Source organism: Chlamydotis macqueenii, chromosome 1, assembly GCF_036417535.1.
Source record: "Chlamydotis macqueenii isolate bChlMac1 chromosome 1, bChlMac1.mat, whole genome shotgun sequence".
Classification (NCBI taxonomy): Eukaryota; Metazoa; Chordata; class Aves; order Otidiformes; family Otididae; genus Chlamydotis; species Chlamydotis macqueenii.
In genome coordinates this window covers 37,379,298-37,451,386 of record NC_141556.1, presented here as the reverse complement: position 1 = coordinate 37,451,386, position 72,089 = coordinate 37,379,298, and positions in this window count along the sequence as shown.

Below are 72,089 nucleotides of genomic sequence, written 5' to 3'. Positions count from 1 at the left end.
AGGACTACAGAGATACAGAACACAGAAGGATGGCTACAGAAGGAATTAAAAATCTACCCACTTCGTGAGGACATAAAGCAGACGTTCCTGAACCTTGAGGAGTGTCATGACTCCTTCAGGTGGGGTTCATGAGCCCCACTAAGCAGCAGAAGTGAAAGAAGAGCCGTAAACCCCAAAGTGAAGCTGGAAGTAGGAAATATCGTCAAAAAGATTTGGGAACTTCTGGTATCAAAGGTAAGGTTATTCCTGTCAAAATCCTTTTGGCACGTCACTCCAATGATGAATGCGATGCCACTGAGGTTCATCAGAAATGTTTGCTGCCTACAATCCGAGGAATTTTTTTCAAGAAACTCATACCCCATCTCTGGAAACGTTCAAGGCCAGGCTGGATGAGGCTCTGAGCAACCTGATCTAGTCAGGGATGTCCCTGCTCCTTGCAGGGGGGTTGGACTAGATGACCTTTGAAGGTCCCTTCCAACCCTAACCATTCTATGATTCTATGATTCTATAATGGCTGTCAGCTACACGTGGACGACACTCGCAACAAAGTCCTTGGGGAATCAATAGCGTCTTTCAGTAACCGTTTTATCTTGGGAGTTTGTGCTGTTTGGAAACAACATACAAGGCAGGAGGTAACTTCTTTTTGAGAAACAGAGTAGCTTTAAATAGCAATTTCAGCATTTCTAACAGAGTAATTTCTGAGAGATTCATGTATTTTTACTGCCTTCAAATAATGCTATAACCTTACAGGAAATCCTAACAACTGTTCAGCTTGAATCACCTCTCTTGGTACTGTACCTCATGTGCTTGGGGTTTTTTTCCCCCTTCCCTCCCATTCTTTATTAATGGGGTCATTTGCCTGAAAACCTGTTTCTTAAGAGTTCGTCTGTTCATTCTGCACCTGAAGACATAATCCTTTGTTTGCAACCTCACAATCGGTTGCTGTGGAAATGATTATGATGTCACAAAAAAAAAAAAGGATTAGTAAAAACTGCAAGCAGGGAATAAACAGGTTGAGCAGATGAACCCTTAAAAAACAAAGAGGCTCTTTTTCTGCAACTATTCACAGAAACAAAAAAAAAAAAGAAAGGAAACAAAAACTTTCCCCCAAACCTGATCTATGACATACGTTCACAGTGCTGCTACAGACCAGGGATAGAAGAATTTCCTTTGGGATTTTTGGTCCAGGAGCAATGTTCAGGAAAGTCTACTGGTAGTGACTATATTTATTGCGTCTTGGTAAGATACTTCAAGAACACAGGACCTTACATTCAAACTACTGTTAACCTTCTGCTTCTTCTCCCCTCTTAACACAGCAAAAAATAAATATTCTGTAGTTAATATATGGAATTTTTTTTCCCCTGGAAAATGATGATTTGTCATAGTAAGAAAAATTAGGCTTCTCAATGTATTTCAGATCATACTTATTAAAACTAACCCCTCATGGCTCCTACCTGCTGGACCATCAATCAGAAAAACCGCTGCTCATGCATCTTCACCACGAGATGCTCAGACTTGCAAACCCTCTCACTTTGCCAGGTGACATGGGTGCAGCGAGTCACAGGATGGGGTCTGTCTCTGAGCTCGCTCATCACTGCAGTCTCTCTTCTCCACAACCGGCAGCAGCCATCTGAAGTAGCTGGGTAGCAAACCTGTCAAGCCATGGTAGCTGCCAGGTGAGGTGAGAGCGGAGAAGGGAGGCTGTGGCTCTGTACAGCCAGCGTGGGAGGTGCAGCCCATGCAGGCAGAAGCACTTCCACCCTACTGGCCTTGAGTGTTGTGGCTACCCAGGATCCCAGAGCCACCCATGCCTTGACTGCATCCCAGCTGGTTTCTGGATCACCAAGCTCACCATGCCGATTACCACTCCCCTGAAGCAATGACTGGCTTCCCCTCCCTTGCATAACAGACACAGATGTATAGCCCGTGACGTATAGCCCATCTCTGCATAGCCATGGGATACCTGAACAGCAAATGCAGTACAGGAACAAGAATAGCATAAGGTATCTAATACCTTTTTGGCTGGTCCTGTTACAGGCACCAATACTTGCTGCCTATTTTTCCCACTTTCCGAAGCCATGGGAACAAGTACAGGGTGCTTGGATAAGTTCTGGTCCCCCAGCTCTGCTCTTCTAAGTGATACAAAAGACAGATGAAATTGCCTTTCACCTTTGTTTCACGATTTAAGACAAAGAACAGCAGATTTTTTTTTGTACAAGGGGTAAAAATCCACTTAGTAATAGGCAAAAATCTCTTCCTCTTAGAAGCAAGAGCACACACAGTGCTGGGATGCCATCTGGCTCCCACCAAGGCTTTCTAGAACCAGAGCTCTCTGTCCTTTTCCCTTTACTTACTACTGAGCGTGATGGGCAGCTGAAGCAAAGCTGAGGCAACTCTACCATTCATTCCAGGCTTAATCTGCCACAAAAGAAAACCTGTAAGAAGTCAGGACTCAAAATACCTGTCGTTTCACTACTGTAAATCAGTAAGAACATCATGAAAGCTCGTCAGCTCCACAACAAATTACTCTACCCAGCTGCTTGGCAAAAGGAGCTGCCCTAGCACGCTCTGGCCATTCTCAAATACTTTTTCTCCTTCCCCTCCCAGGTTAAACAGAGCAAAAGAGAGACTCACAGCAAAACTGACGGGCTCATGTCAGGCCTGTGCTTCACAGGGAGGAGCCCAGCACACAGTATTCTCCTTGTATGCACTAGAAAGGATTTACATTGACCAAGTCTAATATTTTATTAAATGCTTCCACAAAAACCTAATGGAAGATCCTTAAACTTAATGTATCCCCAACGGATCAACTAAGAATTGGTGCATAAACTGGGCACTACTATTAACTTACTCACCCAGATGACATTCCCAGTCATTAAAGGATTTAAGATACAACGAACTCAAGTATGTTGACAGGTACAGCATAAAAACACCGAAAATTTGGTTTGGAAGGTGCCTAGAGCTTATCTAGTCCAACCTCCTGCTCAAAGCTGGGCTAGCTTCTAAATTGAAAGTTAGATCATGTTGGTCTGGGCTTTCTCTGGTTGATTTCTGGAAACCTTCAAGGAGGGAGATTCCCCAACGTCTCTACAGAGCGTGTCCCGTGCTCATCTTCTTCCACTGTGGAAATTTTTTCCTTGCTCCATGGGAACTTCCCTTGCTGAAACTTGTGGCCATTGCCCGTTGTCGCCTTATACCATTAAATAACGGTGGAAACGTCACGGACTCAGTAGACCAGTGCAAGTGGGTAAGAACTGAGTTCCGTTTCTGTCAGGAACCTGGCTAGTGCAGAAATGTCACTCTCCATTCACTTGCCTCCTCAAAAGCCTCCACTCCCCAAGGCCTGACTTTGTACATAATTTGTGTCTCCCAGCAGGCTTAGAATAGGGAATTCTGATAACGAATAAGGGTGAGCAACTTGCACATAGGTACAGCATGTAATTGTTTATCCCATTGTCCCACGTCTTAAAAATAATTCTCTTTCAAGGTTTTGACAAGCATTGATGTCCTATTTATACTGCAGATCATTAATTTTAAGAAGTTACAAGCACTCTGCATATAGAGTTGGAGTGGTAATTCTTTTGTAAAGTATTAAAAATGACAACAATATTTAACTTTGGAAAACAGGTGCTAAAATGTTCTTTAGAGATATTTGCATCTTCTCACTGAAATGAATGTTTTAGCTACACGAGCAACAACCACAGATCTGAAAAAAAGGAGACATCTTGCACTTGGTAGCTATGTAGTGTTCATGAAAGCTTTGTGACCTCCTCAATGGAAGACTGTCTTTACTTTCATTAAATATATATATATTATATCCCCAGTAAAAACAACCCAAAAGACATCAAACACCAGAAAAAATACATTGAAATAACATTAAGGATCTAATATAAATCCACAAAAGCCAGGAAATTCAGAGATAAAGAAAGACTTTCAGATGAGGGAAAACTTTCCAATATATTAAACTGGAGCATAAATTCACTTCCTCTTCACATGTTTGCCATCAAATCATTCCAGACACAGGGGGTAAGTTCCCTCCTGGAGTAACTCAAGTGCCTTCAGCAGTACTACACCAAGAATCAATTGGGCCCTACAGAACTATGTCTTAATACTTTCTCTATTTCTGATAATTACCAAAGATATTTGAGTTTAAACAGCAACTTCCTCTCCTAAGAGCTCATTTTCCCATCGTTCGGAGACTGCTATAAAACTGAATTTGTGAGATCGCAAGTTTCCATGATTACAGACTATGATGTCAATAGTGGGGTTATGACTTCATTGACAGACCGGCTGGAAGGAGAACCTCTGTGCGAAGGAGAAAATCCACACTCAAATACAAATATATCTGAGATTAGCAAAGACAACACTGCACCTCACTGGGCACAGACATTTCCATCTGCATAAATAATATGCTCTGCTTTTCACTCGAGCCAAGTATGAAAATGCCCCTTAAAAATTTCTGTTTCATTCATAAGTCACTCATGGTGCTGATGTGTTGCCACCCAAACTCAGCCCTGGTGCTCGTGCTGCGTGGGCCAACCTTGATGTCAGCAGCAGTTTAAATCATACACTGTGGGTCCAATTCTTTGCTGCGCTCTCTGGAAGTGCAAAACCAAACGTACAGCTTAAGACAGGATATGAAGGGAACGAAGTGATTTTGAACTGACTTCAAACTTCCCATGATTCTGCCTTCATTCCTCAAGCTGACACGGCTTTTGGCTCTGGGGTCTGGCTATTCCCTCCCCGATAGAGCAAGATAACCATAATGAACTCGTTACAAGAAGATCTTCTGGTATCTCGCTGAGCAACAGGATCCAAAAAAGGAATGTGATGAGGAAAACTGGAAGAAGGGAAGAGAGAATGCAACCTCCTGAACTGTATCTTTCCACAGCTAACCCAGGTACGTAAGACAACTATAAGACAACTACCCTGAGCCTTGAGATACAGAGCAGAACTGCAGACAAAAGATCTTTCTGCATCACTTTTGTTTCTGGAAGAGGAGAAAATATTTTTTTCCTTTCAATTTCCTAAACTGCAAGAGGCAGAGGGACTACGACTGACCCCACACAGCCATGTAAAATAAGAGATGGATAACTTAGGCACTCTCTTCCCTTACACTGAAAACTCTAACATCAGTGCATGGGACACAAGTGAGGTAACAGCTAGTGAGGTCAGATGCAACCCAAGAATTCAAGAGTGACAACTTCCCGTTGCTCCAAGTCGTACAGAGACCTGGGCTCTATGTTCACTCGTTTTGCCCGTCTTCTGGTCCTTGCTGTAAGACCTTCTCAAAGATTACCTGAAATTTCTGACATTTAGTCTTGGACTAGATGTTTATTTTGTTGAATAGCCTCCAAATAAATCCAGCCAGACATTTTTTTAATTAAATAAATGGCCCTTTCAATTTTTCAGCTGCCTTTTCATGCTCAAATTACTCAAAATGAGAACTTTTTCAAAGCTTCTATCCATGACATTTATGTAGCCCTGAATGAGGAGAGCGGGCAAGCTAAGTATTCAAACGTCAACCCGGAGAAGACAAACAAACTGAGAATGGGATGCAGCTATGGTTAACCCATGCCTCTATACTTGTGCAAAGTGTCTGGAATGCTCATGTTGCAAAAGTGCAAAGAAAGGACAGAATTCCTCCCCTGACTTTTTATTATAAGGCCACTGAAAACTTTTATGAAAACTAACAAAAAAAATGAGGAAGTTAAGAATATGAATAGAGTTCTGCTTTGCAGTTATTACACACTCAAGATAATGGCTCTTGAGGATGTAAAGATGAGTGTACAGAGCTTTGCAAGGTACCAAGCTTGCTCTGGGACATTATTTAATTAACTATTTGACATTTTAATCAAGCAAAGCAAACAACAATGACTTATAACTATGCAAAAAGATCATGATGGCTCTAATTTCTCCCTTAAATAGCCTTCTTAGTGATTTGGAAGGATGGGATTAGTAACCTCTTTCTTGGAAACTAATGGCATCTGGTTTGCCTGCAGAGACTCTGAGACCTTCCACTTCCTGAAATGAGCAAAGAAAGAGATGAAGTAGCTTCTGCTTGGAGCAAAATTATTATTAAGTATATAATTGTGAAATGTTTTTATGTGCATGTGTGAACTTCAACTACAACATAATTTCTCTCTGTTGCTCTCTGTGCAATTAATATTGTCTTTACCTAAGGAATTTTGATCTAGTTTAAACAAAAAGTATGATGCACAAAACCTTGTCCCTCAAGATATGCTGCAGATTAAAGGGCAAATTCTTTGCCTTACTCAAAACCATAACCAGTGGCTTTTTGTTAGCATAACTAAGAAAGAGTTTCCAATTTATATACATCACCATTCACAAGTATTTGGAGAGAAAATCCTAACTCCAACCAAGTCAGTTCAAGTCTTGCTATTGAATTCACTTCAATGAAGCCACTACTTTACACAGACTTGCCTTAAAAAGACTTTGTTTCAGTGAATAATAAATCCTCTGTATGTATCTACCTATGACCACAGCTGAGCATATCCTTAATTAAACTTACACGTGCGGAAAAAGCAAGATTGTTCAGGCACTTTCAGGACTACACCTTTGTATATCTTTGAAAAATTTGCTTAAGGTTAAAGTACAGAGGTGTCCATATCCCAGTTTTCAAACAGTCCACTGAAATGATTAAACAAAAAAAACCTCTACTTCTGAGAAGCACTATTCTTTATAGGGCACATAAGTTGCTTTATAATTAAAAAAAGCATCAAGAAAAATCTTCTGTTTGTATCTCTGTACAAGTCTGGCCCACCTGTTACTCATGCAGTGACTGCTCAAAAATATTGACTCAAATTTATTGTATTCATAGATAAATTCAAATACTGTTCTTGCTATGTGAGAGTCAACGTAGAACTTCTGTTAATCCGGTACCTAACTTGAACACGTACCGACCTTCTTCCTCAAATGACCTGAGTTATAGAATCATGGAATGGTTAGGGTCATCTACTCCAACCCCACTGCAAGGAGCAGGGACATCTCGAACCAGATCAGAGCTCAGAGCCCCATCCAACCTGGCCTTGATTGTTTCCCGGGATCTGTGTAAACATGGCTATTTGCACAATTTACAGAGCTTATAACCAACCAGTACACACATGTTACACCAGTTACACATCATATATACATATATATTAGTGGCAGACAAAGGCCTGAAATTCAGGCAAACGGTATCATTAGGAGTTTGGCCACTGACTTCAACAAGCCTAAGACTTTATCATGCATCTCCTGGCTGCATATTCAATCTCCTTGACCATAGCAACCATGTGTCACTAACAGACCATTTGTCCGTCTACCTATCTCAATCAGATTTACACAGAAAGCTTGATAAAACAATTGTTGCATGCTTGAACGGTCATCCTTGACTTGAACGGGAAGTCTGCAAAAGAAGCACCTTAAGAACTGCATACATCTCTGCCTCCTTCAAAACAGGTTATGAATGTTAATGAATGCAAGAGTGCATGCCACGGCAGAGACAGTCTCGTCTCCTCTACTTTTTTAATACTGTGATCCAAGTACGGTATGTACTCTGTTTATGTGTTACGTTGTTTTTTCAAGATTTGTCTATGGAAAGAGAAAACCCAAGCAGATTTCTCAAGACGTTTACCATCACTAACAGGGAATAATGCACGAGGAGTAGCCAGAGCCCAAACAGCTTCTGTGTGCATACTAAGGAAACTCCAAGAACATGTTAACATAATGCAACTTTGATAACATCATAATAGTGAAGCTCACATACATGTTAGTATTATATCTTGTAAAAGGCCCCAATTGCTGTCTATTAGGATAACTGATATAACAGTAAAAAAAGATTAGGGTAATATACTGGGGAAAGTCATCATTTCTGCTGTACCCAGGAACGACCAGTCTGACTGTTTTTAAGCTCCCAGCACTTACTCTGAACAGACAGGACGTAAAAAATCCTAAATCTTGCCAATTCACTAATAATTTTAAAGGCTCCAAAACAGAGATTGCCACTACTGGTAAATCACTTTTAATCAAAGCAAACCAACCTCTGTAGACCATCCTCATTGACACTGATACAGATACACAAGTAATATATTTCTTCAAATCTAATTTATCAGTACTATTTTTTTAATTATCCTAAGTAGCGCCAAAGTCTGACCCCGCAGTTCCAGAGTTCAACAGTTGTCAGGATTGACAGACTAGAACAAAACAAACTGAAAATACCAAGTTTATTTTTAAAAAGTAAAAAGAAAAGGCAGAATAAAGACATACATTACGCATGAATAGCCTCCTAAAACTACTATGGAAATAGCACACACACAGATATATAACTAAACTGCTAAAAAACTCTGAAACCCTACAATACTTGCAATAATAACAAGCAATACCATTTGAACTGGTAAGAAAAAGAGACAAAACCACGTGCAAGTAGATTACAGCAAGCTATTGCCTGCAAAATTCTTGCAGCCATGCTATAAAACACACAAATAACGTTTTACATGTGTGGAGATTTCTCACGTGGGGGATTCAATCCACCTATTTTCCTCAACAGCCTATTTCTGTAAGATCCTCAGTTGCCCAGTATCTTCCTACTTAACCTTAAAGTCCTTCGCAGACTGAAGTTCAATTAGCTGAACAGGCTCAAAATTGTTAGTCTAAGGTAGCAAACCTTACCTCCCAACTAACACTTCATTGCATTTCAAGTTTCAATTGAAAGCCATCCAAAATACAGTTCCACCCTCTGGAGAAACCTTCAGAGCTACGTACAGTCAGGACACAACACAGCTCCATTCACAGCACTCACGCCCAACTTGTACATCAGCATCTTGGAGCGACAGTGCTCACAGGGGGGTCTGCCCATGACACTATACGAGTGTCCTCATCACCAGTTCCTCTGCTTTCCTGGATGAGAAGCATTCTCCAGCCCTTCTCTTGAAGTTGAAATGTCATGCAGAGAAAAGGCTCCAGAAGGAAAACAAGGGACAAAAGGGTATCTTTTCAGCATTATTTAAGGCTCATTCTCAAATTGAGACAGAAGTGGGATTCCAGGCTATGTTCTCCAATGTCTGCATTTCAGATCAGATAAAACGCAGCCCTAGGGATGTCACCTCAGATCTTTACATGGATGCCTAAAGCAACAGGCCAGGCTTCCTCTTCTTTTCTTCTTCTCCCATGTGGCCCCACTACTTTTAAATGCATCACAGAACAGCAGCCCTGGGTCCACAGAGTTGTCACCCAGACCAGCTCATGGCACGTCACTTTTCTTGGCACACAAGTTCAGCCCTTGCTGAGCAGCACCTAGGGTCTCTCAAGTGCTTCACTTATTAGGCTATTACGCTAAAGATGATCTTACAGTCCTCCCCCACGAAGTGTCCATCCGTATGAGATGGCTAAGCAAATCAGTCCCGAGTAGCATGAGGGGAAGTTCCACATTTCTGGTTCCCCATACAGTGGAGGGGTAGATGCGTTCCTCCAACATAGCTTCAATGGATCACCTTGTGGGGAGTAGGAAGCACGTGAGCTAGGTGAATGGATCCCTCTGGGCAGCCCTTCTAAGGCATCTATTGCACAGCACTGACTATATGAAAACTAAATAAGAATGGGTTTTGTCAGGCAGACTATATCATCCGTCCCCTTCCAGGACAGGCTCCTAAAATCCTAGTGAGGCAGAGAGTAGCTTGGGTGGAATGGATTACACACAGTGTCAGGCTACAAAAGAAAAGGGATGAAATCCAGAGATGCCTGTGTTCAGGAAACAAACTCACCTTCTTCTCCTGCCTGTCAGCTCAGGGTGGCCAGCAGCTGCCCTTGCACAGCAGAAAGATTTCCTTCCTAGAAAGAAATCACTACAACATTAAAACAACAGAAAAGAAGCCTCCCTGCCTCACTGTATTGCAAAAAAAAGAAATCATACCCCATCAACGGCCTTCAGTAACTGTGAGGCTGATTAAGTGTTTTCTGTGCAATCAGAATCCTTCTGGACAGGGAGGAACAAAAGACTTCAAAACAAACAATGTGCTACGAGCATTATCAGCCTCAACACCACGATTACGTGCTCCTCAACATATGGCTTTCTCATTCAGTCTGTCATCTTCCCACATCTCGCTGTTTCCCATTTTAAGGTTCCCTCGAAGACTGAAAATATCTGGATTTTCTTGAACCAGAAAAGATCTCTTCCTCTTTCAGCAGCAGTGTCACTACTGCGTCTTTAAACCACTAAGCCGCATATCCCAATCCGACTACTTATACTGGCAGAGAAAAAATGTGATATTTACTTCTAAGGCTAACGCATTACTGGGGCTTGCAGTATGAAGCAGAATTAAATTACATTAAATAAGCTGCACAATTAGTCAGAAACTGTAAGAAAACCTAGGAGTCTTAACTCACGGTCTTCTGTCCTGGATCACACTTTAACACATGGGTTTTCATTCCCTCTGCACCACTGCCTTTCAAGAGGACAGGGAATGCCAATACCATCTCTGGATGAGGTGACCTGGAACGGTCCCGTCCTGCAGCTATGGCTCAGATCAGCTAGTCCCAAAAAACTGAGTAACCACATTCAAAACATTCAAGGAACCAGGTACCTTGGTTTTACGACTACATTTGTCGTTTACTGGATCAGTATTGGACTTCTATATGTAATTAAGGCACAAAGATGAGAAAATGCCATCAATACACATCAAATAACTTTCAGGCTTGTATTTGGGTTTGGTTCAAAACCCTTCTGGTCCCAAATATCTCCACTCTACCCTGTACAGAGACAAGGCATTGACTTTTAAAATATCTTACTGCTACCCCTCATTGCCCACCAGCTAGACATATGCTTGAGACGCTCACATCTGAGTTTACAGAAACAGGTAAAAACCATACATTGATTTAAGACAGAATTGAAAAGCGTGTTTCCCTCCCTCATCCAACCTGTTCGCAAGCCAGCTTTACTGGGGGAGGATGGCCTTGAGCTGAAGGCAGAGGGCAGGCTGCCAGGAAATCCGAGTTCTATTCCTGGCACTTCTACAGATTTCCTTGGGCAAGGCAATTAACCTTGTGGAGTACATTTTCAATGGAGGTGAGGCCCAGCTTCTCTTTCTACATTCATAATATTTTTAACGGTGAAAATGGAATTGTAGGAGTGAGAACGAGTGCCTGTACTTTTCACTACCTGCTATGTTTTCTCTGTCAGGTAGTTGGATGCACAACTGCCGATAACTGTGCTAGCAGCAAAATCAAAAACTCAAACACCGCAGGGGCAAAAATGCCTTCCGATGCTGCCACGACCAGCCTCAGCGCTCAGTTTCCCCATGTGTAAAATGGGCAATGAGGCTTATAAAAATCAAAAGACATAGCCAAACAGAAAACTAATTTTTAAACTTCTTGAACACCCATTATCTGAGATCATAAAACGGAAACAGCTCAGAATTTCAGTTTGCCTTCCACTACAGATGCTGTATTTCTACTTTCTGCATTTTTTGCATGTTAAAATTTCCTCTTTGGACCTCAAACAGAATAAAAGATTTTTCTTCAAGGATTCTGAAATGAAAGCCAAAGTCCAAAGATTTTTTAGCTGAACTCAGTATCTTGTAATATCCCTTAACAGAAATGGGATTGAATTAGAGAATGTTAAATACTCTTTTGGTAACATAAATGTATTTCAGAAAAGAAGTATCATGGCTAAATTTTCTTTTGTGGTCTACAGAAAGACCTGCATTTGAAACAAATGGTGCCACATCTACTTACACCAACAAGGAACAAGACCCTGAGATTCTAAGGGAAGACACTATTTGCTTAAACAAGCTTCTGGAGAAATGAAGACACATACCTCTCTGAACATAGGTGAGACAGAACATATTCTTAGTGATTTTTTATGCACCTAGTACAAGCACACAAGATGTTTTTTTCCTTTCCCAGAATGTTGAATAGAAAAAAAAAAACAAAAATTGGCAAAAAAGAGCATTAAATATCTGTTAGTCATAGAAGAAAAGTTCAGTAATCACTGCTTTTGTCAAAATTGCCAGGGTTTGAGAGATTATTTCTTTTACAGAAAGAAGGTCCATCTGAATTGGAAAGTAAATGTATAGGTATAAAGCTTTTAAGGCTTTCAATTCAAGTCCTTCATCCACTTCTTAAGTTTAGGAATTTTGAAGGAGAGAGGTCAATAATCTCTTTTTCCTAATTACAAAAGCCCCTTCAAGCTCTTTAGACAACTGAAACAATAACCCCTCCCAGGTGACAGTCTTTCCCACACAGATGTAAAACATGTTCGTGAAAGAAGATACTTCATATTACCATGTTGGAAAATAACATGAAGGCCTTCACAACGAAGGTAAGGCAGTTTGGAAGATTAAAATAACAATAACACATGCAAATTTTCATGACGTGCTTCACACAAAGCAGTAACACCACCGATATTGCCGACAAAATTTGGAAAGACATAAAGTAACTGAAATTATATTTTTCTTCCAAGCACGAGAAACTAAATTTTTATCTGTGCTATCTTCTATAATTACCTAAATAGCAACTTCCTTTTTCATTCATCATCCAGTACATGTGATTTAAGTTTTGCCTTAATCATGGTTTGCTCCAAATGGACCATGAAGTAATTCACTCAAACAAACACATGTTCTCGTAACAAAGGAATCTCTAGCCTAGCTTAGGGATGCGCTGGTAAGCGCCACGGTGTCAAAGGAGGGGATCTCTCACATACAGCTTTTGCTATCAGAAAGTCAGATATGTGTCTTATTTTATCATCTAGGCTGTCTTTTCCAATGTCAAAAGCTTGCTATCTCCAGATAATCTCAGAACAGCCTTCTCTTTCCATCACCTCGTGAAGAAGCCTGCGTGACTTTAAGCACCTCCTAGACAGTGACTTCATATGAGACAAAAATGACTGCACTGAATTTCTCATTCAGTAAGTGAAAATAGTTAAACGGCTTCACATCACAGAGCACGGTACTACCACACAGAAGCTTCTACTTAGCTAAGGGTTTGCAAAGGCTCACTATGACCAAGAAACAGCCTCAAAACAATGATGGGTCTTCTGAGGCAACAGGGTTCTCTTGATATGCACTTCCTCAAAATTCAGAACTGCATTTTCAAAATCATATAAGTGAAGGAGCATTAAGAGTCCTTGCCCTGACGCAGGCATTCTGGAATTGCTGGCATAGAGACACCTCGCAAATTCCATGTTTAAGGTTTGATATCTCAGCTACGTCAAAACTGCACTGGGAAATAATCTGAAGAAAAAGTTACTAGAAAAAAGCATTTTTGTCATGATTTTTTTAAACGTGGTTTGGCACTGCCTAAGCAGACTGTAAGTATAAAGTGAAACTCTGCCCTCATTAAAAAGGGGAAAACTTGAGCTTCAAAAGTACTATAATGTCTAGCTAATTATGATTGGATCAGATAAAGCTCCTGCTTAAGGAAATCAAGTTCATTTCTGATTACCTTTTATCTTCTACCAACATGAAATGTGTGATCTAGACTACCTAGCAGAAAACAAAATTATTGAGAGAGAAGTTTTCTGAACAAGTCACAGTTGTTACTTGGGAATCAGTGACATGATGTGCAAACAGATGCTTCACATGCACCCTGCTCTTGGGAAGTCATCAATTCTCTTCCTCTGTCATAATCATGTGGCTTCCAGAATTGCATCTTTCCATCCTTTAAAAACAGTTTCATGGCATGGTGTCAGCCATCTCTCCTCCCCATCAAAATCCTGTTCAAAGCTGTAAAAAGCTCTGGACTCTTCCTTGTATTTTTTGAGCAATTCTGCCACGCCATGCAGTGAATCTGTGGTTCAAGTTAAACAACGTGGAGGTGAAACCAGACAATGCCAAAAAATTCTATCTAAAGACGTAACAAAAATAATGGAAATAAAAACCAAATACCTTTTCAAGCACCAACTTCAGAACTGGGTTTCAGGTTTCTCCATTAAATTGATGCCTGAGAGCACTAGAAGTCTATGAAATAATTTCCAGTGGTTTTCAATGCATTTTTTTCGAACAAACAGCAGAATAATTGATTACTCAGTCTCCTACGCTACTCACAACCCTTCCGTTTCGTCCTTTCACTCAATGTCTAAACATACACAAATTAAAAAAATAAAATAAAATTTAAAAAGCTTTGACTCTGAGCTCTTTACAAAGGATTATGTGACGCCATCAGCAAAACTTGCTGAGTCCACAAGCAGCAGCATCAGGTCTCAGTGGCAAAAACCTGGCACTGATGAAGTCAGTAACAAACCTTCCACTGACTTCTGGGAATGTGAATCTCCATGGCTATGAATTTGACTTTATGCCTATGCTACATAAAACAATTCTGCTAATAAAAACCAGGGTGTTTCATCTCCCTTTTGCAAGCATCAAAGGCTATGTCTACACTACACAGACAATGTGGACCAGCAGGAGAAAAAAGGCTGGTGGCTGAGGACCTAAGGTCTGCACCACGCACCTTTCAAAAGGTTTTTATTTCACTCTAGCCTAGTCCTATGGGTTGAGTGCCTACCAGACTGCGCTTCTGCAGCACATCTTCCAATTTTGCTTCATTTGAAAGGAATCCAGCCCATGAGTTCCGGGGCTGCTCCACAATACATACTGCACATGGACAAGCAGGAGATGCATTTCCAAAGCACACTTCTGATTTGACCTAACACACTAACGTAGACGCATCCAAAGAGCCTAGAACATACCCCCACATTAAAACCTCTAAAATTAAGGAGTACCAAGGTCATGGAGAGGTTTACCTCCCTCTCAGTTAACGGGACTCACAGCCTTCAATGTGCTTCACGCATGTGCAGTAACCTACAGTGAAGATGAGTTTTACAGCAGCAGGCACTGTGCTTCTCATCCCAAATACATTAATTTCCCACCTGCTTGACCTTGTTATCTTCAGGATTTTTATTCAAATAACTGTCCACATTTAGAAGCTTTCCTATGTAGCTGAATATTTTATTTTCAGAAAAGTCTGTCAGTCCTCACTGTTCTACTGACAAGGGTATTCTTTTCCTTGACAACTTGGCAAAGTACACATTATTGCACTGGAAATATCATCGGATGTCTTATATGCTTGTGATAAACTGAGCTCCTTGCTGTCTTCACTTGCGCTCTCTCTTCCCTTTCCCAGTTTTATACTATCTTATATATACTTATATATATATATATACTTATATATACTTATATATACTTATATATACTTATCTTCTAAAAATAATATATAAATAAATATATTGTGAGTCACAAACATTAAATACTTAATTTGAACCGGCAGAAAGACCAGCTACTGGAATTCTACAGTGGTCTGTTAGCTCGTATGTCTCTGCATGTGCATATTGAAGGAAACAGCAGAAATAATACTTTACAATTTGATGAACAACATATGACAGAACCTCTAGACTCGCAAAAAAAAAGGGTTACAAACTTAGGAAAATACCTGCCATATAGAATTTTGCCCTCTCCAAGGGAAAAAACTCTACACACTTCTTACTTTCACTGATACAGAACCGTCATCATTAAGGCTTGATATGTAAATAAATTGGATTAAAAAAGAAAATCATGACTAAGGACTTAACTGAAGTTTGAGTGATATAAAGGGACATTTTCTGAGTACAGCTGGATGTCAAAACAGAAAGGATGATACTGTGTCATCTGCTTTTAGGCTTGATTTCAAGCTTTGTTTATAGTTGGCACCATAATGGCTTATAATAATTTAACCACATTTCTTTCTGGAGCAAAATACAACATGACTCTCCATTTCATCGTGCACAGAGGATGAACCATTGAACTTAATTTAAACTGGAAAGAGAGAAGAAAGAGAGGGGGGAAAAGCATATTTGATTCCCACAGTCTATAGAATTATCTCAGTGCAAGCTGCAGACTGGAGCATTACCTCTGAAAATCACAAGAAGCAATCATATCATTAGAGTAAGAAAATAAAAAGACTGTGCTTTCAACAGGCACAACAGCAAAGTAATACTGAGTTTGAAAATACACCTTAGTATAAAAAAAAAAGAGTGAAACTGCTGTATCGGTCCCACAATAAAGTAATGCATATGCCTACTAGATAACCACTAACTCCCATTTCTGCAAATCAGATTCTTCACCCGACAAACAGCCCATACAAAAATTAATGCTCCACTGATACTGCCTGTTCTTTCTTCCCCATAAAGATACAAAAATAAAAGGGAAACATTCGAGCCTAAAAGATGCCACAAGTGTCACATTTAGCCCTTTCCACTGAAAACTCACCTTAGTTTCTGACTATGAGTGCTTGGGAAAGAAAATCTTTTTACCATTTCAGACTGTTGCACTTTCCCTTCTCGTAGAGCTCTGCAACCATCCCTATTCAACTGTCACGCATTCCCAGTTCAGCAGGGATGGCCTGCCTGTTATAAATGACTCTTGTAAACCAGCTACTTCTGCTAGATCAAGCAAGCGACATTCAGCAAGGTCCAAGCCAGATGGGAGGAAGCAGGCAGTAATCAATCCACGTTTTACTGCACCTGACATTTGCCTTCTGCTAGCTGCCTTTGGGAAGATCACCAGCACAGGTACGTCTGAATACGCCACCTTCTTCCCAATACCAATGAGCCTCTTCACATACCTGAAATCTGCCTGACTTAAAAACTACAGGCATAAGCAATACTTAGTTTGTAATGGTCTGTTTTCTCCAAAGAAATATCCTAGGGTACCTTTACCACTGGACAACGCCACAGAACTAGTTCTAAAAGTGACTGTTAAAGCCATTTCTCCTGTGTTTAGCTGCTGACACTCTGGATAACCTCAGCTGCAGTTTTAAGAACCTTCTGGTGCTGTCTGAGCTTTCGCAAGCATCTACTTTTACAGCTGTGTTAACATCTGTGCAGAAGAACTGAACAAAATGATGGGACTGGACAGAGGAAAGAGAAGACAGAGTAAAACACAGGAGCAAAATTGAGACAGGGAGAGGTGGGTTTGAAAAAAAGTTTAAAGAAAAACGTTCAACCAGATCAAGGGAAAAGGAACTGGAAAAAGGAAATCAGAAATGTTAACTTATGAGGGAGCACACGGCCACACCTTCATATCTTCTAATACCCGAACATGTGTTCCAAATGACATCCCCATCACTTTTCTTTTGAAAGCCCATCTGTAAGTGAAAGACACGCAGAGGAGAGGTGCACACGGCAGACTCTCAGTAGCCGTAAACATCAGTGAGGACACAGCATTTCAAATATCAAGACTGAAATCCTTCCATGGCCAAAGAATCAAAACACATGTTCTGATAGCCACATCTATTAAAGGACCAGGGAAAGAGGAAACTTTTCATGAAACATGAGCCATGAAGATGGCTCAGAAAGGAAAAACTAAATTCTAAGTGCAAGTATCCTGCTGTTCATTTGTGCTCTTTTTCACTGGACTTAAGGCAAATATGCAGTGTTTCCAGGCGCAGGTTTGTAGGACAAAGATATTTCAGTTTTTAAACTTTTATCTTGTGCACACTACATCTGAATGTTATCACCTCTCTTAATCACCTTCTGATGTCTGATAGTGCCCTTTTAACCTTTGTTACTCAATTACTGAACAAGTTATCTCATTGTTACTCTCTTTTGAAGGAAGAGTTGTGCCTCTTTTCATGCTGATAAGAGACACATAAATATTCACTCCCAGCAAACATTTAATAGTAAAGTGTCTTGAGCAAACTACCAGAGTCTAAAGGTAGGAAGCTGTGGTTAACTTCTCTGCTATCTTAACCCTTTAGTCAGCCCACCAGAATAAACAGGCACAGAAGACGGATGCTCTTTTTTTTACAAACGGAGTAGGAATAATTGTTCTCTAGAAGAATGGGCTTTATAACATGCTTTATAACACAGCTAATAAATCAAATGATTGGAAGTGAAATACCTACCCATTTTCTGGGCCGGCCTCTGGGTCGCTTTTCACCAGTGGCTTCTGCTTTCTGTACAGGGAAAAGAAACACAACATATTTTAAAACTCAGCATTATTTAACAGCCTCGGTAACTATGAGCTCCTTTCCTGTAACATTATCCATAATTATATCTCTTGGGTGGCACCAAGCCCCACTCCCGCTCTACGAGTTTTCTGGTGGAATGTGTTTTATGTTGGTTTTTCCGACGTTTCCTAGCCAGTGTGGCCAGGGGGTGCCTCGTCTGTGCCCAAGGGTGCCCCCAGCCCTTACCCACACTGCATCCAGGGGCACAGAGGAGCGTGTCCACGCACACCCAGCTGCTCAGTGCCCAAAATGTACCCCATGCCCTGGCCCAAGCCAGCCATGGGGCAAGCAGGGTGCAGATGGGGACACAGAGCAGTTTGGGAACCCAAGACCCACCGAAAACATATCTAGGCTTTCACAGGCTGTCAGAAATTATCTGCAGATACTAAATGAAAAATAGGGACTGTTTCAAGCCTGAACAAAGCAGTTTATAGCAGCCACGGTTTCTTCTTTTAGCCTCACGATGCTCATGCGTGAAACAGATTTGGATAGACTATCACCATGAACATCTATGTGTTCATACTGGGAGACAACTTCTCTACTCCATGTGACGTTTCCCAGGCAAAAACACATCCTTAAGCTGTAAGCAAACCCTTCACTGGTCCAAAACACACCTTCCCTTTTCAGGTTTAAGGAAACAGTATGGAAGGTGCCCTAGAAGTGACAGCTCTATTTACGTAAGCCCAGCAGTTAGGCCTGGAACTCAACTTAAAGGAAATACAGGTTCTTTTAACGGACTATTCAATTAATTCACTGCGTGACACCATGAATATGACTACTTATGCGCTACACTAAAATACTTACAGGCTTTAAAATTAAAATTGCAGCTTATTTTCTCTATTTTCCCTAGGCTCTGCCCATCCAAGCACCTCATCGGGTAAATAATCCTGTCCCACTGAGGATGATGAGGATTTTGCCACCATCTTTAGTGAGAGTTGGACTTTTGCTGCATACAAAGTCCCTGAGAATGAACATTTTTAGTACATGTTCAGTAAACATTCTTCCACATTTTCATGGATTGCTTTTGTTTCCAGTTAACTGTATGTGTATTTGATTTGCCCTTAGAAATCAACTGGGCCATTAAATAAATCACTTGCTGGTCAATCTCTGTAACATATACTGTAACCTAATGCTGTGTAAACCAGATCTCTCAAGGAGAACTCGAGCTGAGGAAGCAGTGGAGGAATCTTAAAAAAAAAAAAAAACACCTTCCCTGTGAGTTAAATGCCAATATCTCACCAAGAAGAACGCTGTGAAAAATAAAATTCACACTCCTGAAGGGCAAAATTATCACTCAGACTTGTTAAAAGAGTTAACTTGCTCTTTAAGCGTTTATACCAGTGTTACATGTAAAGTGAAACCCTCTTATGAGAATACTTGTTAAAGTGCATTTACTATATTCTGTAGCTGTCTACTTCAGAGTTTTGTTCCCTTCTAAAGTGTTCATTTGTTTATACCTTATAACCTGAAGGATGAAAAAAAAAAGATGTAGTTTAGTTTGGACCAGCTGTAGCCCCCTGCATTTGTGTTTATTCCACGAAACACTGGGCATAAATCTGAAAACAAAATATTTGTTATAATTGTTCTTAACAAGTCAACACCTGACATGTTATCAAAGCGCAAATGCCATTTATTTCTTCTGTATTTTACCACATCTGAAGGAAAGACCTTTTAAAAAAAAAAAAAAATAACTTTTTGGAAACAAAAAACACTTTGGTCTCACAATTAAAGCTCCTACGAACCTGACACAAATGGTAAGTTTAACTATGGCGTATAATCTAGTTTGATGGGAAAGAGAACATGAGAGATTTCTTTGAATAACTAATCTTTGCTTCCTGCCATAAACTCTCACGCAGCATGGCCGCTTGCCACCAGCAAGGCCGCGCTCTGCCCCCGAGGAAGGCCAGAAGTGGCTGGTGTTCCTGCTGCCTCCTTTGGATACCAGTTTGTCAAGTGCTTGGGGACCTTTCAGATGGAAAGGCGCTATATTGCTGCTGTATACGATTTCCACCTCATGTTAGAAGAAAAAACATTTCCATGGTTCTTATCAAAACCAAATCCTTCCCAGAGGTGAGCTGAGCAAACAGCCGGGCATGCCAGAAGACGATGTTTTGGTACGGAGCAATTCTGTAAGTAAATAGGAAGGTTTCCACAGACTAAACTGCAGAAAATGAACGACAAGAACCTCCAAAGTGGACATTTTTATCTCCATTCCAAGGGAAGAGAAAGACAAAACACTTCTGGAACAACCAAAAGGAGTAGTGGCAGTCCAGTGGTGATGATAAAGACACGAAGTTTAGGAAAACATTGCACCTCTCTCCCTCTGGGTTTTTTTTAGTTTGCATTTTGCAAGCACAGTCCGTATTTTCTCCAACAGCACAAGACCATCTTTCAATCTAAGCACTTGAAGAAAGGTTTTATTGCATATCAGACAAATAATTCAATGTTTCTCCGTATAATTTTCAAGTAATTAATAAGAAAAGGAACACGTAAGTGCCAAAGCATTGCCCTTCCTCTGAATCAGGTATGTGCACCATCAGAACCATCCCAGTCTGCTGGCTCTTTGATTTAATTGAAGCATGGCCTCCGAAGCCAGGAACAAACCCGGAGAGAGCCCCCAACCCCCCAGAGGTAACATGGATTCTAATCCGGGCAGCAAGACGCACATGTTCTCAGCCACCCTATGCGCAGCAGCCAGAACCAGCTTTGTTGGGAAGGAAGCTGCTGCCTTCGTCCTCTGAAGTGCTTTTTGAAATTGAAACATGTCTGGTCAGGGTTTTCCTAACTTTTGGTGCTAACAACGAGGCATGAGCTTGCTCTATACAGCTAAGACATCAAAATACCAAACTCCAAGGAGGGTCAGGCATTTTATCAAACACAAGTTTACAGTATTTCATGAAAAAATATGAAATTTCTTATAACCAATTTTGCTATGTCACATTTTAGGAACGCAACTAGATTTACTCTATACATAACCTATACGGGAAATTGGGGGTTTTTTGTCCCAGGTGAGAAAGATGGCCATTCCAGTCATTGCCTTCTGGAAGAGAGCTAACAGTCCCCAGGCAGATTTGCAATTCACTCAAGTCCTTGTACCACAGGGCCATCAAACCCTGCTTCCACACAGCTGCTGTTAGCAACCACAGAACTTGCCTGCCCATCATCTCTGCCTCCTTGTTGCATAAATGTGCCCTGCCCAGACACAAATCGAACAACTAACAAGACAAGGATAAATAACCAAACAGCTATAAAGTGCTCTTTGGGCATCTATCTATTTTCAAGGAAGATCTCTCAAGCGCAACAGAATCCACATTTGGAGAACTCTATCCATCTTGCAAAACGATCTGCTGGAGACCTCAGGTAAAATGTGTCGCAGCTGCAAGTCAGGTGAAAAAAACGAGAGTTTTCAGGGGGAAGATCACTGCTGTCAAACCGCATCAAAAGACCTTGCCCAGGAATGTGTCCCTCTCCTAGTAAAAAGTTATCTTGTCAAAAAAAAACCCTCTTAAAAGAAACTTGGGCATTGGCTAGATAGAAAAATACCATGCTTCCCATGCCCTGTTTTACCCATTTTAATTCTAAAAAGGAGTCAGTCTTCTCCTGCTTCTCCCATCTTGCTCAAAACGCCCGATTTTGACGTCTCTTATTTTTTAGGTACAATAACCATGATAATTTGGTAAATCTGATCTTGTTTTCCCTTTAAGCCTGCAATGACTGCTGTTGGTGAGAATGAATGAAGCATGGAGAAGCCAAATAGATTTTCACGAACGAATTTAGGGCAGAGTCCTGGTCACGTGTGCTTTTTTTTTTTTTTTTTTTTTTTTTACCTTTGGACTGCTTAACTCAGGGACATGCCTTTCTACATACCAAACTCTGGTCATGTAACGTAGAGACAGTAGTAAGTGTAGTCACACACAATACCACAAATTCTCATTTTCAGAAGACGGTATTTCAAGATCTGGAGGAATTTTCAGTGAATTTCACTACATCAATAACTATAACAAAACTCAAAGTATTTTAACTGAAGGTGAATTTTACTATAAAGTGTTTACTTTTGGATACTCCTGGGATATCCCTTGGCATTTGCTTTCGAGACAAACATGTAGTAGCTACTACTCCTTCTTTTTCTAACCTCACAATTGTGTTTCCTCCTTCCAAACAGGAGGGTGTTTATGCCTACACGGTATTTTTTGTCAAGCCCAACTACAGGAGCTAAACAAAGAAAAGCCCATGAATGCCGAGGGGCAATGCGATGGGCTAGGAACATAGCTCAGCCTAACAAATAAAACTCAACCACAGAACACCCAGGAAACTAAAAGGGAACATCCCTACTGAGATCTTCCCGCAAAACTAGTCATTCTTTAGAAAATAAAGAAAATCTTCGCCTTTTTTGCCAATTTTTCACAGATATTTTAAATGAATAACAGAATGACTTGTTTAAAGACGCAGACTTCAATAACAGCCTAATTGTGAGGACTCAAGTACAAGGTGATTAAAGAGTATTTTTGTATCTATCTCTTCTCATCTGCTAAAATGTTGTGTTCCTTCTGTTCATGAAAATTAAAACAGCTGAGAAATGGTTTGGTTTTCTGTGAAATGCAGTTTACCTTTTGTATTCAGTTTATAACAAGTCAGGCATGTGTGATATGCAAGGCTTTAAAAAAAAAATGCATATTACCTAAAATTAGAGTAATTGCCACATTATTAGCTGTCCAATTGGTCTTGCAACATTCTGTATGCATTGTCAAGTTTCACATAGCTAATTTCCTAACAAGCACAGTTTGTTTTCAGATGCCCCAAGGCCAGTTTACTAAGACCAAACACAAGCTCTGAAAGCTAAAAAAAAAAAAAAAAAACAAAAAGAAAAGAAAAATCCCATGAACCAAGAAATTTTAAATACACAGCACAACCATGATTCCAGGGTAAATTGCCCCTCAACTGATTTAAGGGCATTTCTTTTTTTTGAAGTATAACAAAATAAAGTCCCAGTTCTGGAGTATTTTTAATTCGCTGCCAGTTTGTGCGATACATTTTTAATTGTGATGTGTAGCGGTTTGCAAGAGAACACCCCATCAATTAATCATGAGTGCCTTCTCATGGCTGCTCGGTGGGCTCTCCTGGCCGACGTTTATCTTACATGTTGTGAACACTCTAATACATTTCAATGAGCTCCCCTTTGAAAAACCCAGGCCACACACTATTCCTCAGAAATTCCAGCCATTTCCAGTGGCGTGTACAGCACCCAGGTTCACATGTAGAGGGGCTCAGGCTAAGTCAGCCAGCTCTCCTTCTGAGGGCTGGGACAGGCTGCAGAAAACTTTAAGATAAATCCATGTTGTAACATGGATTTGCATACATACGTGCAAATACGTTTACCACAAAAAACCATTTGCATAAATATGTGCAAATACGTTTACCACAAAAAAAAACCCAAATATATAGCTTGCGCTTTCAAGAGGTGACACCTTCACCACCAAATGAAGCTTTCTCACAATGCCAAAACCTTTCCATTCACATTACTGTTAGGAAATCCATCTAAATTAATATTACATTAAAAAGATACTTTGAGATGCCTGGTGAGAAGCTGAACCATTTTAGAGAGGGTTAATTATCAATTTGGAAAAAGAGCTAAAATATTTATTTGAAATGTGAGCTCTTTCTTCTAGTAAGGCTTTGTCAGTGTTTTACATTTTAGAGGATTTATCAAACATTCATACATTTTATCTCTAAACCTAGAAACAAATAAGACTTGTAATTGCATACCCCTCAAAGATTATTTTTATGATTAAAAATACATGTGGTCCTGGGTCAATTTTTTCTGTTATCAACACCCGAAAGGGTTTGCTTTAATTAGAGCAGTAACTTGATGCATTCTGAAAATCAAAACGTTACAATGAAATTGCTCAGTTCGTAAATTAGATTAAAAAAAACCCCAGCTATACGTACCAGAATCATCTGGAAAGCTCTTGATTTGATATACCTACATATATATGAATACTGTAAAGTTTATTATTGTTTTCCATTTATACTGATTTTCAAATCACGCATATAAATGAAATAATGTTCATATTGCTTTTAGAAATATCTTTTTAAAACACATTTCTGTGAATTACTTAAAATTTAATCTTACTACAAATATTTCTCCTAGGAAAGCCAACACTCCTAAGAGTAATATTTAAAATACTAAAGCTCACATTTGGACTTGCTAGACTAATAAAAAACTGCTCTCTGCCTTTTGAAGGGTGAAATTTAAACTATTATAAAGTGAATCTGAGGAACATTTTTACTATATAAAGAAAAAAAAATCAACATTTTAAGCTCACTAGAACGCAGAGTGGCTTTGATATATTTTAAATACTTAACCTGTAAAGCATTTTTTACTAATTCATGAACTTACTGACAGAATATACTGCTTTTTGCCAGCTCAGAAAGTTAAAAACAATTTTAAATTTAAAGAGAGTTGGAAAAGGTCCCTCAAATAAATGTTGAAAACACTTATAACAAAACAGACATGAAACCATAGTCACCCCCTAATAATTTAATATTTATCGGTAGTTGCTATAGTAATTTATGACACTGAAAACTATCAAACTTAATATGGTCAGTACCATAGGCATATTGAAAAATGAACCATAGTTAGATGAGGCCACAAATACCTTCCACATGCATTTTGTCACAGATCTACTTAAAAGACACTGATACACTTAAGCACTACAGCTCACCACCAGATTTTGTACGCTTTTGTTTCCAATTTAGTACCTGTAAATTAGTGCTAACTGCTGTGTAACCATCAACATAAACAAAACTCCCGCATTTACTTCCAAGTCCATACACAACTATTTGCCTTCCCTAAAATAATTCTCACGGAAAGCTGCTACAAGCCCAGATTTCTAATGCTGAGCTCTCCCACATTCAAACACCATTCAGACCCACTTTCCCCTTGTGTTTGTGATGTAAAGTCCACGCAGTGAATGCAAGGGCTTCAGTCAGCCTCCCCTGTAGCTGCATATATGCACTCAGAACCACCGGAATAAAAGTTTGCTCCCATCACCAAGCGAGCAGCAGCAGTGGTTCAGCAGACCAACAGCACTTCCAGCAAAAGTCTCTCTGAAACGGATTGCTACACAAGATACAGCAGGCTTTTACTGTAACTCACAGTTTACTTTCCCATCCCATTTTAAAGCTGTAAACTGCAATCCGTGCACTTATTTCCATCAACACGTAATTGGGTTTACTTCTAATTAACTGGTGTTTGACAAAACACTTAGCTTTAATACACGGATTTGCTCTGGAGTAGTAACAACTGTAAGTGGGCAAGAAATTAATCTTCCCCTTTCAAAAATCTCAACCGAGAAAATAATATCCTTCGTATTGATTCCCTTGCTGGATAGAGGAGACCTCAGTAAACACATCACATACATTACGTTATTTCACTCATCTGTACAATATTCAAAAAGCAAGCTGCCCTTACAGGCTCTGTACCTAGGGTCTTCATGCAGCATGTTAATTCTGATCTTAAAAATGCAAAATACATGCTTTACGTAGCTTCCATTGTTAAAAGGGCTCCCATCCCCTCAGTTCACAGCCCAAATGATTGTTTGGTTGGTTTTTTTTTTGCTACCAGTTGATGAAAAAACAGCGGTAGGAACTCACTCTCTTTAATAATCTCACCTTCTGAGCTGCTTTAGAGGGACTCTTGTTTTTGCTTCCTTTGGGTCTTCCTCTTGGTCTTTTAGGAGATGGTTCACCAGTTGGTTCCTAAATACAGGAAAACATGCTATTGTGGCAAGAGGCTACAACTAACCCAGACGATCTGAAGGATAAACTACAACCAAGAAGTGACTTAAAGCATAAGAATTAACAGTATAAATAAATAACAGAATATTTAAAATGCAGCATGAAAAATTAAACCACTCGAGGTAAGGAAAAAAACATATTTTGCACAATAAAAGAGTTTAACTTCCCTTGGAATTGCATTTTAAAACTTTGAAAAGTTTGCATATTCTAGCACCTAAGTTACAGCAGGAAACACATTTTTAAAAGAAGATAGCTATGATTTCCCTCATGTAAGAATGCTTATTAAAAAAATAATAGTTATCCATTTAATTTCAATTGCATTTCATTATGGCAAGATACAATTATCATACGCAGTTTCTAGCTCAGACTTTTTTTGGGGGGAAAAAAGTTAACTACTGGAAAACTGTAAAGTAAGCTCAGACTATTTTCTTTCTCAAGGGCATAAATATTTCGAGGGGACTTTTTTTTTTCTGTTGTTCTGCAGTCGGCATTATATTCACACCTATTCTAAACACAATTGTTTTGTATTAAAATGCAAATGTAAAAGTTTCTTCAAACAGAGCACTGGCAAGCCAAGAAAACCTCGACGAAAGAAAATATCCGAAACAAAAAAGCCAACTCTCGGATGACTCGACAGGAACACTGATTATTTTAGCAATTTTCTTAACTAGCTCCTCTGCCTGACAGCAAATAACCAGCCCTTAAAAACGGGTACGAATTACTAAGAGTTGGGATTCCAAATATTTACCCAGTGAATCATAAATACTATAAAACTCTTCTAGTCTTAAATATTATACATTTCATTCAGATTACAGGATGTGGTAAAACTAATTAAATGCAGTTTGTTAACCGAAACCGGCTTAAAATCCCTTCGGCTTTTTAATTCCCGGGTAGGTGCAAGGGGAGGCTGGCGAGGGGGGTCTCTGTGACGAAGCCTGGCAGGCACCGCACGTCTGGGCTGAACACCTCCGCAGAGACGCGCGCTTTGCTTTCTCTTCCATACATTCAAACGCTATTTGGGATGGGGGGGGTGGAACCGAAAGAGGGGGAAACCGGGGCGCAGGGCCGCGGCCGAGGGGCAGCGCCGGCGGGAACGTGTCAGTGCAGGAACACCGGGGGCTCCGCAAAAAAAAAAAAAAAAAAAAAAAAAAAATTTAAAAAAGCACTTTTCTGTGCAATTCACAGGAGCACATCGCTGGGAAGGAGGGAAAGAGCAAAGCAGCCGGGTTTCCCCCGGGCTCAGTGCTCTGCTGTTCAGCTCCCTGCGTGTTTTCGGAGCCCCTCGCGCGGCAGTGGGCTGACGCTAAATGAATGGGAGTCGACTTTTTTTTTTTTTTTTTTTTTTAAAGCCCGCGGAAGCTCGCTTTCAAACCAGCTCCACCGGCAGCCCCGCTTCCCAGCCCCGACTTCCGAGGGAGGGCACGGAAAGGGCTGCGAACAACCTCGGCCTTCACGGGTCGCATCCGCGGGACGCGGGGGGGGGGGGGGAAATTTCGCCCCCCCACCTCCCCGGGGGCGCGGGCGGAGGGGGCTGCCAGGCGCGGGGGCTAAGCGCGGCATTTCCAGGCGATGCGACAATGGCACTTCGGGAGAGGAAGGGAAAGGAGGGAAGAAGGGGGGCAATGCTGGAAATAATGCACCCATCTAGCAACCTCAGCGCGGATTCAGGTCTTGTAGAGTCAAACCCAGCAGCCCGGGAGGAGGCGGTGGGTGCGGGGGGGTGGGACACACCCGGGAACAGTGTCCGTGTGGCGTGTGTGTGTGTCCCCCGCCTTTCGCCTCGACCTGCCTGGGAAAACGGCGGAGCAAGGCAAAAGGTGTTGCAAATGCAGGGCAAGCCCCCTCCCGGCTACCTCCCCCACCTCCATCGGCAACGGGGGCACCTCTCTGCACACCGTGAGGGGGGTGAGGGAGGAGGTGGAGAAGGGGGGAGGGGGGTTGCTGGGGCGGGGGGGGTGGGTGAGGAGAGAAAAGCGAAAAAAAAAAAGAAAGTTGTGCGACTTTCTAGACACCTTCCACTTCCCCCAAACCCCAGGATCGAGGGGCAGTCAGGGGCTGGGCTGGTCAAGATCGGAGGCGGCAGCAGCCCCCGGTGGGACCCAACACACGCACACACACGCAGACTGAGACACGGCAAAGGGCTGCGAGAGGAGGGCGACAGGAGAGCCCCGTTCCCCGCTCCTGGCTTTCGCAATTTCAAAATCAGCTCGAAATGACCCAGCGAGCGCTGGTTGGTCGGAGCCGCGCTGCTCCATGTTCCCCATTTACATTGAAAAGCCCCAGCTCGCTCCCCGCACAATAGCGAAAGCCCCGCGGCGGCTCGGCGGCCGGCAGCACCCCCGCCGCTCCCGGGGTGCGGGGTTCCCCCCACTTCCTCCTTCTCTTCCTCCCCCCTTTACCGGGGCGCCCGGCCGGAGCCCCCCGCCACGCCGCTGCAGCAGAGAAGCAGCACACAACAAAGCTCCCCCCCCCCCCCCGCAACCATCGCCCCCCGCCCCGTCTCCGGGACTCCTTCGCTCGCAGCACAATACGTCCACGTACAGAACCCTATAGATCTGCGGGTCTAGGTATCGATGCGGTACTGACTTGCGGTTGCTTCCTGGGTCTGCCTCGTCCTCTCTTCTGAGGCTCTGCGGTTGCAGGTTGCTCCTGGGCAGCAGTGGAAGGCTGACCGGGTCCCTCACCTTGTGCACTCATCGTCACTTCTGCTGCTTCAGCCTGAAACCGGTCTCTCCCCAAAGCACCTTGGAAGGTGGTGCTGGCGGCGGCGGTGGTGGTGCTGGTGGCGGGGGGGGGGTAAGGGGTGAGGGAGGGGGGGGGAAATCAAACCGAGCTCTTGCTGCTTTTGCTGCTCGCTGCCACCACCACACCGGACGTCCTGGTGCTGCCAAAAAGGAGAAGAGAAGGGGAGGAGGAGGAGGAGGAGGTGATGGTGGTAGTAGTGCTGGTGGTGGTGGAATAGGAGGGGGAATGGATCTCACAATTTAGGAATGGTTAGTAACATGAAGCAATTCAAGAGAGGGGAGGTAAAAGGGGGAAAAAAAAATAAAAAGAAAAGGCAGAGTAAATTTCAACCCTGGAAATGCAAGGAGAGAAGGGAAATACTCCGAGGGTAGTCGGAGCAAACCAAGAAGGGGGGAAGAGAAAAAAGAAAAAAATCCTACAAATTGAAAGCAAGTGGTGGCTATCGCGCTTAGATCGGATCAGGACAAATTAAGATAAGACACACTGAAAATGGACTGAGAACACTGCACAGTCTTGCCAGAAGCATGCACCCTGGGAAGACGGGGATTTCGGCAGCAGCGGGAGCAGCGGGCAAAAAGAGCGATCATTTAAAAAATAATAATAATAAAACGATTTGGGAGATTGGGAAGGGGGGAAAAAAAAAAGAGGGGGGGCGGTCCTGGGTTCGTGTCTGTGATGCGAGCTGCTGGGACTGGAAATATTATTATGCGAGTCCTGCCCACGGACTAAACTAGGATGAGGGGTTTTTAAAAAAAAAAAAAAAGGAAAAGAAAAGAAAAACCACCTTTACCCGTGGGTGGAAAAACCAGGAGGGGGCTGTGCAAAAAAAAAAAAAAAAAAAAAAGAGGAGGCGGCAGAGGGAAAAACCGAAAACCCCGGCGGTGGGGGGCTGGCGGCCGGCCAGATCAAACATGAGGAGCACGGCAGCCGGGGCAGCGCGGCGGAGCACGGCAGAGCCCGCCGCCGCCTCACGTGTCCCGTACCGGCCCGGCCCCGCCGCGGCGGGTTTAAAGGGCCAGAACGGCGTCCCGGCTCCCCGGCCCGCGCCCCCTGTGTGCCCCCGCGCCGCGCCGGAGAAGGTGGGCGGGTGGGTGGGGGGGTGAAGTGGCCACCCCTCCTCCCGCCCCAGACACCCCGCGGGCGGGTGCGCGGGCGCGGTGCCGCCGCTGCACGTGGGCGCCCGGCCGCCCAGCGGAACAAAGGCAGCGGGGCCGGGGCCGCCCCTGGGCCGGGCCCGCCGGGCGCCACCCGTGCCGAGGCCGCGGGCAGCGGGCGGGAGCGCGGTCAGTCGGCCGCTGGGGAGGCGCTGGCGTTGCGGCGGCGGCGGCGGGGCCGCGGCAGCCGCCCGGGTCGGATGCGGGTGGTGTAAAGCGGCGGCGGGCACGGGGAATGAATGACCTCTCCTGAAAAGCCCGGCCCCGACGTTGTTTCCGTGAGCGCGGCTGGGCTGCGGTCTACGGATAAGCTTCCCCCAACTCTTCGGTTAAGCCGGGCGTCTCACGCCCCCTTCCTCCTTCGGTGTCCGGTCCCCTCCCGTGGAGAGGTGCCCTTTCACCATGGCACGAGGAGACCCTCGCAAAGGCCAGCGAGGACCCCCAAAGGGTCCTCTGCGTTCCCCCAAAGCAAACACTCATTCGTGGGCTCCATGCGCGGCTTTGGCATTCCCCCTAGTCCCACACCTCCCTCTAGGTCCTGGGACTTTGAGAGCAAGCCGCCTCGGCTTGTGTCTCCTCACATCCTTCCTCCCCTGCTCTCAGGTGAGCAAGCAAAAGAGAGCCCTTAGAAGAAAATTAGAAGTCACATGATCTTAAATAATGCCGAAGAGGGCAGAGATGCCGCTGCAACGCTTCCTGCACTGGTCATCTAGGTGCATGCGATTGTCTTGGTACTTTATAAATTCTATATGTCTATAGATAGCTAACATAATCAGGCGTAAGGTTACTCCGATCAAACATACACAGTCACTGACGAGCAAGGACTGTGCTGAGGGGACAGCTGAGTTATTTTCTGTGGAACAGGAAAAGTACGCTGCAGACAGATGGGCTAAAGAAAGAGTAATCCTAGAACACTTCTTAAGGCGGAAAATATTCCCGAAGTGTTCTTAATCCAATCACAAGCCGCCCGAAGCCCGCTTCCCTCCCATCCCCAAAAGCAACCAGCTATGGGAGATGGACACAGTCCACCTGTTAAATCTCATAGCAATTGGAAAAGTCTTGTCATCCCAGCTATACTTTGTAAAATACTCGGTTCCCATCACACCGTGGAGAAATCCGTGGGTCTCTGCATCCATTCTGTACATCAAAAGATTAAGCTGCTGTATGAGATCAGGATTCCAAGCGGAGGTTGTAAAGTCTATAGTTTAAAGCGTAGCAGCAAATAACTTTTATAACATCCATTAATCTCTTTGAAGCACATCCGTGTATCCATTTCTCTGGAAGAAAGTGGTACATGCAGTTGCTAAAAGGCTGTAGCTCCAAAATGGCCGTCTCTACAGATTCATCCTGTATGGGTTACTCATAGTTCCCTTAGTCTTCCCTTGAGTAGTTCTTGTAACAACTCTGTGGTCCAAAGATTTTTACATGTAGCCGTTAGCAAATAATCTTCACATGGGAGCAATGTTCCTAATCTCGCTGTTCGAAAGCTGTTCTGGACAAGAAAGGTCTGGGTGCTTGCAGCGTGCCGAGCACAACAGAGTTTGGATCTTGCTCGGGATGTCTGCCTACAGATTCGCTATCGTAACAAGAATTATTATCAGTGATGTAAATGACTACAGGTCCATCGTTCATTTGAAACTGTCTTGATTCCCTCCTAAAAGTTCTTATAAACTAGTACGATATTCCTGATGGCAGCTCTGGGGATACGAACCTGTCTAGACTAATCCAACAACTTGTTTCGTACATCATTTACGTCCAGAGTACCTTAACACAGGTAAGCAACATGACATCCAGAACCCAGAAAGCCCAGCTGCCTCGAGTGGCTGGTGGAAGCTGAGAAGCCAGAAACAGCTTTTGGTTTTGTTCCCAATTCCTTCCCGAAAGAGATGTGGTAGCTGTTCCTTCCACTGTTCCAATCCATCCTCTGGAAGTGTGGTTGCTCCATCCAGAGCAACCACTGAATATCACTGTATAAATCATTGAAGAGAATACTCCAAAGTTACTGGAGTGGAGATGACCAACTTTCCACCAGCTTTAGTCTATCAACAGAAGGATTAATTGTCAGTGATTTTTTTTTCTGGAAGCATTCATAACAGGCTAGGAAATTATAACAAACATAAAAATAAGACCTGTTTTCTACTCTCCATGAGCCTATAAACTCAGGAAATGTCAATAGAAGGTAGAGGAACTACAAAATTAAGAAGAAGAGAATGAAAAATAAGATGGGGATTTTGTTACCTGACCTGTAACACTTATAAAGAGGCTGTTTGTTGTCCTGTAGCCAGTGTGATAGCTTGTAGGGGTTAACTGGTCTCTGTTCCCAGAGGGGATCCAGTCTAACGTCAGCCATAATATTTTGCATCAGAACACAGAACTCCAGGTTGCAGCAAAGTATCTTTTAGAAAGATAGAGAAGTCTGTAAACAGGCTCATGCTGTCTCCTGTAGATAGCGACCTAACATAACCCATGCGTAACTAGAACTAACTCCCACGTGTGGAAGTGTGGGAACTCAGATGGTTTCCACTGGTAGTGCGTTACATGAGGAGAGAACACTTTTTTTTCCAAGCCACTATGTTTCCCTGAAGGTCTGCAACGGAGTCTGTGCGATAGGAACTCATCACTGACTTTATAGTGCCTGCTCACCGCGTCCGTAAGAGTGCAGAGAGCCAGGCCATTCTCTGTTCTGCTCAAGAGGGATCCTCTTTTCTCCACCCTAGTTCTCATGGAGTATGAGATACTCCAAAGGGATGGTGATAAGGCAAATTTAAGGCCCTAGCTTGGGCGAGGCAGCAATGGTTTGACTTCAGAAGGCATCTCTGGCCAGAGATGGGTGAGCAGATGGTAAAATTCAGAATTTTTCTGCCTGTTTCCTCAGTACTTCAAGGAGCTCACAGACCTGCACTGCCTCAGAGAGCTGCTTAGAGAAACAGCTAGAGGCTGCCCTTTCTATAAGGGTCATATATTGCTTGGGTATTTCACTTTTGTGGCCAACCAAAGCTGCCAAAGATATTTACAGAGTCAGAGGCTACAACAGGTACTCAAGGAGCTGGGAATCCTGATACTCTGTTTCTAGAAAACCAGTCCTCCCAGGAGAAGTACACTTTGGGAATATTGTCTGTATTTGTGGGAAAAGTTAACTTTTGTTTTCCCCTGCTCCTTTTTCAATGGAGTCCCTCTGGTCTGTGGGGATACAAGGGAGAGAAGGAGAAGAGCAGGCAAAGGAACTTTTGAGTGCACCTATCAGGTGGGCCTGGGCCATTGCCACTCGTTTCTTGTCATCCAGCTGGTGGAACCTACGGCGGCTGCTGCTTCGGAGTCGGCTATCTGCAGATGGCTGGGAGAATGCTTCAGGGACGCGTGACTGCGACTGACAAAACAAGACCCAGAAAAGAACATTAAGGCTCACTCTCAGGCCCTGTCTGCACTGGGGAATTTTCTTCCCTCCTCCAAATTCCCACCATTGCTAATATGAATGCAGCTGCACGATTGTTAGGGATGTTGGGAGTCATAATATATGAGTTTTCATCTCGTCAGCCATTTGCAGCGCTGTGTCAATTAACCCTCCTCAGAGGAGGGTTAACTGATACAGTGCTGAAAACGGCTGCTGGAGCCGAAAGCTGTCTATACTGAGGCTCCCATTGTTGCTAAGGCGGGTGCAGCTGCAGTGGAATCAGCCCATGCGGGATTATTTTGGTAACAATGCTCCCACCTAAAAACAGCCTAAAAATGCAACATAGCCACCTTACGGGCCAAAACACGCTTCTGCCGCACCTCAGCAGCTATGCACCTAGGCTGTCACCCTTCATAATGAGATTTTTCTTACAGTCCTTTCAGTCCAGAAGGCACTTTTTCTATTTCTGTACGAAATACTCGGTAGACTTCATCTCAGCAAAGTAGTGTTCTGTCAGCTCCATAGGACTGCCTCTGCTCATTAGTTCTCACTGGCTCTGGACTTGAAGATGTGTGAGGATGAAGAGTTAATTGTCTTATACAATAAGACAATACCTATATATATATATATATGTCTCATACATTCATTAGTTCAAAACCAAAGTTGTCCTTTCACTCATGGAAACTTTATAATTTGGTTTTGTTTTTAATTTCTTAAGGCAGGTCTAGTTTATGGCTGGAGATTCTTGTTCACCACCAGTTTTGGGGTTTTTTATTACTCACAAGTAAAGCCTGATTTATGCAGAGCAGCACTGTGAAGACTCGAGCTGATTTCTGATGGAGCGCAGTTCTATTTCGAATGAGCAGAGTTGACAGAATCAGTCCCACTTGTTTCCATGTGCTTTAGGAAGCAGGTATGAAACCAGCTGGTGAAATGGGTATTTCACCTCCTGCTGAGTAAGACTAATACTTCTAAAAAGCCCCTCTCTATTCCTTCTCCCACATCCATGCCCAACACTAACTAAAACAAGGAAGTGTTGTTTTGCATTTGTTATACATTTGAACAACTATTTATCAGACATATGCCAGCAGTCAGGGTTGTTTTTTTTTAAGACCAGTTTCCAAGTGTGAAAATGTTGAAGCCCAGGCTCAGCAAAAACCTCAGTGAAAAACTCCAGCTCACTAAAGCCCTTGATTAATGACAGGCAGGTTTCAATTCATGCATGGCATTTTATGCAAATACAGAACACAGCTATATGTGGAATGGTGGGCAACAGCGTATGCCTATAAATATCTACAGAGGCTCAACGTATCTGCCTGGGGAAATGGCGGAAGGGCGGACACGGAGGAGATGCTGTCCACAGCCTTCCAGCCGTGGAGGTGAGCTGTAGAGTTCAGCTCAGGGTGCTGGGACGTTGAGTCAAAACCAGTTTGGCAGAAACTTGGATACAGCTAGGTATGCTGAGAAAGGGGAAAAGAACTGGCTCACTCTTCCTTCATCTCTGATACTGCTGTGGTTGCTGTTTCTTGCTCCCTAGGATCCCTTTGGACAAAGGGAGGGAGAGGGCAGAGTAACAGAGCTGCCTGCGAAGCAGGTGCGACAGCAAGCTGTGGAAGGAAGGAGGAGCGACATATTGATCACCCCTTTAGCTCAGATTGAGCCGTGTGGATGGGTGACAAAGCTCTCAGGTCACAATTGTCACACAAGGAGCCTCTTGGTAAACATATTTATATATTTTCTTAAATGGTTTTCATTAATCTCTTGAAAGGTTCTTATAAAAATGCTGAAAAACGACCATCCCAAATCCCAGCGGAACCGGATTTCTCCTCTCCCTTAGCCCCTTTCCCCTTCAATATTCAGCTCAGTATCTTGCATATGTTTTTATACGAAACTCTGTGATTAAAAGTACTTAAGACTGGCTCATTTTTCTCTGCAATGAGTTCAGTTATTTCCTTTTTATACCTTCCAGAATTTACTATACCATATCTAAATATTGGCTGCAGTCCACATGTTTTAGATCATTCTCTATAATGGTCCTGTTGTTACAGAATCCTTTGTGTGTGTGTGAGAGAGAGAGAGAACATGCATATGTGTTGGAAGCGAGGCAGGGTGCATATAATTGTTTGGAAGGATAAATCAGGGTATATTAATTCCATAAGTGATTTCTGAACTGATAACATAGAAGTGATAAAAATAGTGAGCAGTGAAATTATAGACCTCCAGTGCATTACCTTGTATGTGTGGTAAACAATACTTCTGATCCCAACATCTTACTCTATATATTCTACCAATAAAACAACTCATTCACCTTTCGTTGCTATGTAATTTTAAAGATCAGATTTATTGTTGTCACATTTCCCCAGTTTTACTTATGCTCTAAATAGACATCCTTCGACCTGAGTCATATAACGTGTTAGTCAATGGTAAGCCACATGAAGATGAAACTAAGGCAACAGCTGAAAAGTCCTTACTTGTTACACAAAAAGCTCACTGCCTGCTGAAGACCGAACAGAGAATGTACACCTGTAGGGTAAGTTAGTGATCTAGGAGAAAAGCAGGATTTGATGTTTCGTTTGACAAATTGTAAGCTTTAACCAAAATAAGCAAAAAAAACCTCTGTACCCGTGGTGCCGCAACGTATGGATAGAGCTCATGAGGATTTAACTGAGAAATGCTTCTTTACTCCCAGGACGAAATTAAATGAGTAGCCCTGTCCCAGTGGACATCTTTGACTCTTGCCTGTGGCTCCACCTGTAGAGAATGCATTTCAGTGGCAAATTGACAGCATCGACCTGCTGCGTGTTCATTCCCTACATGGACTGATTTTTAAGCACAGCAAGTGTGTGACTTAGCTCACGGCACGTCAGGTAAACCAGTTCACGCTCACAGCAGGCTGAGCGTCCTCACAGTGGTGGCTATGAAGTCACGAGCGCATGGTGAAGTTGCTCACAATTTTCTTTTAATGTCTCCTTGTGGGCAAGTCCTAGGACAGCCTGCCAGTGATGTAAATTCAGACCACTTTCCCACGTGGAGAAGTTCTCAGCCACCCACAACAGAACAGATGTAAGAAACCCTGCACTAACTATTCCACTCATATCCCACCCTGTAGGGCCCTGGGTCGGGGATTAGGCAGCTCAGAGGGCTGAGTGGATATCATTTTGTGCTGGAATGAATTTCACCCAAAGAGAGTATACTTAGTTTCTATCATTTTTTTTCCCCCCCAAGCTAAGATAAATTTCTGCTTTGGTCCATTAACAATACTTGTATTTTTAATCAGAATTATTTTGTACTGTATTTTCTTTGGAAATAACAGTAATACAGTTTATGTGAAACACAAACAAATGAGGGAACGATTTTTACCTAAATGTATGAATAGCATTTTGCAATTTGTCATTGTGATATATTTATCTTTTGAACTTTAAGTGAGCTCAGCTGAAAAAAATGCTTCTCTTCAGCACATGACTGGAAAATATATTACACCAGAGAAGTATATTGCTGTTTCAGTTTAGAAATTAGTGGCTAAATATAATTTTCCACTATACTTATTTTCACAACGTATGTAGTAAATTATTTACGTTAGAGTAAATTCTTATTACATATTCCAAACGGTGTTAAAATCAGCATTCTTGCTCGAATTAATGGGTATTTTGTGAATGTGCCTTAAAACTAAGATCCTTAAGATCTTTTGTTGCCTGCTGAAGCCTTAAAACCGTTGGAATATTGCTAGAACAAAACAAATTTGTCAACAAAATGAACCCTGGGGGAAGGAAAAGAAACCAGTATGGAACAGAAAGATACAGCCTGGCCAGTTTGCAGCAGCTGAAGAGCTGGGTCTGCTATCAGTCTTAACGCCCATCTCCTTCTAGTGCCACAGCGTACGCGAGTTACGACGCGTAGTCTTTCTGATCCGTATGTTGCAGAGATCGAGAGATGCCTGCGGTTTCCAGCTGGGCCTGCTGCATCCCTGCCGGCGGCGGCAGCGGGGCAGGCGGCCTCTCCCCGGTTGTGGGAGCAGAACCATGCCGGAACGCTGTGCCCTGGCTCCCTGACATCGCTGCGCGCCCGCACAGGTAAGTAGCTCCCCGCTTGCGAGCCACCCAAGCAAACAGGGCCGACCGGGAACAAGCTGCTACTGCAGTAGCAAAATTGTTCATCCTGCGCCTCGCTACCTCCCTTCCCCTGGACGGCTTGGGAACGGGGAGGAGAACTGGCTGCAAGCTGGGCGAACTCTTCCGGCAATGGCAGCTGCTCCCAGCCGCCATATTGCCCAGGGGTCATTTGCCTGTCACATCCCAGACATGTAACCCTCATGCGATGGGAGAGGAGCCAAGGAGCCATCAGGAGAGGCTGGGGCCGGGTGGGAGCTGCGGCTGCTGCCAGAACAATCTGACACACAGCCCCTTCCTTACACGCTCCAGAGCTGTACCCAGGGAGGAAGGCTGCAGGCCTGATAAATTGTCCTGTCTGCCATGCAAGCCTGTGCTCCATAGGATGAGCACCTGTTTCCTACAGCGTACAGTCGTCGTGTTCCAAAATGTTCCATTTCTTTGATAATTAGATTGCTTTTTGTCCATTTTCCGGATGTGCATATATGGAGTACAAAGGTGGGTGCGGGGCTTACAGCGCTGGTGGGGAGCTCAGGAAATGGAGGTTCCTCCTTTCCCGTAGCCGTGCGTTCGTTCCTGTCCGACCTAGGGCAAACCACATCCACCCAGCTCCGCAGAGGTGTTCGGATGCCTACCTCCCACTGAGCTGAGCAAGAATGAAAAGCCTGTGCCCTGTCAGGAAAAGGCAGATGTGAATATTGCCTGTCTTCCAAGGCCATTTTGAAGATTAAGACATTTCTGGCCTACGGAAATGAAGGTGATGGCAGTTATTAAAAAATCATGTATATGAGAGAGAGTAGTGCAAACACGGAGGAAAAGCTGCATGGTTACCTAAGGCAAAGAAACATCTTTAAACGTTTCGAGTTGTGACTCAGAATTAGTAAAAAGAGGTTTAAACAAATCTTCGTACTTGAAGTTCTGTCTGAGAATACTCCTAGCCTTTTATTTATTTTTTGGAATAATGATATTAGTAAGAGTCCATTATATAATCACAAGAAAATTAAAACTCTCCAGGGCATGATCTTAGCTGTGTAATTAACTGTTAAAAGTACAAAGTGAACCTGAAGCAAAATTTGTACCAGAACCACACCTCATTATGTTTTGCTGCCTAAGTCTGTCATAAATAGAGATGTTTATTACACATCTGCCATTTAAAGTGCCTATTACATGCAATGTTATATTTTATTTAGATTTAAAAATTTAAAAACACATGATGACAAGCTGTGTTACTATTAACACATGCCTCAGGGACCAGAGGTGCACATTGACATTGTGCCTTAGGTTATATTACAATTCAGCCACTCCAGAATTACAAATCGTTTACAGCAGTGTATTGTGTAATTAGTGTGCCTGATTTCAGTCCATGGAGTTTCATTGGTGTGAAAGAACAATCAAGCCCTGTATATCCATTCACATTTATTAGACCAAACTTTGTAGTCTGTCCTTAGAGCACCACTCCCTCCTCTGCTTTCAACAGCAAATGGCACTAAAATCTCCAGAGCTTCCCAAAGCAAAAGCAGTTACTTCCCTTCCTTACAATTATTTTTCTTTTTTTTTTTTCTTCACAGCAGAAGTGATTCAGTACTGACTCAAATGTATGGGCGGAAAGGGCAAGAGATGATGCACCAGTTATACGCTTCTTAATTCTTTCTTCTTCAGGTTTGCTTTCCTGAACAGACTGCCCTCCTGGACTAGCTCCAGGGCTGGCTTTGAAGAAATCTTCCGCAGAAAAGCTTTCGCAGAAAATAATCTTGTCCGGGATCTGCACAAGAGGAAGTCCCTCTGCATCCACGTGGGTTATTTCGAGCAGATCCTAACCAAGTCACTTGGCCACTGAGGAGAAACAAATATCATTTCTTCGATGCAAGAACTTTGATGAAGAAAAATGCCACCTACTAATCAGCTTTTCTTTGTAAGCTGGTTATCCAAAGTCAGTCTCTATCATAACTTCCTAGTTATTGCATCCTCTTAGCTGTGTGTTAAGGTAGGACAAGTTTAGTATCTCTTACATATCTAAGATATATATATCTGCATAATGAACACTTGAGATGTCATGATGTTGTGGATAGCGTTACTCAGATCAGATCACTGGCAAAGGAAGTTAAGCTTTAATATCAGCCCTGTCAGACTTTTCTGTAGCATTTTCATAGTATGGATCACCTGGCAGTGCTGATTAGTTTCTAAAATGCTGAAGCAGCAAATATGAATGCTCTAGAATGAGTCAAGCCTGTCCCTTTACACCAAAACCAGGGAACTATAAAGTCCAATGGCACCTTCAGCACCCAATGCTTACCTGAGGAGTCTTTCAAAGCTTAGTCTTTGCCTGATTGATCCATCTGCAAGACCTAACAAGAGGGAAAAAGCTGAAATGCTAGCAATTCACAAAGCTTGTCCGGCTCTATACTTCTCCTCATCAAAAATAAACAGCAGAATCTCCCAAATTCCTCAATACCACACTGTAATACAGACCTGTATGTACAGTAACTGGCAAAACCTGAAGCTGAGCCATCAAGCATTAGAAAAAGAGGTGCACTTAAAACAATTACCGTAATAGCACCATTTTCCACCAAGGAGAACTCTGTCCTCAGATTGTTAACTTAGATCAGAATCTTAAAGTCACTTCAGACACCAAAATCACTCCAACAGAAGAAAAAAAAATTAAAATGCTATCTAAGCTTAGCAGAAAGAGGTGAAGATGCTTCCACTGGCAGAAAACCTGCAGTGAGAGCTCAGCAGTCCTCTTCCTGTTTTGTCTGTCACCACAACTTTGAGTACACTCAGGCCAGTCAGGCAGTAAACATACATATAGCATGGAATCACAGAATATATAATCTCTTCTCCATTTGATTGTAAGGGTCATGGAGGGAGCTAGGTTAACCACACACACATCTGAGTGATGGAGGATGCTGAGGGAGGGGTAAAAGGAGTAGGGGACAGAAGAGGGAAGGACCTACATCTGAAGTCAGAGGTGCTGAAGAAGGCACATCTAGCATAAAGCAGAAAATTGTTTCATTTATCCCACTTATGAGAACACTTGGGATTTATTGACAATATTTTTCATGCACTTTTTTCTTGCGCTTTTAAAGTCTGCCTGCCTTGGTACCATAGATGTAACTACCAGGCCTGATGGAAGGAAACGCATATTAACACATTAGAACCCTCTCAGTATTACCCAAAATAGCTTTTCCATATAGCAGTTTAACACACAGCAGTCCAATGACAGTTCTAGGGTGTATTTCCATGTGATTGAGTATGTATAACAGCTAATGCCTTACTGATTCTCAGCTCACTCATAGAATAAAATTCCATGTTACCTAATAGGTTAAAATGAACATTGGAAATTTAACATAGATCCAGGCAGAGTATAATTTATCCTACCCATTAAAGGATGTTATTCTGTATTTATGGAAAAAGATACATTTTTTTATTGTGGGAAGAGGATGTTTGCAGGTTATATTTTACTACTTGAGTTTGGTCCACTTTCAGTACAGAATAGCCAAAAGCAAGCTGCTCCAAACAAGAACCAGTGAAATACATGCAACCTACACCATGTGTCTCTAGTGTCTAAATGTATAGTCTATAAATATATGTATCTCAATGAAAATGTGAATTCTGAGTTTAAGAAATAGAAAGTAACTGTTTTTCTTCTTTGTCCTTAAAGCCAAATGTTTGTACTTTGGTGAATCTAGTAACAAATGTTTTAAATACAGATGTGTAAGTCACAGTTTCACATAGAATTATTATTTTATAAGAGTACCTTATATTTACTAAAGGTTAGAATAGGTGCTACATCCATATTAGAACTGAACAAGTAGTAACTTTATTTTGTTTTCTGACAATGTATAAGGTAACATTTGTCCAGTAACATCAGTACAGATGCTTCTGTTGAGTTGAATAAGATTCCTGGAGTGTAAATTGTAAGGAAATCCCAGAAGTCTAGATGCCAGTTGTTTGAATGTTGGTTTATTATGCAAGTGTGTATGTCTTTTAAAACAGAATATATTTATCCAGAATTCTTACTGTTTGACAGATTGAACACTCTCCTAAATGCATGAACTTTGTGTGAAGTAAAAAAAAAAAATTGATGGAACATTCATACATTGATTGACATAATTAAATAATGGAATAACAGAGCTGCATGGAATATAGTACTCTCCTATTTCCAAAAGTCTGTCTCACTCAAACCAACAGCTTATCTTCACTGAGAATTCAGTACTTCACAGGCTCAGTACTCTGGCCAGGACCCAGCTGAGTAGGTAATTCTGTTCTCCTCAGTGGGGTTACTCATATGCCTAAAATTAAGCAGGAGATTATGTGCTTTGCTGGGCAGTATGCAAAGTACTCCAGATCTTTTCAAATGCTCATCTGCAGGCTGACCATATTGATAGCTTGTATTTTGTTTTGTTGTCTAGGGCTGCATAGATTTGTTAAAGTAGACTCAAGAGGGAAAGAGATGACACTAGGAACAAAGACTTGACATTGGTCTCAGTTTTGATCCAGAAAAGACCACCAATCTGTTTTTGCAGGATTCTGCTGCTGCTGCAGTTGGCAAAGGAGATCAGCTGAAGCCATCTTAGTTTTGAAGATAGATGCTGTTGGAAAGATATTCGTATTGCATCAGTGCCCCTATTACATCAACATTTAGGGCAAGCTGCAAGGCTCTACTAATTTTGCAGGGACTTGGGAGTCTCAATACAGAGCCACTGTGGGGTAGACTGCAGTACACTGGAATATTTGGGAAGGGCAAATTACTTTTGATGTCACGATCATTTATTTTGTTCTGTGGGGAGGACAAGCTCCTCAGAATTGTATACTTTCAAAAGAAACCCCTAGTATGTTCTGCAAAATGGATGGCACAGCTCCACCAATCATATTAAGCCTGTTCTTCTAACAAAACGATCTGTTAATTTCAACCATACTTGAAAGAACAGTCAAAATCTCAAAAACAATTGGGCTTCTACAAGTGAATTAGAGGAATCTAAATGACTGCTCCAACAGAGGGAAGGTTGGGCAAAATTCAGGTGTAATATGTTAAATTTGACAGTAGTCCTTCATCCAATCAGTACAAATGATTGACTGGCCATTCAGAACATGTACTGTTCCAGGATTGCTGCCTTTTTGTCTAGTAGGGAAAGTCAACTGTGGGGTTGTTCACAGCAAAAAGGAGGAGGAGAGCCAGAGGATAACCAGCACCCACAGAGAGTGTGTTCAGGCTTCATTAGCCACTCGTAGAACAATGCATATGGTTGCTCCAGATTTAGCTGTCATTTAAGACTTTAGATCATAAGTCAATAGGTGTAGAATCCAGTAGTAGCTAGAGCAGGAGAGTGTGGGAAACTATGAATGAAGCAAAAAGGGATTCAAGTGATCAGTGTTTATGGGTAGGAACTCCAGTTATAGAAAGTACATTTTTTGTTCACACTGGAAACGTGACAACAATATACATTGAAGAGACATTTATTGGATACAAGAAATATGATGTTGCAAAAAGTAATTGAAAAGGAGATATGGAGAGTTATTAAAATGGAGTATTAGAGAAGCCAAACCACATTTATGTACTCATTTCCTCTAAGAAATTTTACAGTGTTTGAAATGTAAGATTTGTCTCTCAGAAGACTCATCTTCTCTGCGTCATGCTTTGCAGGGACAGGCATCTGGAAGAAGAACTGAGTCTCCTTCCTTCACTTATAATGCCAATGGTTTTTGTAAAACAGTGAAATAAATCCCTTAGATAAAACAATACTGTGAGTCTCCTGACAGTTTAGAAGAGGTGAATATCTTGGGGCCAAAATTTAAAGTTTTTACTTGGTTCTGATTCATTCATTCTTTGGGCAGAACTCCATTTGTTTCAACAGCTGTGCCTGAGGAAAAACCTCAGGATTCAGCTCTTAAAGGATACCAAGTATCTTAAAGATTATCCTAAGTGCAACTAAGATCCTTCAGGCCCAAATGTATTCTTATGCTTCCAAAATTAATCATTCCAGGGTCTACAGGAGAGATCATCGTAAGTCTTCAAGCAAAAAACTGAAACATCATTATTTAAGCCTGGGAACACTGGTTAAGGGCAACACTCCTCTGCTTTGATGTTCTAGAAAAATGTAAACAAAAGCTGTAATTTGTGAGGTTGAGGATTGATCAAGTTTTCAGAGTGCAAAATAGCCCTACAGGAATCTGATGGAAGTATCTGAAATTACTGTAGGGAGGAAATTTGATCTTATTTTAAACCTAATTAAACCCTTCTGCATCTCCACAAAAACCTCCAAAACCCTGGAGATCTCTGATGGTTTACCCTCTGGGGAGAACACACAGATATGAATTTTAATAGTGTCTTTTGGTAATGTGGTGGATAAAGACAAATTGATTACAGCAGTCTGGAAAAAAGCAGGTGATGCATTACCAGGGCCACTGGGTTCATGTTTTCCCAGACATGGTGAAGGCCACCCAGCTCGTAAAAGAAAGTTGATATCTTTAAAAACTTGAGTGCTATGATTTGGGGCTTGATATGGCTTTCTTGTTTCCGAATACACTGGATTATATCAAAAGAAAAATAAGATGTATGGTCCAAATTCTGTTCTCATGTACACAAAACCAAATCTAGGCTAAAACTTCTGACATCGATGGATTTGCTCCAGATTTACACCCAACAGAAGAGCACTTCTGTCCTTCTGATTACAGTGATGCCTATCATTATTTAGTATCTCAAGAGCAGTATGAAACCAAAAAAAAGAGTAAAAGTCTAAGAAATCTGAACTCTGAGGTAAGAGTGTCCACATATTTGCATGAAATACTAAACGGAACACTCTTGTAGAAACCCGTTATGAAGATACTTGTGCCTCATCTCAAAGGACATGGTTGCTCAAAATTTGTTTCCAAGAGAACACTAGGCATGCACCCTGATGGGACATAAGTGAGAGTATTGTGATAACTGTAGGCTCCTTGCACTGTATTTCCTTCTAGCCCATTTGGATTTATACTGGGGCAATTAGATATACACATATGAATAGAAAAGACATTTCACTGACATGCGTGATTATTATAGCAGATGGCAAGCCAGATGACAATCCTACTATTGTTTATTTCTCTAGCTGTGAACATTGTGTAATTTTGTTGATTAATATTTGGTACACGTGGATATAGACACATCAATGCAAGCTTGCACGTATGGATCAGATTGACATGTGATCTGCTTTCAGGTCTAGCCATCTTTCAGTACCATAGCCAGCCTGCAGCCTGCCACAGAGCCATGAACTTGGCATGCTGAGGAACCTCACTCACTCCAGTGTTCCATGATATTAGCCTAGGTTTGAAAAAAAACATGGATCTAGTCCAAACAGACTAATGCTCCATATAGAGCCCTGGAAAGCTCTGCTCAACTGCATCTAGCTGAAAAACTAAGACACCTCTCTCTGTGCCATGGAAAAGCCTGAAATTTCTGCTTTCCCAGATGTGCGGTGATGTCCTTTATCAGGGCTAGAAATGAAGTATGTATGAAACACACACATGAAGTGTGTATGAAACACTGATAAAATCAGATGTCTCGGAAAATGAAGTATCAACCATCCTCTTATTTTAAAACAAGCACAAAGAGAGGAATCCTGAGTTCTCATTCTGTCTGTCAGGACCATTCATATTTCTAAGTTAAGTTAAATAGTCCTCGCCTAAAATACAGAAACTACACTGAAAGCAGTAAATGGAACTTTCTTAACCATTAGAAGAAAGTCATGCGTGGCCTTAGACTCTTATTTACGTTTTGCAATGGCACAGCCCTAACAGGAGGAATGGAGAAAGCCCATCTCCTCCCTCCTTCCAACAGCCTTAGTCTGCTGGTTAAAGCAGCCTGCTGGAAGGCAATTCTCTTGGGTGTGAATCCTCACCGGCAGAGCTGGGGATTGACCCCGCTCTTTTGTGTTGGAGCTGTGTGCTCAAGCTGTTATACCAAAGGCAAGATGGCTAGACTACCAGAACTGGAGCCTCATTTGAGAAGAAAAATGAGCTGTGTTGAATTCCTGACAGAAAGGATGTTGATCATCGTCTTCAAGAATTGCCAGGCTGTAGATGTAAAGTGAATGGAAATAGTTCCTGCAGCCTTGAACAAGATCCACCAGGGAGAAGGTTTACAGATTGACCTATGTTCTTCAAATTTCTCAACTGGCCAATTCCAGGCATCTAGAGCAGCTCAACTTGCCAGCTGGTTTGGAACCCAGCTCTTCCCCTACTGCAGAGGGAGCCTAGCAGAGAGCCCTGAGGAGCAGATGTCAAAAGACCAATGTTGCAAGAATTAACTTTTAGGCATGTAAGTCCTAATTGGATCTGCCCTTCTGCATCTGTGAACCATTTTGAACACCAAACCAATAGTCTAAATTCTTTAGGTCTTGCTGGGCAGAGCAATGCCTGCGTACCAGAAAAAAAAGTCTAGGTGATTGAGCTTGCATTCACAAAGGTGTGCTGGCTTAGCTGCCCTTGTCTACAAGCTGAAAATAGCCCAGGAATCCAGTCCCCTTCCTTTGTCCACCCAAGGAACTCGGGATACAAATAGGCAGATACTTATTTTTATTTGGTTTAGATGTTTCCATACAAAGTCTGAAACTACACAGGTCTGTAATGGAGATTTTTCTTCTAAATTATAAGCCAATGTCATGTCTTTATATAACTCTTTTTTTTTTTTTTTGTCCAAATATGAGCTAACAAAGCTTAGTTGGTATACTGCAAGTTAGTATTCATCTTTTGGACCAAAGCTCATATTGTTGTATATTTTAAAGTAATACTCCATTATGCAGTGCTAGTTCTGCATCAACCTTTTTCCTCAGTAGAACAGAATACAGCCACCCACCTCTAGAACAGCAGAATGGTTGCATCTTGTAATAAGCATCAGTGCATGGTAAACAAGGAGATAAAGGTGTTTTCCTACACAACAGAGTGAGTCTGTGACTTGAGAAACTAAATTGGGAGAGGAGGCACTGCTAGGCACAGAAACATTTTGTAGGAACAGAAAGCATTTCTGATAGATTTACAAGACTAGTACTTACTTTAGATAGCGACTGAAGAAACAATCAAGACCAATTTAAATAATATTGTGTAATATCTGTTTGTTATGTATGGTATGAATTTACAGCTAATTTGCAATCTGGCAAAGTTTATACAATTAATGCAGTGATACAGTTAATATAGTACAACAACAAAACCCAACAAAATAAAAATGCCCCCATGATTTAAAGATGAAAGAATATGGGTTTCCCACAGAGCTGTAAGAAAGAGTCTGGGAATTACATTTTTTTTCCTTTCTTCTTATTTTGTTTTTGAGGTGACACATTGACTAGTTTCTCCTATACCTTGGAAAGCTGAACTTGTTATAGAGCTAACCATAACATGCTAGCGTCCAGGCTGCCATTGTTCAATGACATTGCCAGAAACGATGACAAAATGTGCTGTAGTGTAGCTTTGAAAATAGCAGGAAGTAGCCGAGGAGCATGCATATCAGTATGGAATACAATGATTAGATAACTGTTGTATTCTGTCTAATATCCTGCCTCCAAGAATGTCAGCAATTGATGAAGGCTCATGAAATCAAAGAGAAGGAGTTGTAGGTCATTCTACTGGCATATAATGCTGCCTGTCCTCTGTTTAGACCAGCCACTAATAACTTCCACTAGAAGGAGGTCAACTTCATGAGCTGAGGGTTTGTCTCTCTATAGCTCTTAGTCTTGGTTTACTGTTTTAAACTGAATAAACATGGTTATAACAATGTAGTTGCTTTCTTTATGCTTGCTGAGTTCACGGTCTGAAACTTGCAGCGATCAGTTCTTTTAGCTAGCTGTTTACCACGTTAAGTCATATTTTGCTCCCTTCACAGCTGAGTGACCTTCAATTACACTGAGAGAGTAAGCAGAAGCATCCTATTTGTCTTCCCCGCATTGTTCACTATTGCATACAGCCTGTAAAAAGACACACAATAAACAGCTCCTATCTGTCATTTGCCTTGGCTGGGTGTCCTATCTGACAGGCATTCTACCCATCTATGCCCTGCTCTTTTGCCTTTACAGCCCAGAGTTCATATTTGATTGACGTATCTGTTGCTTTGACTAGCTACAATGAAAGGAAAAAAAAAAAAAAAAGCCACATAGCTATAACTACCCATTGCTCTTTTAAAAAATGTGACCGGCTTTCAAAAGCTATCCAACACTGTGAGAAACTCACTGACGTAACAGTACTGCTGCCAGAAAACTAACAAGAGCAAAATTAGCCAACTGAGAGTATTCATGAACTACAAGGGAGAGAACCAGAGACCTGTCTTCGAAGACAGCAGCAGAAATAATACAATTCTGTAGTACGGTTTGCCTGTGATGAACTAGCTGTTCCAAAAGCCAGTATGCTTTCATAGGCTGCCAAAGCTGACTGAAGGAAACATCCAGTCAAAGCCTGTAACTTCGGACCAGTTTTCCAATTGCTTGGGCAGTTTCCGACTTGTACAGGTAGCAGCAAAGAGCAGTGGATTCATATTTCACTCAGCTCAGGTTAAATCCAAACATTGATGAGGGTCTCCTGAGAATTCCTTGTGGGGTTTGCGTATACTTTTTTTTTTTTTTCCTTTGACAATCCTGGCAATAATCTGCAAGGAATTCTTTGTTTGCTTCCTGTGGAAATTTTTGACTGGTTTATGTTTACAGAATCAAAATCAGAATCGGTGAAGAGAGACAGGGAAAGCATGAAAATTGATGTCAAGCAGCGAGCAGGGAAGTACCAACCTTTGTTGATACCAACAAAACCTTACCCATTATTCTTTGTTTAATCTCCCCATGTAGTGTGTGCTCTGCCTTCTCTCATTTTTTTTTTTACAATCTAACAGATGAGTTAACTGAGAGGATCTATCTCTATAAAATAGGGAATCCGTTTTAGTAGGTTGACTGAGTTAGTTGGCTGGTCCTCCCATTGGAGCAATTTGCTAACAGCAGGAGTGTATCCAGCAAAATGTAGTTCTTCACACAGACCTCCCAAGTTGTCCCATCTCTCCATCAGAGAAACTTTTGTGGGGCCTGGGGAAGGGAGAGTCCTTCTGTGAAAATAAAAATAAAAATGCCATGTCTAGGTGGAACCCTGGAAAAATTCCACAGAAGAAAATATCATTATGAATCCTTTCCCTACACACTGTATGGCTGATCTGAAATATTAAAGAGCAAGACAGAATATTAGCAGGTAAAGAAGAGAGGCTTGGAGTAAGGGGGATCTGGATTCTTTTGCTTTCTCTTGTTCAGGCTTTCTAGGAGATCTTGGGTGAGAGACACAGCTGCTGTGCCTCCCCTTCTCCTCAGAAAATAAAAATTGATTAATGCTACCGATGTCCCTCCCAGAAGCATCTGGAGAGATTATTTATTAGGGTTTATAAAAATTCCTTAAGGAGGAACAACATATTTTTTAAACAAATAGAGTAAGTGTGGCACACGCTTCAAATGGCTAGAGCAACGCACAGGACGAGGATTAACCTGCAAGCTGAATTCTAACAGATTTACTCTGCGTGATGTGCGGTGTTCCACTCTGAGATGCTGTCTTGCTGTCTGCATGTTTTCTTCAACATATATACACTATAAAATCTATCTTAGGCCAGCTGACTGAGCTATCCATTGGCAGGAAATGAATGGGTTTGGTTGGCAATTGTTTTGAAGTTTTCTAAACCTTCGTAGTTCCCCCAGAGAATTGCACGCGCTTTGGTCAACCCTTAAAGCTAGCGAGAGGAGAGGTACACAGAGGTGGATGTGACGCTGTTAAAATGGTTGTATTGGGTTGTGCATCTGATTTGGCTTTCAGGAAAATAAAATGGCTTATATGGGCGTGGGGGGAGGAGGGGAGAATGACTTAAAAGTGCAAGTTATGCAGCTGGACTACCAAACTGTTTGTCTCTGTGTTCTTTAATACCTGTTTTCTGTCTCCAAAAATGCACATAGGAGTATTTTCAGACTAAGAGTATGTTATAGTCTCTCATCAGTTACAGAAGTGGGACTGAAAAATACCAGGTTCTCACTATTTCTTTGCTCTAATGCCTGTTTCAATAGAGATATGAGCTCTGGGAGCACTCTATGACTTCATGCTTTTTTTTTCCAGAAGTAATGATAAAGAAGTAACATGAAAGACCAGTCCGAACAGAATCTTTGGGCTGAAAGATGAACCAGATAACTTAGATATATATTTTCCAATTCATTTCTATTTGTGCTTGCAAATTTTTGGCAAAGCAAGTGCTCCCTTGAGTCCCCAAATGCCCCATTCAATTGGAAATATCAAAGGCGCTACCCAATGTATGGGCAATTTTTAAAGAACAAAGGAAATGGGAAAACAGAAGCCTGTTTGGCTCAGAAGCTGTAGAGCATCTATGGGTCAACATTCCTGAGTGCAAACAACTTTTAAATTAATTTTTGTTTATATTTAAGAAAAACATTTGCATACAAACTTGCCAGGATGTATGTTATTGTGCTCCCCTAGAAAGAGCCAGGGAGGGAGAATATGAACTGCAACATTCCCTGGGCTTCTGCAATATTGCAGCTGCTCTCAATTAAAGTGAGCGGTGGTTCCTAGGGACTGTATCTATGGTATTTATCTTCCAACCATTTTTTTATTATTTTGCAATGATTTAATGAATTGCAATTGCAGCTTAATAAAGGGGTGTTACGGTAGTGACCATATTGTCTGCATATTTCTTCCACCAAGAATCCAAATACATGTTATGTTACTGTCAGAGATTTAAGGTACAGCTATCTATAAAGTACCAGAACCTGAACAAGGCTTAAATAATTAAATCCACTACATCCTCAGAAAGCACCCTCTATTGAGGGACAAGAGTAGAAAAAAATATATGTGCTTTCAGGAGCCTAGAGAAAGATACCTGGCAAACCACTATCACCAGGTTACACAGAATGGAAGGCAGACACAGACAAGCCTTGTATTTAAAACCCTAAGTAACTGATGGGGTTTTGTCCTGCTGCGGCATTTTTTCCATCCCACTTCCTCTGAGGACAATGGGAGACTTCCATGCTACTTAGTGACCAGCTTGAGCATTAACAAGCAAGGGTTAAAAAGGGACATTCTGTTTGTGCAGAAATCCACTAATAAATTCTAATTCAATCCTGAATAGTTCCTAAAAGCAGATGTATTCATATTTGTCTATTTTCTATTTGTCATCTGAAATCATAGAATCATAGAATGGTTAGGGTTGGAAGGGACCTTCAAAGGTCATCTAGTCCAACCCCCCTGCAAGGAGCAGGGACATCCCCAACTAGATCAGGTTGCTCAGAGCCTCATCGGTCGAGGCATATCATGAGCTGTCAGAGACATGTGTTACAGCATGTCTCTGCTTTGGGCTTCTTCCCTGACTCTGGGTGATTTTTATTTACCATCTCTGTGTGATAGGAATGGTCACAGCCAAATTTCCTTCCCTCTTACTTCTCTCTCCACAGCACTGGCAAATTGTTACATCGCCTGTCTGGATGTACGGTACAACCAGATGGCTGTTAGCTGCTGAGTAAGGTGAAAATAACCACCTTATGCTTATGATGTAGGGTAAAAAGGAAGCTCAAAACCAAAGCTAAATATTGAGAGTTCTGTTATCCACACACCGTCAAGCCACATTGCCAGATGATATCTGCTGAGGTATTACCCTGCAGCTCCAAGCATCCACAGAGTGGGTATCTACTGCCTATATGGGCAACAGCATGCTCAACCCCATGCACAGAAACTGGACTGTATGAACAGAAACTAGACAGTAACAGTGCTTACAGACTCCAGAGGGCATGGGTACTTTTGCTGAAGAGACCTTTTTCAGGAAGACGTGAGGGTTTACGATGAGCATGGTTGGGGAGGCTGAGGCCAGCTCACCTTGTTCCTTGGACAACACCACAGTACATCCCAAGAATCCAATCAGGCTAATCCCCTGCCAGGACTGTAATGTTGGTTACGGAATATAAAACATTAAAATCAAATCTCCAAAGCCTGTAGTAGGTGCAATCACATGGAGAAAAATACTTTCTGTTTTGAACTGTTTTTAAGGAATTGCCCTGCCAGCAAAACCGCAGAAATATCAACAAGCCCATCATTTGACCATTATGAGCTTTGTAAAACTGCACTAGTTTCGTTCACAGAGCTTTAAATAAGAGGGTTAGTCCAGAAATGTTTCCCCAGTATAAATATAAATTATCCAGAATACTTGGTCCAAAGACAGTGTAGTAGACATGCCCGTATAATCAGGCATTCCCATTTTCAAATGGTTGAAACACTCCCTTTTCACACAGCAGCCACTACAGAAAAAAAAGGTAGTGATGACAGGTTACCAGTGGGTGTGAAGGAGAGTACTCTTCCTAAATCTAGGAGTCCAAGGTTACTAGTGCTAGCCAACTTAAAATGAAAAAGATAATTTTTTAAACCTGCATGCTGCATTATTCTGTATTAATATTGAAATAATAACTTCTAATTACAGCACAGCATATTATAGTTGCTCCTGTGCTGTAACTAAAATATTTTGAAAGATGGAGTAGTTGAAAACTTCTCTATTCCAAAGAAAGGGCCAAGCAGCAGAAACAGGGAAGGCAGCAGTTTGTGATTTCGGATGGCCCTGTCCGTTTTTCTTGTAAGTACTTGATACACTTGCAGCCAGTCCATGTTAACATTAACGCTAACCCTAACCGTACAGTAGACTACTAAACTGATGATGCAGAAGAAAAGCATCAGAATCTCTGAAGCAGCTGAAGTTGTGAAAAAAAAAAAGAAAAAAAAAAAAGAGATAAATTTGTGTCAACAGATGTGTTTTACCGCTAATGATCATAAAGCTATGATACAGTTTTAATTACCCAGACTTCCCTTTATTATAATGGCCCCATAAAATGCTGACTAAATAAAAAATAACATCAATATACATAAGATGGAAAGCAGATGGCTGAGATTTTTGAACTAGAAGCCACTGCTGAAAAAGAACAATTGCTTGTGAGAGTCAGTCGCCTATTTGGCTAGATATATTCTTTTAAAATGTTTTACTACATGATTAGAAGGTTTGAAAGAGTCAAACGCCTGAGGAGTGTGCTAACAGATACAGAAACATGAAAGAGTGACTTCCCTTTAAAAACACTGGTCCAGATGCTGTCCTCCACCAGAAGGCACAGAGGAGGACAAAGCAAATTCAGACATGGTCCTGCATACTTTCTAGTACAACAGAATAAAATTTTGTACTACTGAGTCTTGATAACAGCACACTTATGAACATAAACATAACAATAGCTGCCACCAATAAAGGCTTTTTTATTATGTTCATTATGGCTTTGCTCCTCAGACCTCCCTCTCAGATTGCTCTCCACACTGTCTAGCTCTCCAGCTTGACTTTCTGACTCCTGCAAGATGGCTCAATGGTTCCCAAGCACTCAAAAAAGTCAATTATTATTATGAGAAAAGTTAAAAAGGGATAAAAGGCTGCCAAGAAATTTCAGTATGGTAAGATAAAAACTCAATCCTGGTTGTCTGGCTGCAGCCAAAGATTGAACTACACAGGCTTCTGAGCAAATGATGTGTTCTTCAGCTGTAAGACCATCTGCAGAACTCTGTGGAGAAGATGAACATAGCAGTTTACTTCTCTGAGTGCTATTATTAGGGGCTACTTGCTGACTCAGGCAAGCATGAATGCATGACACATGCAGATATTTTTGCTAGAAAAAAAACAATTGTAAACAAAAGAGAAAAACAGGGACAGGAAATAAAAAGGATTAAGCCCAAATTCTTTGACATCTCCTTTGGAAGTGAGGTTGGAATTCTACGGGTAGCAGGCTCCTGGAACCTTTTTAATAAGAGACTGTAAGTTCTCCAAGACAGAAGAAAATGAAGTGCGGTGACTATCAATCACTCTCTGTGAAGTGTCTCCACAAGCATGCTATGGGATTAGAGCTCCACTGGCTTTGAAGATAAGGAAGAAGCCCAGCAGAAGAGCAGTATCCCATGGATGAGCCCATAGATTCCCTTGGGGATGCCAAGGAGAGACATATTATTTCTACTGCCTTATTGCATCTGAGTTGGAGGAGAAATTCAAATAAGTATACATGAAATCCATGTTGTCCAGTGAAGAAGGGCTTGATTTGATTAAGGCTTGTCTTCTACAAATCTTGAGCTTATACATTTTCTACTTTTTTCCCAGTGACAGGCCATTCCTCCATGAGCTGAACCTCTCAAGATTCTCTGCATATGTTTTTCTAAAGACTGGTGAGTGTGAAACATGGGAAGTAACATTTTCCTCCTGATGCTGTAGGTTTCTTCATTTAATAATGAATATTAAATAATTGCATAATGTCACAACTCACCTAACCAAATGTAGATACCTACAACATGGAAGCTTAATCGATTTAATTGCTGAGATAGCTTTATTAGTCAATGGAAGGAAAGAAGGAATAAATAATCTTCTTAAGTAAACAGCACAAATAATGTTGAGGAATTGTGCTCTAAAAGTATTTATTTCTCTCCTAAAAAGTAGCCCGTGGTGACTCTCTCAGTTGTAGAGGGCTCCACTACAGGTATGTCAAAATAGGTGAGATGAATCCCAAACCTGTGTTTAATTTAAGTGCCAAGTGATGACACAATAAACAGAGAGCAACAGGGAAGGCTCTAAATACTGCTGATGAGATTTCCCATATAAATAGCACCCTTGTAAGTTTGTATTTTTGATACAATGACTAGAATTGAGTAAGGCTACTGATATTTTTCCCTCTGATATGGACATTTAAAGCACTGGCATCAGATCTGAGCTTCAAACCTTTGCTGGCAGGTACTAAGAGCATACTCCTGGGTGGAGGAGAGACATGGAAGAACAAGTCTACCTCAGGGAAGTTTTCAGGGCAGTGCCTGTGCCAGGGCGAACAGAACAGAAAGAATAAACAGTATTGAGGTCTTGGAGCGAGCACAACAACTTTCTATCAGCACAGATCATTTTCTACCACTCTCAAAATGAGGGCAAGATAAAAGCCTACCTAAACAAACCATGTTTGGCCAACCTGGCTCACAAAAAAAGAGAAATTAAACCAGAGGAACTTTCATAACATGGGAGTGACTAACGGAGGAGGATCTTTGCAAAGCAACAACAGAGTTTTAAAAAACTTGTTTCAGGAAAGTGTTGGCATGATTGACTTCTGTCTTATGTACAGCGCAGTGCAAGAAATGAACAGGAGAAGCTAAAAGCAGCAAGGAGATGGAAAAAATAATAGTTGATTTATCTACAGATTGAGAACAAAGAGAGGTGTTTCTCCACATGCTGTAGTCATGCTGTGGAATTACGTGCCCTAGGTTACCGTGGATGGTAAAAGTTTATTAGACAAATTAATAGGGAAAGGAATCTACTGAGGGCTTTTAAACACAAAGATACAACCCCTGTCACAGGAAATCCATAAACTGGAGTTACTGGAGGCGAAGAGATATCTCTTCCCCCTTGTATCCTTCCCTGTGTATCTGCTTTGGCTGCTGTTGGGGGCAGGATACCAAGATTTTTGGTCTGAGCTGGAATGGCTGTTCCTGTGATTTATCAATGCATTTGTATAGCAACCATTCTGTTAGAGTAAGTGTGATTCATGGGATTTTTTTTTTTTTTAAAGCAGAAATTGTATTTTGTCCTGGTTTTGCCAGCATGTGTATGAAGATATTACAAAGCTTTATTTGTGGATGCAGGCACTTTTTGTTTGTTTTATTAGAGGTATTGCAGTACAAGATAATTCAAAGATTTAAATCTTTGAATGACATTTAGTGTTCTCTTCTATACTATCGCTATGTATTCTAGACTTCTGTATTACTGCTTCAAATATTTGGGAATTTCCGTTTATCCAAAGGTGGATACAATTTTTTATTCCAGCTCTAAAATGCTATTTAATACAGTTCAACAAAGCTGGACAGATGGTACTAACAGTACAGAAAAGAACAAACCCAAGCAGTTCTCAAAGATTTCATTCCTTTTTCATTTTTCCTACATTAAGTAACCGAACTAATTTTTTACATACGTACTATAAAAGCCTGTCTTAAAGTCCACTTGGAATGGAAAGGAGCCAAAGATAAAAACATGAACTAGTATAGTTCTAATCTTCTGTACTACCATGTAGCAGCTCTCTGGTGTATTTACTAATGAAGAACCCTGTTCAGACAGCACTCTTATGAGTGTAACCTGTATCATTGCCATCTATTACCCAGTTGTCATCTCTCCTATAATCTAAGTGAAGAAACATGACAAAATATCACCAACTCCTGCTTCCTTTTTACTTGTAAAAAAAAAAAAAATTAAATTTAAAATAATCAAGAACTAAATATACTGGTCATGGCAAGCAGACAATTTCTGTCAAGATTCTGAATGCTCTCCTACCAATCTGTAAAGAGTGGTCCTATACAGAAACTGGCCATCAATGGAAAGTAAAATGGGAGGTAACTTAGCAACTTCTAGAACACTAGTTTATCTCACAGGGCCCAGTCTTCCAAGAACCTAAGGGTAATCAGTCCCTTGTGTCAACAGAATTTGAGGAGGATAAGTGCCATGAAGGGCAGATCCTTAGGACAAAAATTAAGTCAAAAACCTTTGTGAAAACCCATGAAGATCTTACAAATTTTTAGCAAAATGTGAAGTACTTGGGAACATTTACAGGAGCACTGTAAATGTTTCTTGTCTCGGTGAAGGAGCCACCCATTCACATCTAAAGTATTCCATAATTTTGCTGCTTCTTTGCTCCATTGAGGTTTTAGCTGTCTTAAGTTGATGCCTCAACTTGCAGACTTCTAAAATTAGTGCATTTACTAAAATTATAGCCCCATAATCTTTCCAGTTTCTACCTATTTTGTAAAAATGACAGCAGCCAGACAGTAACATATTTCTATGAGTTGTAGATTTGATGAATCTTAATCTCTTTTATATTCTTCTTCATACTCTAGTAATTGACATAACTGGAATGTATCCCACTTTTTCACAGTGACAAGAGACTGATCGGACCAGACAGACAAACTTTTTAAAGGCATTAAACCAGACCATATTAATTTAAGAAGCTTTCTTCTACCTGAGAGCTTCATACAATTAAAGGAAAAAAAAAATCATGCCTCTGAAATCTATGCACTTAATGTGTTCCACAAAAGCCACCAACAATAAACTTCTTTATAAACAATCTAAATTAGTGGCTTCACTTTAACTAGTTAACATATCCTAGTGGTAGGGTAGAACCTCAAACAACAAGCGTGTTTGCAAGATTTTTCTCACGGATTATACCGAAGTATTTAAATATGTACAGATGTGCTGGGGCACAGTAACAGCCTGCCACTCACAGCCAAGGACTAGAAAGAAAAAAGTTACTTTGTCTATTCCTTTTTCTTGCAGAATGTATTACGTTAGTCTTATCTTTTCAGATTTCTTTATGTTTACTGAAAAATTGCTAAGCTATATTTACATGGATAATGAATTATTATCATTAGAAATGCACTCTATCATTAGGCTAGTAGCTGCCAACTACCGTCTACATTTCTCTATGACTCTGCTTTCAAAAAGTATTCTAACAGAGAGCTCTAACTACCCTTTAAAACCCAGGGGGAAAAAAAAACCAGCTGAACCAGTAAGACCCGAGTTACCAAATTCAGGACTGTCTCTCACTTTCTGGGTCTCTGAAGGAAAAGGTGGGATGATAGTTCCACTAAGTGGAAATAGGTTCTGAGATCTATATGAAAAAAATGATGTTGATCTGTTTGTGAAGTTTTGGGAGAATAACCACCAGAAAGCATTGGCAGGAATTACACTCTTTTCAGGATCTACACATGGGTATTCATGGAAAAGACTACAACCAACAGCTTTTCCTAATACCATTCCTTCTTCACCCTTTATTCATCTTCCAGCTTCCATCTCTGCCCTTCCAGTTTCTCACGGCTGTTCTCTCTTAGCCATCAGAGCAACTGGGAGCCACCTGAATATGTTGACTCTCATTTTGTGCTCATTTCTTGTGAAAGCATGCCCTCCATTTTCTGCAGTGAGCAGGAACAGGCAACTTTCTGCAAGGACAGTTGCTGAGTGAGAAGAAAAAGTAAACCATTGTGAGCACTCAGCTGTACACAGGCTGTGGAGCAACGTTAAACGGCACCATTTGTGGCTTTCGTTTGAGTATAGTTTCACAAGGGCCTGAGAAGAGGACTGGAATTACTAGCGAAAAGGCATAGCATGAAAAATGGGAATAACAGGTGCACGTTACAGTAGTATTACCCGGCAACACCTGTAACTGATAGACCAAAGTATGGGACTTCTAATAAATGGATGCTCCCCTCTCTCTAATTATATGCTGGAAAATTCCTTTCTAAAATCTGTAATAAATTACTATAGCATGGAAGGCACGCTGGCACCTTTCCAGTTGCAGAGTTCTTACCCTCCTGTCAGACTTTGCCCAAAGGACCTGCATTAGATAAGGAAAAGATTAAGGTGGATGCATGTGGACGGAATCCGAACGTGGATGGAAAACAGACTGCTTGTGTGGCTGGAGCAACATCGCTATGGGAGGAACTGTGGTTCCCACAGACTAGCGAGGAGTATCAAGGCGGAAAATGCTTTGAGAAAATGGGGGATTTTCTGAGGATGGCACGAGGGAGACAAAGAGAGTGCAGGATTAGAAAGATCAGTATAAAACAAGAAATATATGTGGGGCAATCACAAGGGTAATTTCACTTGAGACTGAGCGGGTGTGAGGGCAAAAGTCTGGAAGCAGTCTCTGCATTAGGGTTCAAAAGAATGAGGAAGGAGGAAGCGGTGCAAAGCTCTGTTAAAACTGAATAGAGCAGCGATATAGGATACTTCCCAGCAATCCCGTTGAAACACAGGATTTTCTCCCGTCCCACAGAGGTTTAACTGTCTGTCACCCTGCATATGATTCTACATCAGGCTTCCAAGTAAGCACAAATTCATCTCTGCTTATTTTCAAGAACATTGGTTTGGCCATTTTAAAAGTTGGAAGCCAGTAGCGGTGTGGGAGCTGTTTTGTAGCTGAAAACTAGCTGGTTTGTGTTTATAAAACCAGTCCATAATGATGATTAGCCTCTTCTAAAACCATTTTTGTAATAACAATTGGGAAGTTTAATATTTGCAAATTGGCTACTAAAGATATGTAATACTTTCATATCTAAAAGCTGTTGTGGGTGAATTTGGTGCAGATTAAGGCAAAGGACAAAACCGCATGGCCTGAGTCAAGAACTGCAGGCAGATACCATTCAGTGCATCCAGGTTCTTATCTGCAACACCTCAACGTGAGGCTTGGGCAAAGCCCTTGCAAATGGTGACACCTCGGCATGGTTCTGACCCTGGCTCTCTCTTTTCCCATGAGTATTCCCACTGCCATCGGTCAGTCCGGTCAGGCTGCTCGCAGTCACGAGAGCCAAAAGAACAAAGTTATTCCTTCCTCTAGAATATAATCCAGAAATCTCAGCTACTAGAGCTGTGAAAAGCTTGGATACTTAGAACTAAGCAATGTCAACTTATTTAATTTTTATTATTTATTATAATTCTAAAAGATTTTTGCCTACCATTCCTCCCCTCTGCTATTTCACCTTGTCAGTTGTGGTAAACACTCATCTGTCTGAGTGGCTATGCCCACACCACGATGATGAAACCACCAGTAGAACAATTACTGGGACTCAGAACAATTTTTAATGCATTTAAAATCTAATACTTGAGAAGGCAAAATTAGCACTTAGCATTAACTATTACCAATGTGCCCTGTCCTTCCTAGTATTTTGCATTATCTTTCTCACATGACACAATACGCACTCAGGTAGACCATATCAGATATTCCTCTGTGCTAGAATCGTAGATTGTGCTACTGTACTGGAAAGATTTGAGTTTTCAAGACCAGACAGGTGTGTTTATTTGAGCTCAGATCCTCCAGGGAACATATATGGCTTGTAGCACAAGCTACAAGCACAAGCTGATGCAGTCACTGATAGCCACCTTGGCACTCATCTGGCATGGGAAGATCCCTTTGTGGCCAGCTTCATAGCCTTTTAGAGGCTTCTCAGGCATCATTAAGACATCTCAGCCCATCAGTGAATGAAACCCATAGTCTAATTCACATACCTAACAGACAAAATTATGCAACTCTCACATGTAAATAAGTGGTTCTCAGATGAAAGGACTGCCCCCAGGCTCAGGCTCAGGCTCTGCAGTTAATCAGAAGCGATGCAGATACCACCATTCTGAACTGTCATTGAAAAACAAATCCAGCAACCTGCAAATGCTGGCATCTATACTGACTGAAAACCTAGTTACGTCCTTCATTTTTGTTACACTTATAAATAGTGTGATTGTGTCTGGAGTTGACTGGAAATGTTGCAGTGAAATATTCTGATACTGCGAATAACAGTTTTCAGGAAAAAAAAAATCTGTTCAATAAAGGTTTTAACATCTCATCCCTGCTCTGGATGACAACACACATCAAAATACAGGAGTTTCCTGCTGAATGAATTTTTCCTTCTCGAATCTATATGACACATTTCCATTTTACAATGTAAAGTATTTTATTAATTTGAATTGCTAAGTTAAAGACTATTTGTTCAACACTATTCAACAACATTCCACCTGCCTCTGAGACATGCAATAAACCTTGGTGATATGCTGGTTGTAGGTTCTGCTCTTCCTTACATAGTCCTTGTTGTCTGCACATCCACAGCTGAACCAGACATCCAAAGAGGCATCGAGCTCAAACAGACAGAGACACTATCAGCCTGGCTTTAGTGAACTCTATTTCAGATCCTTTGATGTGTTTCCATCAAAATCAGTCTTTCTCGAGAAAGTTAGACCTCATCTCACACAATTTTTCCTGAATCTGTAGTTAAAAATACATCTAGGTTCTTTCTGGGTCCTGCTACAGACAGCCCATGAGACTTTGCTCAAATTGTAGAAGCTCTGTTTCTGCCCCTATAAAATTAGAATTGCATCTATTTGTCAGCTATATTGTACGACTGAATTGTCTGTAGGGGGCCGTGATTTCCAGTGAGAAAAAGTCTTACTGCAGATCTGACGAACTGTACCCAGATAGCTCGGCACAGATGTCATAAAACATGACTAACTTTCTTAAGATTTCCCCAAAGCATGACAGAATTACTTCAGTACTTGAAAGTGCCATCACATGATTATTTAAGCTATCTGTGAAGAATAGAAGCTATTCAAGTCTTCCTCAGTGCTTTTATGGGTCAGTGGCAGCAATAAGTTCAGAAAGCCTCTGTTGACACTGTAACATGCCACCTGAGTGCTACCAGTGCTTCACAAATTGCCCTATAAAAGAGGGCAATTTTAGTAGGTGTGATTTTGCTAAACTTTCAGCATGTGCATGTGCTAGGGTAGCTTGTCAGGCCGATAAAATCTCACTGAATTGAATTAAAAGCGAACACTGACTGACCTGCAAGAAGTCTGCACATGAGCTATCGGGTGCTGCCTATAGCTTAACAGCTAGACAAACGAGCCACCACGCAAGAAGGTATTTTTCCAGTTTCTCAAAGCTGACAGTGTGAAGCAAAATGCAATGCAATGCAGCCTCAGGTCACAAGACCACTGCTGGAGACTGAAACCAAGGAAAAATGTGTCCAGTGGAGGTGATCTGCCTCGTATTTCTTCGAGAGACGTCTGGCTCCTGATGACAGTAACACCCCTTTAAGAGTCTGATCATACAGTCGCCATTCCGCACTCTCCAACACACAACAGTTCTGGAAGTTCAAGAAACTCAAGGAGCAAGATCTCTTGCATTTGAAAGGAAAAAAAAACCCTTATTTTATTTCTCAACTGATTTGAGTCATTTGTTCTGAGCAAAGGAGTATAAGAAAGGATCCCTTCAGCAGACAAGTCTTCCTTTCCTTGCTCAAAAGGAGATGTCTGCCGTGGCAGTTTCACTGCACGGATGTTCCTCCACATGTGCTATTACTATATTTGTACCTAGGACTTCCAGCAAATGCTGTTTAACTAAAGAAGTAATGTAGAACAACAGTCATTCCTAGAAGCAGCTCTTAAATACAAGAGAAGTTTCCTACCCCATAAATCTTCATAGTCCATAGACAGGGTCAGAAAGTAAAGGGAATTCAAAATTCACGTCTCCACCCATAAATCCCTCTCTCCAAAACCAATAGTTCCAGGAAAACACAGAGCAAAATTTCACTAACCTTTCTCCTCAACTCTTTGAGGGAGCTTTCCATGTGAGGAGGCTGTATGACTTCCTGACATGCCGGGGAGTGAAACATTCGCAGGATGTATATACCAGAGCCCCAGCTTTGGTACCCAGTGCTCAAAATACAAGTGGAAGATACATCTAACACCACAATCAGCAGAACAGAGATCTACTGCCTACAGTTGAGGCAGCTCAGGAATACACGAGTCTTTCCAAAGCCAGTTCAAACTTCGGATTGTTAATTCAGTTCCAGTTCTTTGGATAATAGCACATAACAAAGCTTTCTGTTAAAATTGCCAAATTTAGACCAAGCCACAATCTTTTTGGAAACTTACCAAGTGGAAGATGTGTGTATGAAGAACAACGATTTTACCTACAAGAGGAAGGTAAGATATTGTTGGATGGTAACTAAAATTTAAAGGTTACTTCAGGCCTTCAGAAACTTCAGAAACCCAACTCATCCATACATTCTGAAGATAACCTGTTCAGCTCTAACACTGTCTTCTTTTTTTTCAACTGTTATTCCACTGTGTCCCAGTGTTGACTTCTGACTATATCTGTTGTGATCAGAATTATAGTTGCTTATAATGTGAGAGCACTCAGTGATCCCAAAGAAGGATTTGGATCTCCCCAAATACAGAGCGAAGTCTCCCTCTCTGTTTCTCTGCATGTACACAGCAATACAGAATTGTACCTGAGACCTGCTTAGTCAAGGAAGTTGTGTCAACTGGTGGCACCAGACAACTCAGAGTTAGCTGCTAGAAATCCTTTCTAGGTAGCTGTGGGATAATCTGCCCTCATGAAATTGCTTTCTAACCCCTAAAAAGTTGTCTTAAACTATGAGCCATAACAAATGACGAGGCATCAGGTTTTATTCCATACACAAACTATGCATCTTTTAAACCATTAACTATAACAGGGGAGGTTCTTGTTATCAGGTTTACCTCACTTGGAATATTTTGCTATATTCTTCAGTGAAAGATGTTGGTGAAGTCTCAAGTGCCACAGTCAATGCCTCCTTGTATGAGAAAATATTTTCTTGGTCTGGTTTTCAGTTTGCCATCTTTCACTAGAAATGACTCTTGTAAAAGATGGCTCCCACTCAAATCTAAGATTATATTTCAGATTTTTTTACTATAACCTCTCTTATTTTTCTTCTGAGTGGATCACTTCCAATCCTTTCAGTCTCACTTCAGTCTTTCCATGCTCCAGCCCCTCTATCACATCTCCATAATGACAGTCTCCTTTTGGAAATGGCATGACTAGAACCACATGCAATATTCTCAGCAATCTTAAAAAAATGCTGATTTTTCTAATGGTATGAAACATTTTCCGTATTATTCTCCAGACCATTCTTTACTCAGCCTACACAGCCCCCACCTTTAAGACTTTACAGCTTAATTAAAAGCAAGCTCTTTCCCTGTCAAACACACATAGAAGGTAGGAAGGAAAAATGTGATGTTCAAGCAAAGTCATTAAGATGACAAATTCTAATGTTATGTTAGTTCTGTAATTTTCTTTAACAAAATTGCTTTATTTATACTGGAAATGCTTAGGGAATGATTCTCCATCACCTTTGTACAGTAATAGGGCAGCTGGGCATTCCCTGATGTAGGAAATCCCAGCACAAAATAAGGCAGTGTAGGAGGCCTTCATAGGTGGCCAAGGCGGAAAGGAGCAAGTGGCATAGGATAGGCCCTTGGGAACTGTTCTAACTAGTGTAATTTAGAGCATTCCTGCTCTCATTTATGCCAGGGGCCACTTTGGCATCAAGTCAACCTAGGATCCAGGGAGATGAAAAATGGCTTAGAGCCACTTTCCCCCTCCCCCTACCCTGGGCCTGCACCATGTGTGGTTTGGCTGGCTTCGAGGATCTGGCCCCTACATTTTTAAATTGAGTACTTGAAGTTGAAGTTGAAGTGAAAGAAAATGGAATATGAAGAGTAAAAGGAGTAGAAAATTGCTAAAGGGAGAGATTGAAGAAAAAAAAAAAAAGGAGGGAAACAGAATGGGTGGTATTGGGAAGTGTGAAGCAGAGCTCATGTTTAACAAACTGAAGGAGCACTGAGGAGGTCTGGGTTCACTTCCCAGCTATGCCAGCGACTTTTGAATGCCAAGACTAGTCTCTGAGGGTCACTTTCAAGGTGACCATTGAGCTTCTCTGACTGTCTATGCTAAATATGTTTAACTTACTCCTTGAGAACTAACCAGCTTTGCCCACAAGCACCATCTGAAGAGTCTGAGGTCAGAAGTGCATTTTAGCCCCAATTACCTATAATAGGGATAAGTCTGGAAAGAAAGACACTACTAGCTTTAGAAGATCCAAAGACACATGCATGGGATAGCTTTGGTGCAAGGCTGCATGCATGGTACCCCCAAACCTTACTGACCTTATCTAAAAAGTTTAATAGCATCACAATAGTGGTAGGCATTGTGACCTGTTTCTGCAGCAAGTTTGTAGAAGATCCAAATGGCATGTCCACCCTACTGCTTGTCCTGTTTTATGGTGGGAGGTGATGTTCAGCAGCCCTGAATGTATTCCTTATCAAAAGCTGAAGTCCTTGTTCGAAGTGCCCAGCAAGACAATCCTAAATTTTCATGACTCACAGATCCTCAAACCCCAAGTTGAGGGGGTCATCATCAAACCACAACCTCTTATACCTTTCCCCAAACAATTCTCCTGTGCTCAAAGCCCCTTCAAACACTAGTACTATTCTTATCAACCCAACCTAGAGCATCCTCTCTCCTAGGTATGATCCTCCAAACTGCCTTCTGCACAAAGCCGTTCCACTTAGTGCCTCCATCTTGCTGCATACCACACAGGACCAAGCCGACCCCTTGTCTAGTTCTCCCTGTAGCAAAACAAAGCAGAAAGAAGGAAAAGAGAGAAAGAGAGAGAGAGAGAGAGAGAGAAAACAAAACAAAAAAGCCCCAGTTCCCACTCTGGCAGAGATTTTAAAACACAGAGTGCAATTATGAAAAGGTTACCCAGATGGGACCCAGAGGGCGGGTGAGGGGAAGGAGAGCTGTCATCCAAGGGGAAAAAAATCAGATGTATGGTAGCCCTATTCCTATAATACGATTCCTATTCCATGTGCAAATGTACAATGCAACGATAGTTCTCTTAGCCAGCATGGGCTGGGTTAATTGGATGTAAGGAATTTTTTTTTTAAAAATAACCCATTCATTTGATAAAAATCCAGCCCCAGTGATCACACCAAGTACAAGTATTTCACTAAATGGTTTGTTCCTAAGTGACTGAGGTTCGAGGTTCCTGCCTATTTTTAACTCTCTGCCCCATAACATTGAAAAACCAATCCTGTTGAAAATATAGTTACAATGTAAAACAATAGGCAAGTACTATTAGCATTTCGATTTTTCTTTGTATTTAAACAGAGCTGATTTTTTTTTTTTCTGAAAGCGCTCCTGAAAAATTCACTCTGGGAAAGAAAACAGACAGAAATGTAAAGGGTGAATAACTGGAAGCCTGCTATCGACGGGATGGAAACGGGCCTTAAAATGTCCCGGCACAAGCAGAGTGTTGCCATAAGCTCCACCTGTACTTGTGTGGCCACACGTAATAGGTAACCATTTTACTACTGCAACACTTGAAGCTGACCATTGCTGATTGTGCAAGTGGAAAGATCTCTGAAGGGTTACTATGCATGTGGAGAACGCTAAAATATTATTATTTATTTTAAAAATACTATTACTTATCTCAAAACTCTGAGAATGACTAGACCCCTGTCTTTAGCATATCACAACTGACACCTGAGGTACTGGAGATGCCAAACTGACTTGCAGTTACCTTTTCAGCTCTCCTCTGTCTGAAGCTAATCAAGTTCCTGTCACAAGTTACAGCAGCCACGGGACTACCCTAAATCATAGTTGCTGGCACAACCCAGCATTCAAAATAGCTTGCTCCAGCTGCATGCCCGCTGTCTGCTACCAGGGTTTTTTTAATGGCAAGGGAATCCCAAAATAGGCTCAGAGATAGGCCTGGGTAGCAGCTTCTTTGTGCATCTTTCCACTGCTAGATGGGCACAGACTGGGGTAGGGGGAAGAACTTAAACTCTACTAAATTAATTCAGTAATTTCTGATTTTGCACATTTAACTAAGAGAGAAAAAAAAAAGTAGTAACATACAATCAAAGTGTATTTAAATGTTTAATCAAGGCATACCAGTAAGCAGTATGAAGTAACAAAATCATTGATCGCGTAAGGCTAAATTCAGCTTTCTTACAGCACTAAAAATTTCAAGATATCATGATAGGCAAGTTGTGAGAGTGGGATCTAGAGCTGATTGCATGCAGTTTTCTGACATCCTGAATATTTTATCTAGAAAAGGTGGTGAACCACTGTTAACAAAAACAGGTACATGCTTTTTCTACTCTAGCCTACCAAAATGGTGTCTTAATGCAATGTACTTCAGTACAAGAGCACATTTCTGTGATTGTCGATATCCCTTCCTCTATGCAGTTTTCACACGTTAGCAGACAGGACCAAAGTCCCAACTGCAGCTGGCTCTGAGTGGCAGATGTCCCCAGCGTAGTTATGTATTGTCTTGCCATCACCCGTGCTCCCCGCTCCCTGCACTGCTAAAACTGCATCCCGTAGTAGGTGGCTTTCTACTACACACTAGGAAGGACAACCTTCATCTGGTGCCAAGCAGCTATTTAGCTATTTTTTTTTCTTCTGTAGTAACTTACACTGTAACTATTTTTTTTCTTCTATAGTAAGTTACACCATAAACTGCACAGTCGTAAAATTGACCTAGAGAGGAGGGAAACAGAAAAAAAAAAAAAGCTAACCACTATTCCATATATAAGTAGAATAAAGCTATTTAGACAAGACAAGGGAGACAGAAAAAGTGCAGTCAGGAGCCTGTGTGTTTGACTTGGGTGCATTCACGCCCCCAACTCTTCTCCCTCCCTCTCCCTCTTTCCACAAAGTCTGCACTTTATTTATTGATTGGAGGTACTTTAGAGATCGCAGAGCTCTTCCCGTCACCCCTACCCCATCCACACACACACACACCCACACCCCCTCCCCCGCCCCAGCTCCTGAAGGAGGAGGAGTGAGAGGGGGAGGAGGCAAAGTGGGTGCATTACGAGCTGATTGTGCTCTTGCCCCGACCTCCAGCAGCCCGGTCTGCCTTTGAAGTTTTCCACCCCTCGACTTGAAGTGAGATCGATTACAGAAGAACAACAGGGACAAAGAATCTGCTGCTTTACGTGCAGCCACTTTCCCACGATCGGGGGCAGCCGGCTCGACAGCAGCGAGAGATCACCGCTTTCCCCACGCTCCTCCTTGCCACCATTCAGAAAACACACAGCCCCCGCCCCAAGCTTCGCCTAGGAAAGCTGGGGGGGGGGCGGGGCGGGGAGGTTACAGAAGTGAATCGTGTTTTTAGAACGAGGGGACCAAGGGGCGAGTAGCACGGCGTCGGTCTTGAAACGGGAGAAAAAAAAAATCGGCACAGAGTATTGGGGGGGGGGGGTGGGGGGTGGGGGGGGGTGGAAGCATTTTAGGCGCAGATTAGTTAGAAAACAAGCGTGAGTGGGAAAGTTTAGCGCAGATCCGAAGCCAGTGCTTCGTGCCCCGGCTGTGGCTGGGGCCGGGGCCGCCCTCGGGAGTGGGACAAACCCTTTACCTCGGGGGTCTGGTAAACATCTGGGTGTGCGGGTGGGTGCCGCTACCGCTGGCACACGGGAACGGAGGGCGGGGGAATTAAAAGGGCAAAGCAAGGCCGGTAAGTGCGTTACCGAGGCGAGCGGAGCCGGCCTCCTTCCAGCCCAGGTCCTAAACCTTGCCCCAGCCCGCGGGGATCCCCTCGGGGGACCGCTCCCCCCCCCCCGCCCCCCAAAGCCCCCGCATCAGGGGAGAGCGACACCCGCCAAGGATACAGCGGGGGTGGGGAGGGCACCACCTCTTCCCTCCCCCGGCCCGCGCTGAGCTGGGAGAGCTGTGGCTGAAAATCAGTTTGAACCCATCGCCCGTCGGCTGGCTTTTTCCAAGAACGAGAAAAAGCGGTTAATGTGTCAGCCGGCATCCAGTCCATTCATAAAAAAAAAAAAAAAAAAAAAAAAAGAGGAGGAAAAAGGGAAAGGGCGGCCCGGCGCAGGGACCCCCAAAGAAGGCAGCTGCGGGGGATTGGGGGGGATTTCCTCCCCCTCCCCGCCCGGCCGGGCTCCTCCTCCCCAGACTGCGCGGCGTCGGGGCGGTGAGCGGAGGGGACGGGGACAATCAATAGCCGCGGTCAGAAATTACGGCAGGAAGTGTTGGCTGCGCACCCGCCCCTCCACAAGATCGATCGCTGTCCACCGCCCCAGACCCAAAAAGTAACACCCCCCTCCTCGTCCTCCCGCCGGGCCGGGGGATTCCGCCCCGCTCATGGGGCCGGGCGGGCGCGGTGTCACACACAAACCGGCCCGGGGGAGCACCGGGCTCCCGCCCAGGGGGAGGCCGCCCGTCCGCCCGGCGGCCCCTGGCAGGGGCGGGGGTCGCTTCCGACCCAGCCCCGCGCCCCCGGCTTCACGGACGCTGACTAAGGCGCCGCGGCTTTCTTCCGCGGGGGCGGGCCGCCGCGCCCCCCCTTCCCCGCCCCGGGCCGCACCCGCGGTGCCGGCGGGGACGGACACAGGAAGCACTGAGTCAGCGCCCCGCCGCCGGGGGCCGCCCCGGGCCTGGGCGGGGGCCGGCCCGGCCTCCCCGCTGCCGGTCACCCCCGCGCCGGGCCGAGTGTAAATTCTTAGCAAGCCGTGTCGGTGCGGCGTGCAGAGGGGGATTTTTGTGAATCCTCCGGTCCTGCCGTTGCTGCTTCCAGCTCTTACTGGGGCAACCGATCCTGCGGGAATTCCCGAGCTCTCCCGGCGCCCCTTCCCCAGCACTGGGAGCAGCAGGGGCTGGCTTGAGGGAAAAGCTGCGATTTTAAAAAGGAACTGGATCCCTTCTGGTTGTAAAAACGCTCTCTTTGCACGGTGAGGTGTTCTCTGTTCGCCTTTTAGAGTTTGCTTTTTTTTTTTTTTTTTTTGTTGACGGTTTCAACATTCGAAACGTTGAGGCAGGTTTAGTTTGATCATGTCGCCAAGTATTAAACAAACCCAGTAGTTTCATGTTGGTAATTACACTGGCAAGGTAAAGAAGAGCCCATCTTTAAATATGTGCATTTATATAAGCATAATTAAACCTCTGTGGGACACGTGTAGATTCGTGCGTCTGCGTATATGTCACAACAGGTAACCCTGTCACACACAGAATTCATTGTTACACTGGTTTAGATGAAGATTTATTCTCCCTACCGTAATTTAACTGTAAGTAAGGTACAATATACAATGTGTATTGTATACATACATTACTGAAGATACAAGTACCAGAATTTAAAGTAATCCATTTGTAAAGTCAAGCATAAAGTTTGGAAAATACCTAAGTTACAGGTGCCAACGTAATCAAAATGCATCTTCCACCTTGGTGGTGGTCTTTCAATGAAACATTAACATGCTGGTTTTTCTACTGCACCTTCTTTCAATGCATAGGATATTTTTAATTCAGTTCTTCAATAGATTTTCTATGCTTCTTAAGTCTGTGACTTCCTGTATTGATAACTACATACTATTTGAACCTCACATTGAATGCAGAATACTGTCATCAGATTTTTCTGTTACTCTTTCATCTTATTTTTAGGTGCATATTAATAAAAGTATCTATGCAACATCCTTATGGAGTGACAGTTCTGATCAGTATTGAACCATCCCAAGATCCAAAGTGAAACTAATCACCTCAGTGCTCAAAAACTGACATCTTTCTCCTTCAGTGAGGTTCCTCATTCTCTCCAAAAGAAGATTCAGAATTTGCCCTCGGTGCCCTTATGTTGCAGAGATGAGAGGTGCACATCACTGTTGCTTGGGGACAGGTATTAAATTAGCAGCTCAGGTGTTGCTAGCAGTAATATCACGGCAGCACAATGCTCAGCACAGATTTAACCACCCAAGGTAGCGCCTTAACCAGCCTGAAGCAAGTTTTACAGCCCATGCTGAGGTGCTTGCTGCTGTGTGCCAGGAGAACTCACGCTACCTCCCTTAAGGTAACTTGGACATCTGTGAGAGCTGTGCTCATGATGTAAACTTATGTTTTGCCTTCATTCTCAATTCCTTTCACACGTCATTCCTCTTCTCTGTGGCCAATGCAGCTGTTTTGTTTGACCAACTTTCCTATTGCTTCCTCTTCACCTATTCTGCAGGGTTTTTTTTTTTTCAAAATCACACACACAAAAAAATAACAAAATGGTATTTTCTCACTTGAACAGAACTGGGGACATTTTAAATCTATGAATAAAGCTTGGACCAAAAAATACAAACACACCCATTACCTGTTTTGCATCATTAGATTGACATTTTTGACCTCTGTCTTTAGTTTCCACACACACAGATAAATATAAACTTGGTAATACACACAGTAGCCAGGAAAAACAAAGCTGATAAAGCCCACTTGAAAAAAAAAGTTATATTAAAGGCATTCAATGTACAGAACATTACTACAAGTCTTGAACTTGCTGTCACCACAGCACCATTAGTCTACATCCTTAATGTATGTCCCTTAACATACATCTGTACTCAATGTACCTTGTAATTACCTCATTATGGTTAACTACTGCTGACCCCTGTGTGGAACATGTTAACATACAGAGCAACTGTGAAATAGCTAGGGAAAAGCAAGGGGAGATCTTTCAGAACTAACTTACAACTCCATTCACGTGATCTGTGTCACACAGCTACCATTATCATCGAGTTTTCTTCCATATTTAATTCCTTGCCATTCCATAAATACTTCTTTAATCAGCAAAACAAAGAAACAGCTATAACATGACAGATAAAGAAAGTCAGAAGAACTTATCATAATATAAGGACCAGGTGGTGATCAGGCCAGGTATCTACAACTCAAAGTTAAATCCCTGGAATAATATGTTAGAATGGTGTTTACTTGTTTAAACACAGCACTGTTATAAGAAATAATTAGCAAATTGTGCTTTACCACAGAGAAACCACTTGGTGCTCTTCTCCCACCCCCAGTCACCCCAAATGCCAGGGCAGTGCTGCTTTGCACAGTCCTGCAACCTCAGGGAAGGATATGCTGCTTCTGCCTCAGTTTCTGTATCCTACAGCCACGGTTCCAACTCCTGACTTCACCCAGAGCACTGACAGAGAGAGCTGGAAACCCAGGCACTGCGACAATGGACTACAATTATTCATGCCACATCCCCAGGAACTCCTCCAGCCCCTACAGAAAAGTGTAATTACGCACTCCTGTCATCTGTAAACACAGACTAATTTTAATGTGCAAAATTCCATCATCCTTGCAGCCTCCAAAATTAATGATCCATCTCTCCTTCCTCCAAACTCAGCTTAGCCTAGCTGCATTAATTACCTGAGTGGCTATCTTAGCTTCCACTATTTCTTTAGCTCTTCTTATCATCTGCCTCCTATTATTTCACCCCCTCTCTTGTGAAGTGGTGAGAAGGAGAATAGGGCAGCTGGAAAGCAATGCCCCGAGCGCCTGGGAGCAGCTCCATCCCTTTAAAGGGATGAAGCTGGAGCGCCTCTGGGTGACTCTTTCCCCAGGAGGCAGGTGGGAGGAGAGGGAATGAGCAGCCAGGAGACCAAGCTTATTCTTCCAAAACCTTAAGAGGATCTGAAGTCCTCCAGCCTAGGAGGAAAACCATTAGAGCTGGCAACTCTGCTAATGGTTCTCAGTTGCTCAGCTTTCACTCTCTTGGCTCTGGCAATGTCATTGTTTCCCCTTGCTCCCCAGTTGCCAGGGAGATTTCTAAACCAGACAACACCTGAATTTCTAATGCTAAAAGAAAAAATATCATTTCGGGGGTTTCTTTACACATCATAAAGAAGCACCAAAGGCCACACGCCACTCAGGCAAGCTGCGGTGTTGGCAGCTGGTGAGCCAAAGCCATTCTGGCTCTGCTTAGCAGCAGCCTGCCCGCGGGGAGGCTTCGCTGGCTGCGCGCTTGCTCCTGCCCCGCTGCTCCACTGCCGTTTGGGGACGAGAGAGAAACCAAAGGACATTCCAACCCCTGCTCTCACAGAGACAGATTTCCTTCCTTCTCCTGTTCTCCCTCTTGTGAAAACCAGTTCTCTCTCTGGCTCCCTTTTTCTTCGCTTCCACAAAATGGAATTACTGGGATCAGTAATGCCCTACAAAACCCAGGACAAAAGACCTCTATGGGTATAACACACATTTGTCTGTTTGGAAAGATGTGGGAACTAAACTTGGCCCAAATTTAGGAGCTGGGAGCCAGGGCAGCCACCTTTCCAGCCCCATGCTCCCTTCCCAGCAGTTTCTGGGAGCAGGGGCTGGACAAAGCCTCCCAGTGAAGGGAGTCACTGCAGGTTCAGCTAGAGGAAGGAGAAGGTGTGGGCTGGACTGGACTGGCATCAGTCACCAGGAATTTCTACATTAAAGAAAAGCTGTGACTTCTCAACACTATCAGATAGTACATGATTTCTGTGCTCTTTTTGCAAGAGCTGTTCTAGAGGAGGTCACCATTACTTTGCTCGCTATAAATTTGTGGAGGGTGGTAGGGCTGTAATTGTCATGCATGCTCTTGCAGAAGAGCAGGAGGTATTAGAATAGAAAGGTAGGCTAAAAAAAAAAAAAAGGCTTTTAATGACCATATCTAAAATTTTCTATCTCACAGCTTTCTCAGAGTCTGACTCCTGATGTTTTGATGGGGGGGGGAGGGGTATTTAGCAGCTCT